Consider the following 72,089-nt stretch of genomic DNA (forward strand, 5'->3'; position numbering starts at 1 on the left):
AAGTACTTCAAAAAACTGTTTTTTGACCAAAAATCATATTTTGTAAAAATATTTAAGCAATTTCCGGTACATAGTGAAAGACAATTTCTTAAGTCAACCTGCAGTGACTTTTTTTTTTTTTTTTTTTGTTTAAATTCATAACATTGTCGTTTTCGCCATTTTCATAAGTCAAATGAAAATTTGACACGTCAACCTATACATTTTTTCTTACACGGTATTATATATATTGTCAAAAGTCTCTCAACTTAAGAAATCATTTTAACAAGATAAAGTTTTATTTTGCTGTGAAATTAGTCTTAAAAAATTCTTACCACAAAAATGTTTTAATTTTCGGACTGGAAGGTATCTATTTTTGCATATCGATAAATAGCTTGTAATTTTGGATTATTTTTTATATATGATAATGGTCATCTTTGTGAATATAAATCTCTAAAGATTAACTGTTAGATAAATATATAGAATAGTAGGTTTACATAGACTACTAAATTTAGCAAAACCCTATATGAAACGCAAGATTGGGATCACATGTGTTGTTTGAACTAAAAATTCAGATGATCACATGCATGGTAGCTGTATAATCATGCCTCTTTTTTAAATTTGATGATATGGGTCATCTATATATTTCCCCACCATCTACATATTTTACTTCAAACATTTTGACGTGCCTACTTAACAGGTAAGTTTAATTTAGCTTTTATTTCACTATAATTTATAAATGTTTTTTGTATTTTGCTTGTGTAAGTTAACTGATGTAAATATAATATTTAATCAGATTTAAAACATGGGTCTATGTTTTGGATGCATTAAAGTAGAGCAGTCTAACGTTGCTGTGAAAGAACATTTTGGCAAATTTGATAAGAGTACTTCAACCTGGTTTTCACTGTATGCCTTGGTGCTTCGGCTACATGGTGGCTGGTAAACTGTCGTTGCGTGTGCAACAGCTTGATATTCGTTGTGAGACAAAAACAAAGGTTCTATTTTTATTTTTATTTTTACTTTCATTTCTTTATAAAATCAAATCTAGACTAATTGTTTTTTACACTTATATTATTTGCGATTTCAGGACAATGTGTTTGTTACTATGGTTGCGTCTGTACAGTATTGTGCATTGTCTGATAAAGCTGTTGATGCTTTCTATAAGCTCTCAAACACCAAGATACAAGTTCAAGCTTATGTCTTCGATGGTATGTCGAACCAAAATGGTTATATTTTTCAATGGTTTTTGTTTTATTTTGTATTGGTTTTGAGTAGTAATTAGGGCAAGTGTACCGAAGCTCCAACTGGATGACGTTTTTCTGCAAAAGAATGATATAGCCAAAGGCGTTGAAGATGAGCTTCAAAAGGTGATCATACTTCTTTTCCTTTAATTTGTTTGTAATTCCTTCAAAACAAACTTATCTATTACTTTTTTTTTATATATGTTGTTGTAACTTGTAAACGTGGGCATACAGATGCATGAATGATGCTTCTTGACTTTAATGTTGTATTTTTTTTAGGCAATGTCAGGTTATGGTCTTGAGATTGTACAAACTTTGATTGTTGATATAGAACCAGATCAACATGTGAAGAAATCCATGAATGAAATCAATGCAGGTATATATAGTGATATTGGTAACAAGATTCTTTATAAGATAATAACACTGATTATCATTATATATATGTAACAATAGCTGCTAGAATGAGAGTTGCTGCAAATGAAAAAGCAGAGGCTGAAAAGATTCTTCAAATCAAACGAGCGGAAGGAGAAGCAGAATCCAAATACTTATCTGGACTTGGAATCGCTAGACAGCGTCAAGCGATTGTGGATGGTTTGAGGGATAGCGTGCTTGCGTTTTCTGAAAATGTTCAAGGGACATCAGCAAAAGATGTAATGGATATGGTGTTGCTGACTCAATACTTTGACACTATGAAAGAGATTGGAGCTTCTTCCAGTTCTAATGCTGTTTTTCTTCCTCATGGACCTGGTGCTGTTAAAGATATCGCTTCTCAGATCCGTGAAGGGCTCCTTCAGGCTGAAACTGTGCGACGCTAGTTTGATGAAATAGTGTTGAAGTGGTTGAATTTGATAAACTATTAGGAGATACTATTAGGGCTATTTGTGATTTGATAAACTAGTAAGATGCAAGTATATACTACATGGGTACGTGTGTGTGTATATATATATATATATATATATATATATATATATATATATATATATATATATATATATATATATATATATATATATATATATATATATATATATATATATATATATATATATATATATATATATATGTTCAGGTTCATTTGAGACCATTCTAATTTTGTGAGACAGTGAGACCAAATCTAAAAATAATTTTAAAATGCAAAATAAATGGAAAAATCCAAAAATTCTTTTTTTAAATGTTATTTTCGGAACTTGAATTAACTAAAAAAATATTAAAAAAATATAAAAAAAATAAAAATAAATAAAAAAAAAATCCGTTTTTTTTTTGAAAAATACGTGAAATATTCTAAATAGAATATTTCACTGACATATTCTAAAAAATAATTTTAAAATGCAAAATAAATGGAAAAATCTAAAAATTCTTTTTTTAAATATTATTTTCGGAACTTGAATTAACTAAAAAAAATAAAAAAAAAATTAAAAAAATAAAAAAAAAATTCTATTTTTTTTGAAAAATACGTGAAATATTCTAAATAGAATATTACACTGTACATATTCTAAAAATAATTTTAAAATGCAAAATAAATGGAAAAATCAAAAAAATTCTTTTTTTAAATATTATTTTCGAAACATGAATTAACTAAAAAAAAATAAAAAAAAATAAACAAATGCGTCTCACGGTCTCACAAAATATAAGTGGTCTCAAATGAACCTAACCCTATATATATATATATATATATATATATATATATATATATATATATATATATATATATATATATATATATATATATATATATATATATTATAACGGTCGAAATTAACTCTTCAATTTAGTCACCCATCTATTTAATTTACGTATTTGATCTTAATAGAGAACGTTTAGATTTTACTAATATGCCACCCATCGATCCACTACGTCATTAATAACTTTTTACACTTTTTTATTAAAATAAATTATATGCAAACTGTAAAACTGGAAATATGTTATATTTTTTTCATCGATGGTGTTCTTTAAGACAAGTTTAGCAATTGTGTTCGATCTACACCACAAAACAAACCCACAGCAAATGTGCAAAGTAGAAATTGGAAACCCAAAAGAAATCATTCTTAATAAATGAAGGTTTTTTTTGACCACATGTCAATCTCTTATGAGTTTTGACACTTGTCATTTTGTTATTTTCTCAATTAACACATCATATTTACACCTTAATTAATAATTGCCTTAATTGAAAATAACCAATAAATTACAATATTACAACTCATATAGTATTTAATATGTTTCATTTTAAATTTAAATTTTAAATAAATTTTTGTTTAAACCTTCCTATTTAATTATTATTTTTTTTTTTGTTTTATCCAACCCGTATAACATACGGGTCTCACAACTAGTCTACTATTAAATAAGAATACAAATCTACCGCTTGGAAAACCAAAACAAATATAGAAATCAAAGAAGTAGTAGGCAAATATACCAATTAGAGACCGAACACAAAAATGCAAAATTGTTTCAAACAAACCCAAAATATTAAAGCATCCACCTTGTAAACAATTCATGGTTTTGATGGTGGAATTGGTCGTGAAAGACGTGGTATCTAGGGAAACATTAGCAACTTGCACCTTGTACCTGATTATCCAAACATCCACTTTCTAATTAAACATGTTTATGTGGCAGAATCAAAAGTGGAGTTGAAGTGAAGAACCTGATGGAAAATTCTCTATATCCTCCATTAGGAGGATTATCGATGCTAAAAATCTGATTAAGTATCTTTCAAGACTGCTTCGAATAAAATTGCTCCAGGCAAAGCTAATTTACTCATTTGGAGGGCACGATTGGATAGATTACCTACTCGTATCAATCTTGATCACATTGGAGTTAATGTGGGTTCTCTTCTATGTCCCTTGTGCAAGGCTAAACAAGAAACCGAAGGTCACATTTTCATGGATTGCTCCCCTGCTTTGGAGGTACAGTCGCCATTAATAATTAGTGGATCGATTTTGCTATAGTTGCGACCTCGATTCAATATGCTTTCACTCCTGACTGTGCCATTAATTACCTAAAGAAGGAACACACACATATTTGTGTTCTCATATTAGCCTTTGCATGGGTGACATAGACCTTCAAGAGCGGGGTTGTATTTCACAACAAAACTGTGAGTGCAAAATATATGCACGGACAAGGTTTGAGAACTCAAACCTTGAGGTAACTTAAGATCAATGTATGCTAATAATAAAGATCCAATCTAGTCTGGTAAACCAGTCTAATCTCTGAATTAATATAATCAACAAAGTACTCAAAAGTATAAAAATGATTAAATATGAACAATATAAAGTGTAACAACCCAAAAATTAGGGGTAAAAATTTTATTTTATTTGTAGTTAAAACACATATATCATTTGAATTCAAGCATTCCAAAAACATTGCTAATTAAAACATTTATCAGAGTCAATCCCAAAATCACATATTGCGGAATCACGGGTGTGTGCGCTGTAATCCTGCCGGGCCCATCCTTTCCCAACCAATGATACCTGAAACCATAAACAAAACTGCAAGCACGAAGCTTAGTGAGTTCCCCAGAGCATACCCACAAAATCTGCATAATCACATAATCATATAAGCTATATCAGCTACATAAACCACATAAGCCATGCATACAAACATATAAGGATGTCATGGACTCCCTCCAGGGTCTTATACCTATGTGTCATGGGCTTCCCCATGGTCTTTACCTGGAATGTCATGGGCTCCCCCCATGGTCTAATATCTAACTTCCATGGGCTCCCCCTGGGGTCTTCCATGCAAGTATCACAAAGACAACTAGCATATCACACATCACATAAACAACTAGTATACCACATACCACATAAACAATGCATATAAACATATAAGGATGATGTGGGCTCCTGTCAGTGTCTTATACCTACATGTCATGGGCTCCCCCATGGTCTTTACTACTTGTCATGGGCTCCCCTTATGGTCTTTACCTAGGAATGCCATGGGCTCCCCCACATGGTCTTATATCCAACTGCCACGGGCTCCCCCCGGGGTCTTCCATGAAAATAACACAAAGTCAACTAACATATCATATATCACAGAAATATCTATCATACTACATAACTCATACATAACATATAAGGATGTCGTGGACTCCGTGCATGGTCTTACTCCTATGTGCCATTGGCTCCTCCACATGGTCTTAACTACTTGTCATAAGCTCCCCCACATGGTCTTTACCTAGGAATGTCATGGGCTCCCCCACATGGTCTTATGTCCAACTGCCACGGGCTCCCCCCGGGGTCTTCACATATGTAGTCAATAAGTACTAGCACATTCTCATATACATGCATACCAGACATATCAGTAGTGAATCCACAATAATCACTATAACTAACTAAATGGGACGGCCTTGGTGCCTTCGACCCATTGTTATGGTGAGGAGACTCACCTCGAATGCATACGCTTCCCGAATGAAATCCTTAGCTGCTCCCCTATCCACATCCCGGAGCTACCAATATCAGTTAACACTCAATTAGCAATTGAGTTCTAATCCATACATATCACTTTATACCCAGGGTAAAAAGATCATTTTACCCCTAACCTATCTTTGTCAAATACTTTGGCCCATACTATAATCTAAAAGGCCCAAAGGCCACTTAATCAACTAATGGCCCAAGTTTTCAAATTGGCCCAAACCTCTCCAACGGACCTTATCCTAAAGCCCAATAATTTCCTTAGTCCATAACCCTATTCCCAATCGAACCACGAAGGCCCACAATAACCTAGTTGTAACATCCCAAAAATCATGACCAGAAATTTCTTTTTAAAAACATTACTAAACCATAAATATTAAATCATTTCAATCATACTAAAAGGGTTATATAACAATTCAAAGTATCTTTACAAAACACTTGTTCATTTTATCAGAGTAAACATCCCAGGCTAAACTTCTTGGTGTGTGCCATGCGATCATCCCGAGCTCATCCTTTCGCTACCGGAAGTACTAGAAACCAAAACTGAAAACCGTAAGCACGAAGCTTAGTGAGTTTCCTAACCTACCACATATCATATATTCATAACCAAGAACACATAACCACATACTGGGCCCCCGCTCGCTGCATCGTGCCTCGCCGGCATCGGGCCCCGTCTGACATCAGGTCCCACCTGGCATCGAGCCCTGTTCGGTATACAGATATGTCTCTCTTAGGCCCCGCCTGCCTCCTGGCCTCGCCCGCTACACACATACATACAATCAAATATCATACTAATAAATAAACACTCTTTAACTATTCCCTGATCTAAGGCCTCGCCTAACTAGGGCCTCGCCCCTGTCCTACTACTAAAGTTGTGGAACCCCGTCTACACTCCTGTTAGTAGTGAGATACGGGCCCCCGCCCACAGTCACTCCCTTCTTATCATGGGCCTCTCCCCTACTCTGCTAATGTTTAGATATGGAACCCCATCCATACTCAGCTAGTGATGAGATACGGGACCTCTCCTACACTCACCTCCCTACCAGGCACATACAAATATCACAGAGACAACAAGTATAATCTAACATATCACATAAGAATCTTCCTCAGGATTGCCCCAGCATTGGACCCCCGGTCCGGAGACATACTATTATCTAACATACCTTGGGCTTACCCCGACATCGCACCCTTGGTCCCAAACCTATCATACCGACACATGCAAGAATCACAAAGACCTTTAGCATCCTAACATTCCTCGCCCGACATCCGGTCGTAACCCGAAACATATAACAATAAGTTCCTAGGGCTAACCTCCAGGTCTTCCTTCTATACATAAACATAAACATGAACATAATCATAATGGGCCGACATAGTGACCGTAGACCCATGCACACAGTGAGGAGACTCACCTTGCACTGCTGAAGACTAGTTGAACACTTCTGACTGCTATCAGGCGACTCCTGAACTGTTGATCCTTCGGCTCCCCGAACTATTAATACCCAAAATAACACTTAGACCATAATACCCTCAAAAGTCAAACCAGGTCAAGTTTGGTCAAAGTTAACAGTCAAAGTCAACGCTCCGAGTTGACTCATCAACTCGTCGAGTCCCACAATTCACAGGTTACTTCTGGACTTTGATCCTACTCGTCGAGTTCTCCTTGAACTCGTCGAGTACGCCTTAAACACGTTAGGACCCTTCTTCATCTGACTCACCGAGTTCTCCTTTGAACTCGTCGAGTCTACCTTCATAAATTAGGGAGATTTCCATAGACTCGCCGAGTTCGTTTCTTGAACTCGTCGAGTACGATGATCTTCAAGTCCATGATGAACCCAAACGACTGAGTCCTCGTCTAGATTCAACTACTTCATGCTGACACAGGAATATTGTGGGAACCAAGACCCGGCTCTTCGAGTCCAAAGAACAACTCGTCGAGTCCCCTAAGGTACAACTCTATTCAGATGATTTCCAAGCCAAACAACTTCTCCCAAGGGTAGATCTAACCTCCTAGAGCATGCTTTGCACGTAAAGTTGCAACCTTTACGTATGAATAATTCCCAAAAGCCAAAACTAAGCTACAAGGAAGGGTTTTGCTATGGAGGAGGGCTTCAAGCCTCAAAAGCTTGAGACTTTAATGAACTAAGGACCTTGGAGAGTCCAGATCTGAAGTTGCAACTTCAGATCGTGCTCCATGCAAGCACTAGCCACAAATGTGCTAGAAAAGGCCATGAAGCTCAAGATGAAAGGATCTATCAAATGAATGCTCAAGGTAACAACTTGTTACCTTCTATTAGCTGCCAAAATGAAGTAGATGTTGGATCTAAACTCTCCTCCTCTTTCTTTCCTTCCAATCTTCCAAGATATGCACCACAAAACAACCTTTAGCTTCACAATGCTCAAGAAATAGAGTTTGGTGGCTAGGGTTTCATTTCTGTACTTGAGGGGGTAGTAAGGGGGCTGAGTGAGAGGCCTCGTGTTCTTTAAATAGGGTACAATGCCCGAATTTAGGGTTTTCCCAAACCCTGGCCAACTCGCCGAGTCGGTCCACCGACTCATCGAGTAGGTCACTTAACCTGCGATCCAAACCGCGCTCCTACTCGTCGAGTTCCTCCCTAGACTCGACGAGTAGACCTCTTGACTTGGGGTTTTTCTTTCCTTTCTTGACCTTCTGAATTCTGGATGTTACACTAGTCCAAGACATGGCCCAAACTGAGGCCCACAATACGAAGTTCATTTCTATATTGGGCCACAAGGCCCAATAGACCCACCTATCCCAATATTGTCCCAAATATACATTCAGGCCCAACTACCAGCAAATCCAAACCGAAAACCGTTAAGGCCTAAAGGTCCGAAGTTCGCTAAAGCCCAAGTCTTACTGAGAACGTACTCCCAACGTACCTCTTCTATACGCTTAGCGTACTGGGCAAAGGGATGTATGCGCATCATACTACATAGTACGCCTAGCGTACAAACAACTGATGCACAAAATCCATTAAGTGCTTAGTACTTGAAGACTTTACGTCCCAAAGTCAAATCTAGGTCGTTTGATGAGCCCTAAGGCATAAAGTTGGCAACTTTATGCCTTCACATGCTCCAAAAAAACCAAATAACATTCTACTTCCATTTAAATAGCACCAAGGGTGGCAACCCTAAGCCTAAGAATCGGATTTGAACCATAAAGCTTCATCCTTGGGACCAAAAATGCCCAAAAACTCAATATAAGAGATCTAAGGAAATAACCACCAAGTTTAATACTTTATACCTCAAATGAGAGCCAAAAGTTGGTGTAGTTCTGGATCTATAAAATCTATCTTCTTCAATAAGTCTTCAAGAATGAACACCTTCTTCAAAAGCACCAAAATACTCCTCTAATGGCCATCCAAACTCCAAAATCACTCAAATGAGGGATAAGGGTCAATTTCTAGGGTTTTGAGGGATGGAGGCAAAAGATATTAGGGTTAGGTTATGAGATAAGGAGCTTAATAGGGTCCAAGAGCCTAAAACTGGGTTCTGATCTGACTCGCGTACGCCCAACGTATGTACGGTACGCCCAGTGTACTCTGAAGAACATTCACGACCATCCTGGTCAGTATGCCCAGCGTACTCCAAGGTACATCCCGAGTACTGCCTTCTTCACCAGTACGTCCCGCGTACTCGGCTAAGCCTGAAAACCACGAAACCTCCGAAGGCCATAACTTCTTCGTTATAAGCCCGATTCCGACGATCCTTATATCTACGGAAAGGTGGCGGAAGCCCTACACTTCTATCAACTCATACCTTTCTTAATACCTTACAAAAAAAGTCCATTTTGCACAAAAGCCCGAACTGACACTTTATCGAAATACCCCTAGGCTCCAAAACACGAATCGAACACCCGGATCACTTCTAATACATCACCCACACCCAAATGGGCCTAGATCTTACCTTTTCAAAAGCCCTACTCCTTATGATGACCGATCTTCGGGCCACAGCCTCAGACTACTACTTGATTCGGAATAGGATGTTACATAAAGCAACTTAAGAACAAAAAGAATGTAAGAGAGACTGATTGACCGAATGATTCTTGATTGATGTGAAAAATGTAATATTCATAATTTGGTATGTTTCCCTTTTATCCCTTTAATGCAAAATCTTTATCTTTTTGGTCCCTAGCTAGTATGTAGGGCATACTCTATGAGTATGCTTAGCATACTAGCTGTAACATGATGTATGTTAAACGAACTGGTTTTAATCCTAACGAACTCAAATAAAAACAAACACACGCAGGCAGTGTACCTATCGATAGCAGTTTAGTTTAAGCAAGTAGGGTATCGAACACAGGAACGGTAACAGCTAAATTAAATACTAAAATTACGTAATTAAAACAAACAATAAAAAGAAGGGGTTTTCTCTAGTTTTGCAAGAATAGAAACTTAACAATTAACTAATGCTTAAACAAAAACAACTAATGAAATTGAAGATAACTAGATTCAATACGAAAAGAGACTTCTATTTAGGTTCGACTCACTTGTTTCTATAGTTGACTTTATAGCAAGTTCAATGGATTATTTTGTCATTGGCTACCGATAAATGTGATTAGGCTCATGTTCACTATTACTAATCCTTAAAAAACAAATTAATTTAAATAGTGGCCAATTAGTTAATCTAATGAATTTCCTAATATTTTGATTCGGGTTAAGTAAGACTTGTAGTTTAGCTAATTAAATGACTAATTTAATCAACATCTTGTATCGTTGTTCATTACACAAGCTTACACGTTAACTTACCTGTTTTCTATTAATCCTTGGTTCATATTCACCAATACTAGACATATAATGTTGTTTTCACATAAATCATATGAAACAAGTAATTAAGAGGATGTTCATGCAACTTAATAGACTTGGTAATTAACAGAAAAACAATTATCATCAAAACATAAGTATCGACTACAAGCTTAGCAAAATAGTTTTCACCAAATCAAATAATCCACACCATAAAATCAAACTATATTAACAAGCTAATCTATCCTAAACAGAAGTACTTTCAAACATTTAAAATCGGAAGATATTTTAGGGATTTGAATATCATAGGGTATTTTTCAAGTATTATGATACTGAAAGGTATTTTGGTATTTTGACCAAAAGAAGTTTATGTCGTATGATATTTGGTTTGAAGATTTTACTTTTTTAATGTCACATCTCTAATTTGGATAAAGACTTATTTTAGCAAGATACCAATTTTAGTTCGCGAGTGTATTTGGAAGCATGTTATTGCTATGACATGAAGTTCATTTTGGTACAAGTGGTTTGGCATCGTTACAATCGTCTTTGATGTGTTTATAATACCTTAAAGGTATTTTTCAGGTACTCGTGTTGAGTTTGAAAGTTCGTATCCCTTAGCGTTTTTGGTGATTTGAACTTTCATTTTTTTTTTTATGTCTATGCCGTTTGAGAGAATTTAGTCCTTAGAGACTTTTGACACTTCTTATTTTCGACTTATGTCTTCTAAAGTAGGGGGGGGGGGGGGGGGGGGGGGGGGGGGGTTGGAGTGGGTTGTTAATGATCCTAAACCTTATTTGTTTGACTATCAAGTTAGTCATATATTAGGAATGTTTCATATTTAAAGGCTTTAGAGTTTGTTTAGAACTTTTTGTAAGACTATTATATAGAACTATTAGATGTCATATTTTATTAATTTCATCTTGTTTTCTTTCCTGTGTTCTTGGAGATCTATAGCAATGTAACAACACTTTCTTAAAATCGTCCTTTACTCTAAACTAGATAGCTTACCAATTACTTGGACATTTTTTTAAAATATATTTTATTCATTTAATAGCGCACTAAGTCAATTGTTACAATTGATATAAGTTTATAATAACATTTTACACTTAGATAAGATAATCTACACAAACAAGTCAGATATATTATTAAAATAACAACAAAAAATAAAATGTGGTACTGATTTTGTCTTTAGTTCCCTTGTTTAAAAGCACCAATGTTCCTTTTGAAGGTTTTAGATCATTCATATGTCGCTTTTGTTTGATTGTCACTTGATTTGTCTTTTGTGTATCAATTGGTGTATGATCGTTACTTCTTAACAAAGTTAAGAAAATGTAATAAAAACAGCGTATAAGCACCAAACCAAATCAATGCAAAACAAGAATTTCAATGTCATTCAACGTCCACGTCATTCATGTTATTACTTCACACGCCATGCCATTATATTGAGCACACGCAACTCAAAAATGCATTGAAACCCACGTAGAGAAAAATGATCATGATACTTGTGACACATATGCCATACCCAAGATTGCTTTACTATTGAATGTTTCATAAACTTTGTGTTATTAATCTTCTTTACCATAGTTTGGCTATATGGAGTGGGAGGAAAATTGGTGTGCCTTGTGGTAGTGAACACCACCCAAAGGGTGGCGTAATGGGCATGTTCGGCTGTGATTCGAACCATTGCTGACCACGGTTCGCTCGTTCTCTCTCTCTCTCTCTCTCAAATGTACAACACATCAATACATAGAGTACAAGTAAGTAAGATGATGTAGAGTGGTGATCATTTCCTACATGTATGGTGACAAAGTGGCAGTGATGTGATACTTCTAAAGTATCAAAACGAAAATATATAGATGGAACACAAATGGTGATAACTTGATTCATAATTTAATTAATTGTGTAATGTTATCTAACATGTTTATCTGTCTTTTAATAGAAAATGAAATATTTGGACTAGTTACAACAAAATGGTATGTGTCAAGTAATGTCTTTATATCGGGGTATGTAGAAGACTAGAAGAGAATATTACGCTAAAGAATATTCATGGAATTTAATTGGCATCTTCTAAAATTGATTATGATGGTCCATCCTTTTCAAATACAAGTAGACTTTAACGAAGCAACAAATTCAAAAACTTTCAAATCATTGAACGTCAAACTCAACTGATTTTCTCAAAGTTCTAACCATCAATATGGATATAGATGATTTAGCTTTTTTTATTTCTAAGAAAAAACATAAACATCAAAGAATGATTTATATGGTTTGCGAGTAGATGATTTAACAAAGTTAAGAAGAAGTAACGTATACGAAGAAGTAATATATTTCAATCAAATAAAAAAATTATTTTTATTACATTTTCTTAACTTTGTTAACAACAAATAAAAAAAATTATTTTTACCCTAGATCATCCCACATAAAACTTGTTAGGCCCTTGGTCACCACAAGACCATTTGTGGCATATGTGGAGCATCGGCCACGGTTGTGTACACCAATTACATGAGAGAGTTTGATGTTAATTTCTTTTGATTATTCATTTATTAGTTTATAAATCGTGGGAACCATGATTAAAAATTAATTAAACTTTTATAATAAAAATTTATAATTATTAATAAGTTATTTTAATAATTTATTTTAAATAAATTATTAATTAAGAGATATATCAAATTTTTAAAGTTATTATAACTTCAAATTTAACATATAATTAGAAAATATAAATTTGAATTTTGAAATGAGTTGTCTAATATATCTACATGACAAATATCATAATATTAATGAAAAGTTATATTATAGTGACAATTGGCAAAAAAAAAAAAAATTAAAACTATTCATTTATTAGAATATGGATTATGACTTTTAACAACTAGTTTAAAAAAAATCCATATTTCCTATAAATCATTTTACTATAATTTTTTATACCATTTTTTTCTTCTTACTATACAAACCAAAATACATACACAAACATACCATGGAACAATCTTTGGGATAAAAAGAAGAAATTGTGTTAGCTCGTGTTTGGATTTCAGTGTCCGGCAATCCTTTGTAAAAAAGAGAAATATTTTGGTAATATATTTGAAACCACTTCCACAACGATTGTTGGGTTAATCGGTTGGTTCAGCGGGTCATGGGTCGGATCTAGTTAATGATCTAGGAGTGTTTGATTGAGTCATGTTGAAATAAAGGGATTATACACATGTTTTAGAATGTGCACAACAGAAAAGGTCAACTTTGACCAAGTTTATAGGAAATCACAAGATATGCATGTGCATGTTTAGTCTAAATAGGTGTCTTATTTCCTTTGTTATGTATCTCTATTTTTTATTGAATTGAGAAGCTTTATCCTAACAAGTTTACTTTCAGATACATACGTGACTAGTGTGTGTTGTGTGTGTTTATTGTTAAGGACCTGTGTCAACAATTGGTATCAGAGCTTAGGGATCGTGAAGAGGAACAAGGTCGGTTTGAGAGTCGGTTTCACAAAAGGGGGTAGCCCTTCGCTGCAAGGCAGATGCAGCAGGAAACCGGGGTTTCAGGTGAAGAGGGTGATGGATTGTCGGTAGTGGGTTGATCACAACTGGTCTTAGCAGCTGTTATCGGCGAGGTTTGAAAGTGAAGCAGCCGGTGGGTCGAAGGTAAACAGATGCTATGAAGGTGTTGGTGTTCGTCACTGGTTAATGGCGGAGAAGGTTTGTCAGCTGATGGGTTTCTTTGGCGGATGTCATTAGTTTTTGGTGGTGTCCGACAAGGTGGTGATTCCAGCGGTAGGTTGTGGGTATGTCACCGGAAAATGGAGAGAGTTACCGGAGATGCATGAGAAAATGAACAGAAAAGATCCGTCAAGCAGGTGGCTTTGGGTTTGTTTCGTTTTTACAGGTGAAAGAAGACGGGAAAAGCGGGTTGCTTTGTTTTCTTGATCGGTGGAAGACGACTCTCGTTTCACAGAAGTGTTAGGTGAAAACGGATTTTGTATGGTGACAAACAATATCCGGGTATGGAGGACTTTGTACGTGACCGAGGTGAAGGTCCGTTGTCCGGGAAAAGTAGGGATTGGATGAAGACTTTGGACGTGACCGAGGAGGAAGTTGGGTGTCCGGGAAAGGTCTTGAATCGAGATGAAAAGAGGGTGATTAAAGGCTGTTTGTGAACAAATGGTGTGAACAACCGATTAAGGGGGTGATTGTTTGGTTAATCGGTTGGTTCAGCGGGTCATGGGTCGGATCTAGTTAATGATCTAGGAGTGTTTGATTGAGTCATGCTGAAATAAATGGATTATACCCATGTTTTAGAATGTGCACAATAGAAAAGGTCAAGTTTGACCAAGTTTATAGGAAATCACGAGATATGCATGTGCATGTTTAGTATAAATAAGTGTCTTATTTCCTTTGTTTTGTATCTCTATTTTTTATTGAATTGAGAAGCTTTCTCCCAACAAGTTTACTTTCAGATACATATGTGACTAGTGTGTGTTGTGTGTGTTTATTGTTAAGGACCTGTGCCAACAATGATATGAGAAAAGGTGTTTATCGGGATCTCGATGGACTTTTGTCAATATGACATGATATGAGGTTAAAAATAACCGAGTTCAACCACATTTGCAAGGAATTCGAAAACACACATCCAAATAGAAGTAACGACTCTGAGGTAATCGATGTGGCACTTAAACCATCCAAGAATCCCAACTTAACCCTAAGCACTTTTCCTATATCAATTCTTAGTATGAGATGTGTAATTTTCATATAAGATTTTGAAGATGGAAATTAATTTTGTACTAAATAAATTTCCTTTTATATAAATTAATGTATACTTTTTTTTTCTATGTTTTGATTTTTTTGGGTTTTTTTTTATTATTATTTTAATCTATGTAAGGTTTTAGTTTAATGAAAATCTATTGTTTTTATTTCCTTTAGTTATTAAAAAAATATAGTTTACTTACATGAATAGTAAAAATAAATTATTTTGTTGATGTGGCGTGGTGGATATACCAAGGACAAGGGGTGTTCAAAAATATACGTATCCCAAAAACCAATCCAAAATACTGAAAATCTGATTTGCAAGTATCCAAAAAATCAGATATTTGAATTTTCGGATATCCGGAATTCGGATATCCCGGTTTTCAGATTCAGATTTGGGTATTGATATTGACGATTTTCGGATTTTCGGATAATCCGAAATTTGAAGTATATATACACATGTGATATTTTTAATGTATTTAGGGTTTAGTCTCCAGTCTCCACTCTTCCAATTTCTTTCGGAATGGATTTTGGTTTTTTGGAATTGTTTTTCGAATACGGATATTTTTTAATACCCCTAATACCAAGTGCAAAGTGGTTTGATAGTAGTGATGTCTTGGTAGCGATACAACAGTACTTTTTAATGGCCAAATGGTGAGTATACATTGTGGCCTTAGATAGTGAATATAGATGAACACAATGTACCATATATTGTAAAAGAACCCTAGATCGAATAATAGAAAGCCTAACATATCAACCGGTTAATTAATGGTTATGATTTTGATATGAGACTAGTTAAATAAACCTTCAAAGGGTGATGCTAACCAAACTCCAATCTTAACGCATTAGGAATTCATATGGAATCAAATTTTGTTGTATTCATATGACACCATCGAAGAACAAAAATTATACCACCACCAGGCTATGGTTACATATGCTTACAAGATTACTTGGATTGAGTTAAACAAATACATGTAGATAGATAAGCCAAATCCAACACATCTTATAAAAACCTACAAGTAAACAATGTATTTTAAGACTACATGTAAATTTTTATACTCAAAAAGGTCTTTCAGAAATTTTGTTTTTTTTTTTTTTTTTTACTAAAAGGAAAAACGCCTAATACCCAAAAATCGAGAATCAGTACCAACTCTGGTCCAAATTTTAGAAACCGTTACAGATCTAGAGTAAGGTACCCGGTCGATTTTAATAAGTGAAACACAGTATTAAGTATACACCAATGTTTTAAAAACCGGTTTGAACCGGCCGGTCGAACCGGTTGGACCGGGAACCGGAAGAGGGAGCGGTTCAACTATCACCGGTTTTACATTGATTTCTGAACCGGATTGAACCGGCCGGTTTTTAGAAAAAACCGGTTGAACCGGTCAAAATAAACCGAATAAAAACACATTAAAAAGAACCATTTACATAATAAACTTTGGTTATTTTTTTCAAATCTATGTAGTTTTCTCTAAATAAAAACATATGGTAAATGTTATAGATTCTTTTGATGTGTTTGTATTCATCAAAAACTATATTTCGTTTTGGTATTATACTTTATTTTCTTTTTGACGTATATGGATTGATGTAAAACACTAAAACTTATGATTATGTGATATTTTAATGTATTTAGATTCATCTACAACTTATTTTTATGTGTATTTTTAATGTTTGAAGTTGTAAACATCAAATTCATAATTTTTATATGTATGTATGTGTAGGAAAATAGAAAAAAAATGAAAAATATAAAAACCAGTTCACCCGGCGGTCGAACCGGTTAAACCGGTTGAACCAGGAATCGGTCACCTTACCGGTTCAACTAAAAAACCGGTTTTTAAAACATTGGTATACACAGAAGAAGCAAGAAGAAATACCATATTATATACACACTTACTTCTAACCATATAATAATATACCCAAATTACATGCATCTTACTGGTTTACGCAGTCATAAAACCCTAATAATAATAATAATAATAATAATAATAATTGTCCAATTGCCCACATAACTATTATTCACACAAATCCAACAAAGCATAAAACTAGGCTTCCACACTTTCAGCCTGAAGAAGTCCCTCGCGGATTTGAGAAGCGATATCCTTAACAGCACCGGGGCCATGAGGCAGAAAGACAGCATTGGATTTTGAAGAAGCTCCAATCTCTTTCATGGTATCAAAGTACTGTGTCAACAACACCATGTCCATAACGTCTTTGGAAGATGTCCCGGGGACATTTTCCGAAAACGCGAGCACGCTGTCCCTCAACCCATCCACGATTGCTTGGCGCTGCCTCGCAATACCCAGCCCGGATAAGTATTTCGACTCTGCTTCTCCCTCTGCTCGTTTGATTTGTAGGATCTTCTCCGCTTCTGCCTTTTCGCTTGCAGCTACTCTCATTCTTGCAGCTATTGTTATATATATTATTCTAGATGTTAACTCTTGTTTCTTTGTTTGTTTATATGACAATTTGCAAAAAAAAAAAAAAAAAAAAAAAAAAGCAACTTACTTTACTCTTGTTAACAATTTATAAGAAATACCAACTTACTTTATTCTTATTGTAGTTACAATTTAACTTCTTATTTATCATAAAACACCCTATATTTTGGGTTTTCTCCAAATTAAAACCTCACCTTTATTTTATTTTTCTTAAAAAAGACCTTGCATCTGAAATCGTCCCTATGGTTTGGTCAAATTGCACCTTTGGTCCCAAACTTTTTTTTTGCACTCGGATCATCCTTTTGGTTTGATTTTATTGTGTTTTTCGTCTCTTACATACATAAAGTTAGGGACCAAACGTGCAATTTTGACCAAACCATAAGGACGATTTCTGTAATTCAAAAAACTTGTGGGTTTTTTCAAGAAAAATTGTCTAAAACCGGTAAACCTACTAAAAGGGTAGGAAAAAAATTGAAAAATGCAAGGTCTTCTTTTGGAAAAAAAAAATGAAGTGGAGGTTTATTTCGAAAAAAACCCAAAATATAGGGTTGTTTACGATATTAACCCTACTTTAAATACTAGTGTAATTCGTTTTGTATTGGAATGAAATTGTTATAATTGGGTAGATATTTCAAATCACAATGTCGTAATTGATTATATTCCAAATACAAAGTAATTTTCATTTTTCAATAATGTAATTGATTTTATGAAATTCAAACTAAGGAATACCTGCGTTAATTTCATTCATCGATCGTTTGACATGTTGGTCAGGCTCAATGTCAACAATCAAAGTTTGTACAATTTCGAAACCATACCCAGACATGGCCTACAAAAATTAAAATAAAAAAACATAAAACATTTCCAAAAACCATAAAAGTTGCAATAAATACAATTTACCTTTTCAAGCTCCTCTTCCACACCTCTAGCTATGTCATTCTTCTGAAGGAAAACATCATCCAATGGCAGCTTAGGTACACTTGCCCTAATTACTAACAACATTCGTGTAAAAACACACAAAGTGTGTTCATAAGTCAGAAACAATACCAAATAACTCAAATAATAATAATAATAATAATAATAATAATAATAATAATAATGAAATGACTGATATACCCATTGGATCTTACCATCAAAGACATAAGCTTGAACTTGTTGCTTGGTGTTTGAGAGTTTGTAGAAAGCATCAGAAGCCTTATCAGACAAGGCACGATACTGAACAGAAGCAACCACAGTAACAAACACATTGTCCTGAAATTCAACAAATATAGTTTGCATAAGATGAAAATTTTAAAAATAGAAACAATCAAATTAAAATCCAAGATAAAGAAATGCTAAAAATGAAACCTTTGTTTTTGTTTCACAACGAACATCAAGCTGATTCACACGTAATGAGAGCTTTCCAGCCAACTTGTATCCACAACACCAAGGCATACAGTGACAACCGGGTTCAAGTACTTTATCAAACTTGCCAAAATGTTCTTTCACAGCTACAGTGGATTGCCCCACTTGAATGCATCCAAAACACTGACCCATGATTCAAATCTGAAAACAAAAAATTGACTCAATATATATGAGTAAAAATTAGGAGTGTATATAGTTGTAGAATATCAAAGATTCCAATTACATTAATAGATGTTCAAATACATTAAGAGATGTTCAAATACAACTATAAACAAAATTTGACCACTATTTGAATGTGAGATTGAAACAAAATGTTACTTCAAGGGAAAAACATTTTGTACAAGTAAAGTGGCAATGTCGAAATCAAGTCAGGGGAAGGAATAGTTGATAAGATGATCAGAATTCAGAATCTGCCACTTGATTTGACTTATGAAAATCAAATAAATATGATCGAAAGTAGGAAGTTTTTTTGACTTATTTGCATCTTTTCTATAGGGAAACAGTAAATCGAGTAAAGAGAGGTTTAATCCTCTATTGACGCAACCAGAAGCATATGCACAGTTAGTTTTCCAGTGTGAAACAATGAAATTGCAATATTCGTTCTACATCCAATTTACGTTAAAATTCTAGAATTAACCAAAAAGACGCGCGAAAGTCAAAACCCTATAAAAAAATTGCAACAAAACAGAGATCAACAAAACAATTAGGACCACAATGAAACTCGATTAACTTAGGCAATGAAAATACAAAACATTTCTTAAACAGTTTATGCAATCGAAATACAGAAAATTTTACAGATTATAATGAAAAAAAAAAACTAATCAGCATCAAAAAGAAAACAAGTTATGCTTGCATAAAAAGCAAAAGACAAAACCCTAGAAAATTTATCCAAAAATAGGAATGAACCGAACAATTCGCACATTTTATCGAATTACACAATGAACTTCGATTAACTTACTCAATCAAAATACAAAAGAATCTAAGACGGTTAACTTATGCAACAAAATACAAACAAAAAAAAAATCCGTACATTATAATGAAACAACTCATCAGTATAAAACATCTATAACATCCATAAGATCGATTCAGAAACGAAACAAGTAACAATTCCATAAAAAGCAAGAATTGAACTTACGTTTTGATTAGGCGCGTTAAGCGTTTGAAGATCGAAGAGGAAGATGAGTTTGAAAAGCGGCCTGAGTTTTGTTTTTGTTGGTACAGAATATAGTGTACGGGTGTTAACTGCCTTTCGAGATTTTCTCTGCCGTTGGCACGATTCGCGTGTATTCCAAGTTTTTTAAAATGACGAAAATACCCCTTGGTGGCAACTGGAAATGTTTTAAAATAGATTGCTTTTCAACCTTTGACACCGAAACATATATTTAATTTTCAAATAATTCCTCCGACTTTTGAATACTAATTTAAATTTTAGGTGATTTCAAGTTGTTATGCATATTGATATAATTCGTCCCACTTGCTACCTGCTTGAATCGTTCTACAAATATTTGGCCCATGTTCTTTTTAATTAAATCTTTTACTTTGACTTGTATAGATAAAATAGAGTAAATTACAAAAATGTCCCCTGTTTTTAGTTCATTTTTGCAATTTTAGTCATGAATCATCCATCATGCATTTATGTCCTAATTTTCATGTTTAATAATGGTTTTGGTCTATAATTCATCACCTTTAACGATCTGACTGTTTAATTTAAAAATATGACAATTGTACCCACAAGCAAACTAGAAAGATATCGTTTATTGATTATCAATGTTATACACACGCAACCGATTTAGCATTTACAATTTACACACTCATAGGATTACGAACAATGGAATTCATTTATAGTGTTGTTGACCACAAAAAAAAAAAAAAAAAAAAAAAAACACTTGCTCTCCAAGTTGATGGGTCACAACGAAGCTCAGAGGCATATATTGCACCTCTAACATTGTAGAGGCCAGAACTTGAAGAAACACCACAGGTGAAGCTCAAGCTTCATTTCTCCGCAATCGTGCTTTAGATTTTGGTTTCGCTACAGTGTATATGATTGTAGTTATTATTGTGATGTAAGCACCTGCGTTTTAACAGACTGCAGTATTTTATGAGATGGTCGTTACGCCGGTTCAACCCATAATAGATTTTAGGTTAACTAACCTCTATAAATAAAGTTCCATTTTATAAATGTAACCCTAACACAGAAAATGTGTGACAACTAGTATTAATACAATATATCTTTAGTCCTTCATGGATGTAGCTCCATTTCTATGATTGAATGAACCACAATAATTTTTGTGTTCTTTATTTTTTTCACATCTTTAATTGTCTTGTGACTGTGTTTTGTGCGTTTATCGAAATCCTTTATCCTAATATTACAAATGGTATGAAAAGTGATTATTTAGCTTTTAAAAATTAGATAATTGAAGTCAAAATCGTTTATCCAAACAATTAAACTTTTAAAAATTGGATAATTAAAGTCAACATCGTTTATCCAAAAAATTAAAACTGATGTTCGAAACTCGAAACTTCAAATTACAAGAACCAAATAACGGGTTCTAATGCGTACAACAAAGCTTAATGATTTTACTTCCAAAAAGACGATGACTTTAAATAACTTTAGAAATGTATTTTGACCAAAAAAGCATAGTTGAAATAAGATAATCATGAAGTTACAAGTCATTCTAGGGTGGTGTTAGTTGGCATACCTATCAAAAACAAAATGTTTTGACTTTCGTATTCAACCAAATTAACCTTCAAATAAATCCAAATAATTATAAATAATCGACACTTTCTTCTCTAACTATACAAGGTTTTGTTTGTTTATATTTCGTTCGTTTTCAACTTCACATGTTTTGTTTTTATTACTCTCATAGAGGATTCATTGTCACATACGACGACTACATGACAAATTCATACAAGAATATAATAAACTATTATCTAGTGGATTTTGTTTAATAGCATGCACACATAACTATTTGATAGTGAAAGTCCAATCAAATGAGTTTTCCACATTAATTAATTCCTAACATTTTTATTACTTTGTTTTATTTTTTTTCTTTTTATTTAACCAAGCATACCTTCTAATCTTTCAATTATTTATTAAACATCATATATCTAATTTTGTCTTACTTAAAAAACTAATATAAAATGTAAATTTATTATTAAAAAAAAAGACAAAATTGCAAGAATGGTCCTTGTAGTATGCTAAAACTAGCAACTTTGGTCCAAAATGGGTTTGGCTCACAAGGATGGTCCAATAGTTTCGTTTTGTTCCGAGTTTAGTCCAAAAAATTTAAAACTTTTTATAATGACGGATTTGCCCTTGATATTTTCCCTTTTTTCAGTTTTTTTATTACAGATGTCAAAAAAAGAAAATCTCTCTCTTTCTCTCTCTCACACACTCTCTCTCTCTCTCACTCACTCTCTCTCTCTCTCTCTCTCTGTTTCTCTCTCCAGTTTCAATACCTAAAGATACAATCCACCATCATCTTCTTCGATAACCTCGTCTTCTTCATAAAACCCAACTCATCACCACCATCTTTCTTTCCAGCTACCATAAATCAACCACCAACACCACAATCAGAAATCAAGGTTTGTGCAATCATCCTTACTCATGCTCAAATCAAATATATATCAAAAGCTCACCATCAGTTCCTCACTGCCCCTTTCTTATAGATCTGGAATGTCGCTCACATTTACAGTGGGTATCTAGATTTCAAGAAGGTTCTCCAAATCGTATCCTTCTTCAAAATCCGATTTTGTGCTTATTATATGTAATCAATCGATGGAGGTTTACTATTAAACGGGTTCATCCACCCTTTGATCTCTATGAATCGGTGATTAGGGAAGGTCGGGTATCGGAAGCCATCAAATCCAACACCAAATGTTGATTTTGTTTCTAAATACATACATAAACAGATTTTTGATGTTGTTTCTAAAACTCAAGAACAACACAACTTTTGGGGGAAAAGCTCCAGAACAACCCATGATTTTGTGTGTGGTTTTCGTTTCTAGAACCAAAAAAACACAGAAAACAAAATCGAAGCTCTAATATATACTTAAATAGGGAGTTGTAACATCCCAAAATACAGTCTGAAAATTTCGTTTTAAAATAGTAATAAAACTCTGTTCATCAATCGTCATATAAGAATCATAAAGAATGTATCTCAAAATATCTTAACAATTGTCAAATATATCAGAGTATAAACATCCCAGGCTGAACAAATGGTGTGTGCACTGCAATCTTCCCGAGCTCCTCTTTTAAAAACTGAGTACCTGAAACCAAAATTGAAAACCGTAAGCACGAAGCTTAGTGAGCTCCCCCAAACTACCACATACCATACAATAACATATAAAGCATCTACTGGGCCTTGCCCACTACATCAGACCGAAGTCCGGAAACTAACCAGGGCCTTGCCCTCTGCATCGAACCGAAGTCCGGAAACTGCATCGGACCAGAGTCCAGAACTAACCAGGGCCTTGCCCTCTGCATCGGACCGAAGTCCGGAAACTGCATCGGACCGGAGTCCGGAACTAACCAGGGCCTTGCCCTCTGCATCGGACCGAAGTCCGGAACTAACTGCATCGGACCGAAGTCCAGAACTGATTGGGACCTTGTCCCCTGCATCGGACCGAAGTCCGGAACTGACTGATCATAACATAGCATAAACATATCAACTAGCATGAATACATATACTGCATACTGCATCGGAACAGAATCCGGAACACATAACACAAAACATGCTTGAATCACAAAGACATCAAGCACTCTAACTACTGCATTGGACCGAGGTCCAAAACTAACTGAACATAGCATAACATAATCATAGCATATAATCTAAACACATATACCGCATACTGCATCGGACCATAGTCCGGAACACATAACTCATACCCTGTCTGTATCACAAAGACACCAAGCATACTGAACTACTGCATCGGACTGAAGTCCGGAACTACTGCTAACTAAACGGGCCGGCATTGTGGCCGTAGACCCGTTCCTACTGGAAGGAAACTCACCTCGAAAGCTGGCTGCTGAAAATCTACTCGGGAACTGTCTGATACTGCTGCTCCGGTCTCTCCCGGCTACAAATCCCATAAACACACTCAATCAAATACTGGTAACTATATTGAGGGTAAAATGACTATTTTACCCCTGGCTTAGCTTGATCCCAGCCCAAGGCCTAATCCAAAGGCCCAAGAGTCTAATAATGGACCAAGGCCCAACTGTGGCCTATCTATGGCATTAGGGTTTCACATAAAATGACAATTAGGGTTAAGTTTCCTACTTAACCCATTAAGGACTTAATCCATTAAGTCCATCTCTCTACTGAATAAATCATACGATATTATAAATTTGGGCATCTAAATCCATACAACTTTGTTAGTACATCTAATTCTTATTAAATTAATTTCCTTTTAATCGATGAAACCGAACTATATTCTCACCTGTATTTGCAGCCCATTAGATACAACGAACGCCCATAAATTAATTAATTAATTTTAAGCCCAATTACTAATTAACAAGGCTTTACCTTATATAATATTTATCTTGAACTTAACCCAATGCCATTCAGCCCACAATATACTAATTGAACCCATATAATATTAGCCCAACGGAATAAAGCCCAATACCTTTAAAAGATCATGCCGATTAGGTCACAGTACTCCATCTCCCTGCTTGAGCTTGTTTGCCATTTGTGTCTTCGGAGAGCCGACACAACCAGCTTCAGCGAAACATCCAATTCCGGCGGCGACGACCCCAATCTGCTAGCCAATGGCTCGTATGTCGAACCTAGCACTACGCCACTAACTCCTCCCACGCTCCAATGGAATTGAAACAGTTCCTTCACCAATGCTTGAACTCACCTCATCCCGACGTCTCCCTTTCCTTGATTGACAAATGCCATCCCCAAATCCCAATTCTCTCCATCTGAAGCGCCTCTCGGGTGTAGCCATGGAGATGGAGGGCAAAGCAAGATTGAAAGGATGAATCAACGGGATCTAAACCCACTTACACCTGATATTAAGCTACTGAAAGAAGAAAACAAGAGTCTACACCTTTCGCTCTCGTCCTCATTCTGGTTCAATACTCACAAGTGGCTCAAGAGAGTATGCCACTGTGAGCCTGACGTCTTAGGCATCCCTGAAATCGAGCTCACCTAGATCAAGCACTCCCTTGATGTTCCTCCTTCCATCGATCAGATCTCTCTTTTGGGCGATGACAAGGGAATTACCCTTAAAGACTTCTCATCCCTCACCATTCTATTGCCGAAGGACCCCGTCTACACTCGTCGGAAGAGACGACGAACAACACCGGGGTTCGAGGGACAATCGGAGCTCATACACCCACACTCTACATCCCTCTCTATGCTATAATTCTCTTTCTCTCACTATCTTTGGAATTACAGATTGAAGACAAGGGCTCCCATCATATTGGAGAGTCACAATTGATTTAAATGGCCAATGGAATGTGTAAAGGAATGGGACCAACTCCCTTAATTGGCATCGGCAATTGCAGGACCACGATAGGGAAAGCAACAGCCTGCCATTGACGAATCAGGAAGAGTGAAACATGATGCTGAAGTTGATAAGTTTGGTCCCTGGGGTTTGTGAAGCTTGATGATTAAAACCCTAAGTTTGATTGTCTTACGAATTTGATTCCTGAAAATTACTGTTTGGCCCTTGCACTAACACATTCCAATAATTATTATTATTATTAACCTTCCCAATGAGCTTAATCGATAATTCACTTAAAAATCTCATTTAATTTAATCTAATTCGTCCACTTCACCCGCAAATGCGTTTTATGCAATAACTCAACTATCTCATCCCAGAAATTATCCTTGAATGAATTCATTATCCGGATTATTTTATAACCCTTAATTTGTATTAGCTAGCTAGAAACGGGGCTTTACAGGAGTCGTTATCCAGATGTGGACATGATGTTCGAGTACATGACCGAAACTCTAATTGAAATAAACGAATTGAATATACCTCTTATTGTTTCCCGAATGGTCTATTGCGAGCTGCTAAGAACCCGAAAAGTGAAGCTTCTTCATCCTAAGAAGTATGTGTGTGTGTTGTTGCAATGAGTGGTTGTGTATTTGTTTTGTTTCTTTGGATCATTCATTCTCAGATCATGTATAATCGAGATAGAGAAAAACGATAAACATATGGTGATGGGCTTTTGTTTGATTCTATATCTGCAAGTTTGAAGCAAGAAGAAAACTCTCGATTTGTAGCTTTGAATCAAGAAGAAAATTGATGGTGTTTGATTCGGAGGTGTGAAAGTGATAGAGACAGAGATGGTGTTCAAGAAGAAAACACCTTCTATTTGCAGGTGAAGGTGATGAAGATGAGTTCGACTGCTGAGAGAGAGAGAGAGAGAGAGAGAGAGAGAGAGAGAGAGAGAGAGAGAGATTTTATTTTTGTTTTATTTTTAATTGTTGTGATAAAAGAAAATTGGAAAATAAAATAATAAGGGACAAATCGGTCATTATAAAAAAGTTCATAGGAAATTGGACTAAACTCGCAACAAAACAAAACTATTGGACCATCCTTACGAACCAAACTCATTTTGGATCAAAGTTGCTAGTTTTGACATACCACAGGAACCATTATTACAATTTTGCCAAAAAAAAAAAAAATCCACCATGAAATTTACAAAACAATCTTTATATAGAGATATTAGAAAAAGAGAGTTCTGACCACTAATTTTTTTTTTATGTTAAACATGTAAATCGAAATCAATGCGGACGTATGGAATGATAAAATAGATAACGAGATAAACTTAGCACCAACTTTCACCAAAGAAAAAAACTGCCGAAAAAAGACAACAAGAGTTGATAAGAATCAATTCTTTTCTTTTTTTTCTTTTAAAAACATGTTAAATGTTGAAAATTTATTATTCTACTTGGCTTTATATACAAGCCATATAATTTTATAAACTTCAGGGGTTTATTTTGTAGAATGATTTTTAAAGAAATAATAATATTTCTTGAATAGTTAAAATGTGTTATGGGAAAGATAACAAATTTATGTATATAAAAATGAAATATTAATTATATAAAATGATTAAAATCTGATTTTTTTTTAATTTTTTGTAAAAAAATAAATAAATAATAATTTTTAGATAAGGATGGAATTTCCGTCGATTCAAACTTTATTTATCAAGACTTCAATTTATTATATTTATTTAATGTAACTGTATATCTTTTTGAAAAAAAAACACTTTTTTATTTGAAATCCGAATAAAAAATAAAATAAATGGCATAAAAAAAATGAAATATAAGATTTTTGTAATTACTTTTCTTTTAGAATACACATTCTAATAAATGAAAGAAAGAGAACGTCCTACTCCTCTCCTACATGTGTAAAATGCTCTCCCTACCAAAAGAATGCTAATATTAACATGGAATAAACTTAGGATCTACATATGCAAAATGACAGTGTTGCCCTTCACGGTTTTCTCGTTTCTTCAATGGTCAGCCCAAAGAGTCAAAGTCAACAAGCCCAATTGAATGTCATGGGCCTAAACCCCTTCAACTATTGCGGCTTCTCCAACTTGTACATCATGCTGGGAAGATTGTACTCTGGTCAAAACTCCATTTCATGTACACATGTTGCCATAGTTTTTTTTTTTTTTTTTTTTTTTTTTTTTTTTTACATTTGAAATGATTTTGGCATGAACATGAATATATCTTGTAATGGAGAGAGTTGATAATCGTAGTATTGACTTTGAGGGGTAAAAGCGTCATCTGCAAACGGATCAATATAATTATATTGAAAATCTTCTCTTTTAGCATCACTTTGAACTTCTCTTTCGTGTTCTGAACTTGAATCCGTGTGTAAAGTGGGAAGTGAATCCGATGTTTCGAAATTAAATCCGTCATCCATGACGTGATGAGGTACTGATGACAATGGAGCTTGAAACGATGACGTTTTAGCCACGGGAGAATATGCTGTGATATCCGGTTTTGTTTCAATTTTCACCTCTGAAAATTGTATTGATTTTGTTTCTGCATTTAAATGTTTTTCCAATACGCCTTTCTTGTTGTATATCCGACATAATACCCAATCATCTAACTGCATAAATAAATAAATAAAACAATTAGTCATGGATTCAATAATGGATTGTACATTATGCATTGAAATGTGTACAATGAGGGAATTTTGAGGAGGAAGATCGGAAAGTAGTAAGTACCCTTAGATTGTTGCTCCGTTTGCCGGCGGATCTATCGACGTTAGCGAGACGATATTCATGCATAATCCAATTCGTTTTCACGCCTCTCGGAGCTTTTCCGGCGTAGAACACCAACGCTTTCTTTATTCCGACGGCTTTTGGTTTTCCGATCGGCTTGTCTGCTCCGGTGGCTTTCCAGTAACCAGTTCCTGCGGCTCTGTTAGGTCGAGATCCGTTTGGATACTTTCTGTCTCTAGGTGAGAAAAAGTACCATTCCTTTTCTCCGTACAGAGCCATCTCTGTTCAAATCAAAACAAAAACAGAATCAATATCGATGAACTAATGAATCTAAATCTAGATCACAATCGCATAATCGAGTTCTGAAAGAGATTCATAGAATTTAACAGTTCGTTTCAAAGTTATATAAAAAAGGATCGAATTTTGAACGAATTTCATTTTGGAGACATAATCGTAGAATTTTCTTAAAAAAAATCCTCCGATTTGGATTAGAAGCACTTGAGATCGTGAATTTCCGTGATTGAAATTCCAAATAACAACCATTGATGAGATCAATTTGAAACGAAATCAGAGGATCTGAAACTTATTATGATAAAAATCCTTGAGCTCATACTCGATTTTGAAAACACAAACAGAGCATCTGAAAACTCTGATTTCAAACTTGACGTGATAAAATCGAAATAAAAAACAAGATCGAATAAGCTGAAACTCACCAGGAAGCTGCCACGGATCGAACTTATACAAATCAATCTCAGCAATAATAGGAACCGAAATCGTTTGAGAAGCGCATTTCTTGATAAGGTAATGCATAACCAATTCTTCATCCGTGGGATGGAATCTAAATCCAGGAGGCAACACCAAATTATCTCCAGTCATTATGAGTTAATCTTCAACCTTCAAAAACTTAAAAATTCCTTTGCTCTTAAGTTGTAATGCTCTGCTAGGGTTTTTCAGTTTTCGACACTAGTGAAGAAGCAACGAGAGAAGTTATATAGAAGAAAGGGAACACGTGAGGCATTGAATCTGGATGAAAGAAAATGTTGGTTCCACGAAGTAGCATGAGAGAGAGGATTTGCTTGGTGAAGAAGGGCTTGTTGACGCAGCCTCTCGCTTTCATGGCGTGCTGAAAGACAAAAGGGAGGAGTCGACGAACAAATAGTGGTGAGACACGTGTGGGAGGTTTTGACCCCACGTGCGGGGGAGAGTATTGTGTCATGGAGTTCGTCATTTAGTTTGGACGGATTTGGTGGGTGTTGCTTTGACTCATGTCCGTTGGTGCTGAAGTCGGCGATCGGATTTGCGGCCCAGGTTTTCGCTTTTTTTTAAAATATAGATATTTATTTAGGTTTTATGTAAATATAAAAAAATAATGGGTTTAAGTTTGTTTATAATACTTTTTCTATTTTCTTGATAATTAACATATCAAAAATAATTAAGACAAGTTTACTGAAAAAGAGTTTTTTTTTTTTTCTATATGGTATAAGTCAAGAAGTGTTGATATTGGTGGAGTAGTTTACATTGACTTTAGTGTAACATTAATACACTTTCAAAAATAGTATTTATTATTTTGAATTGGCATGAATTTTATAAAGAAATGCAGAAAACTCAGAAAAAAATTTAAAAATATATCAAGAGTTAAGATACAAAACAACATAACAACAAACTTCAAAATCTATCACACCAATCAACTAAAGAAATAACAACCATTTAGTTTTGAAAAAGAATCGTTAGATATTTGTTTGATAAGAGTAACTAAAAAGCTAGTTGTTAATTTGAAATATTAGTTTGTTAATCTGATAATTAATAATTAATGATATTTTGTAAAATGTAACTTGCCAAGCTATTTAAGAAATGCTATAAAACAAACATGTAATATGTTTTATTAAATTAAGAATAAATGTTAAATAACAACTATCTGGACACTTCTTTTTTAAATGGGAAAATAACTTTTGAGGGTAATTAACTTTTGCGTTTTTACTCATTTGGTCCATTTTTTGTATTTAATATACCATTGAACTTGTTTTTTTGTGTTCACTATAACCCTTTTGACCGACTTTTGATCTGTGATAGCCGGTCAAAGGGTTATGGTGAACATAAACAAGAAGTTCGATGGTATATTGAGTACAAAAAAAAGGAAATGGGCCAAATGAGAATAAACTCAACAGTTGGTTACCCTCCTGAGTCATTTTCCCCGAAAAGTTAAATGAAATTAAAGTTGCAAAATTATCAAAGACTGCAACCTTCTTTGGCTATAACGTATATGAAGAGCATTTCAGAGGGGTAACTTCGTTAAAACATGGTCTACGCTATGCTTATTGTGGTTAGCTGTCAACACCTCTCTTCAAAAGGATATGATTATGTATGAGAGGTATATTTATCAGCATAAACGTTTACCTCAAGGTATATTATGGTGATGTATCTGCAAAAGCAGCATGATATTGTACATATTGATGTTATATCTCATCCCATGAATTCGATCTTAAAGCTAAGTAAACTCAAAAATCACACCACTTGTGATTCCACTCGTTTGTAGACTTGTCTAGAATTCATGATACGATAAATCATTCGATTGGAAATGTAATTGTAGTCATGAAATGCGCCTGCTTAGTTAAGATTCCCCTAATAAATATTCAAGTGCATTACAAAGTTGTACATGTATGAATAATGTTCTTTCGAGGGTTATGTTTTGAAAAGAAGCAAAAATGAATCTCATAAAGTCATTAATTTTAGTAGGAGATGACGTGAGATTTGTTGTAAATGAGTAAAGGGAAAATGACTCAGGAGGGTAACCAACTGTTGAGTTTGTTCTCATTTGGTCCCTTTTTTTTGTACTCAATATACCATCGAACTTGTTGTTTGTGTTCACCATAACCCTTTGACCGGCTATCTCAGGTCAAAAGTCGGTCAAAAGGGTTATGGTGAACACAAACAACAAGTTTGATGGTATATTGAATACAAAAAAGGAAAGGGACCAAATGAGTACAAACGCAAAAGTTAATTACGCTCAAGAGTCATTTTCCCTTTTTAAAATTAAAGAAATAATAAACAATTATGAGATCGTTTATTTCTTTACAAGATAAAATTTAAAATGTAAATAGTACAAAAGTCACTAACTTTTTTTTTTTCGATTTGACAACATGTTTTTTTTTCTTTTACAATTAAATCACTATGTTTTTAATTTGTTACAATACTGATCAGTTGACCGCTGCTGACGTGTCAGAAGCGAAAAATGTGGCAAAAATAACACTATATTTTCATTTTTTTACGGTTTTGACACTAAGTTTTCAATCTTTTCCAATTTTTATACTAAGTTTTCATTTTTCTCCAATTTGCAACATAAATGAAATAAACATATGCAAAAACATAATTTCTCCATTTATCCTATAATATAATAAAGTATATGCACAATAGATTAAAATATATATATATATATATATATATATATATATATATATATATATATATATATATATAAATAAAATAAACATATGCAAAAACATAATTGCTCCATTTTCTATACTTGATTTTCTTTCTATTTATAACACTCCAAAACTCAAAGAAATTTAAAAATTTTCAAAATCAATCATTAATCAACATGTTTTCAAAAGCATTATTTCAAATCAGAGTTTTTCCAAGACCCGACGACATAAAACAGGAAGTTGCGTATGATCATGCATTTGCTTTCTCATGATCCTCAGATGTACCTGAAACGATAAACTAAAAATGTAACGTCCCAAAAATATGATCTAAAATTTTCATTTTTAATTTAAATAAACGAAATTCCCAAAAACATTATCCATACAACCCAAATGAAAATAAGTATATCATCATCATAACAATCAGAATAATATCTCAAAAGTGGAATCCATATGGTGTGTGCGATGCAGTCATCCCGAGCTCTTCCCCTTGGAACCAGAAGTACCTGAAACATAAACTAAAAACCGTAAGCACAAAGCTTAGTGAGTTCCCCAAACTACCCCATATCATACATAATAAATCACATATTGGACCCTCGTCCTACATTGGGTCTCGCCTGCCATCGGGCCTCGCCCGACATCGATGTAGCCCTGTCGAAAATACCCGATACCCGAATTACCCGTCCGATTTTTTCAGGTATCGGGTAAATCGGGTATCGGGTAAATTTTTCCGGGTAATCGGGTTACCCGGTTTTTTTCGGGTCGGGTAAAGGGTATATTTTTTGGGTTTCGGCTATACCCGAATTACCCAAATTATTTTAAAAATTCATTTATATAGCAGGTATTTGATCACGCTTAAACTAATATCATTATTATAAAACATAAATATATTTATTATGACAATACGACACTAACAATATTAAAAGTAATTTTTATATATCATCACGTTCTTTAAGACTTAACTGTTTTCTATATTATAGTTTTTATTACAACCAACAAACTCATTATCTTGACGAAACTTTAGAACATGGCAAAACTTATGACTACATTTATCTTAAACATTTTAAAATTTTAAATTAAGATCTTTAGGTATGTGTTTTTTTAACATCTTATTAGATTAGATTAAGTTGTTAAAAAAATACTTGATATCTCATGTATTATTGAGTAGAAAATCTCAATGTTCAAAGCTTGAGTAACTTCGTTTATGTCTCGTTTGTTTATATAAACAAGACTAATAAAGCACGACGTATTTATTTCATTAAATTTATTTTTAGGTGAAATTCAAAAAAAAATAATATATTTCGGGTAATACCCGAATTACCCAAACCCGACCCGATACCCGAATTACCCTGTCACACCCCCAAACCTGAACGGCGGAAACGTTCGGGGGCGGATGACTTCATGTGGTAGCGTAACAAATGAATACATAGTAAAGAAAGCAATACAACCATCATATATATAATTGAAAGTTTACATTTGTCAAAAGTTACATGTTCAAAACTCAATTACAATATGATGTCAAAATACGAGATTAAACTGGCGCCGCAGCATCTCTTCATCAAAAGCGAAATGAATACCTGAAATTACTGATTTCCTGGGACATACAAGTAATTTTGAAAGAGTAGATCAGCATTTAAGCTGGTGAATTTCATAAGTATTTAAGTGACAATGTTTAACTGAGATGAAATGTTTTATCTTTGTTCGTTTGTGTTTAGAAAATCCTATATTTTCTACTAGTATAAAAGTAGCCTTCACTCAAGACCAATGTTTGTTTCCAAAATGTATGTAAATGTAAAATAACCAATGAGTTTGAAAATCTTGTAAATCAATGCATTTTTAATACCCCTTGTGAGTTTTATAACCATACTATTGACTCTGAATGCCTATACACAACGTTCTTCAGGCGTTGAAATGTTATGACGTTTGTCACCCCAAACGGTGGACTGCAGCTAACAGTCAGGGCGCGGGTTTGTCAAGCCCGTATAGATCTATACACAAACACCACGCTCCCCCTCCAAGGGATTCTGGTATATAATACAGGACTTGAAATGTGTACTCGAACGTACATGAAGTTAGTGCCTCACAAATCCGTGGTATAAAAACAGATCTACTTGATAAAATGTTACGTTTATTCTTGTATACGAAAGTAAACTTCTTGAAATATGCGTTTTCTAGTACATAAGAGTTAGAAATCTGTTCGTAAAACTATACCTATTATAGTTTCCAAAAAGCGTGTCTTGTTTGTTTAGAAATATTGAGAAAAGGAATCACTTGTTTATGAAAGTATAGATTTTTGGTGTAGAGTCTAGGATAGACAAGAAAATCTAAGAACAGTTTAGTTTGTACATGCATTACAACAACATTATATTTTAAAAGGTAAAATGCTATTGTGACATATGTTATATATATATAAAAGTTCCCTTAAATGTTTATAAATTGCATGGGATTTGAATATATAACAGTATATAAAAGAGTTTCTTTATGTAACACACGATAATACTCGTGTGTTTTACTTGCAATCCCCCCTTGAAAGCATATAAAAGTATTTAGAATAATTAAAAAGGTTGATTAAGGGGTATGAAACTCACTTGAAAGTTTTGGAGATAGCGAGATGGAAAACCGGGCAGAGTTTCGTCTCGGGAAACGGATTTTCCTTGGGATTCTCGGGAATCTCGGGAGCAAAATCGACCTTCGGGACTTGAGCCAAAAAGACCAGAGCTTCGGGTTTGAACGGACACGGAAAACGAGGAAATGTTGAGAGAGAGAGAAGAGAATTGAACCCTTTCTTTGGAAACCCTCGCATCCTATTTATAGTAAGGCTGGTCTGCCTCGGTACGCGGGGCGTACGCCCGTACGCAGCGCGTACGCGTACGTCATGCATGACCGAAGCCTCGACTGCCTCGGTTCGGATGGGACGGGTTGCTGGGTACGCGGGTCGGATGGGACGCCGGGTCGGATGGGACGTCGGGTCGGACGGGTCGGGGCTTCGGACGGGTCGGATGGGTCGGTTTCTTCGGATAGCGCGACGTGGACGATCAGAGGCCAATCCTCTCGGTTACGCGGGGCGTATAGGGGTACGCAGCGCGTACATCGGCCGAGAACGCTGAGTCCCCTTCGGATAATATCCGAATTTTGATTTAAATAAATAATTAATTTATTTAATAAACTTCTAAAATTCATATCTTCTTCATACGAACTCCGTTTTCGATGGTCTTTATATCCTCGCGCAGGTGAGACTACGCTCTACAACATTCGTTTAGACTCCGTCGGCAAATTCAATAATTATTTTATTATTATTTATTAAAAATCCATCGTGTTTAAGGAATTTCTTAGAAAATTCATAACTTCTTTATCTGATGTCGGTTTTTGCCAGACTTTTTACCGTTGGAATACCATTGTCGAGACCTTCGATTCTCGTTTAGGTCATTCCGGCCAAAAGTCGCTCGATCTCCGATTCGAGTTTTTAGCTGTCTGTTGCTAAGCCGAACTTGGAAAAATCATAACTTCGCTATATGAAGTCGGATTTGGGCGTTCTTTTCACGTACGATCATGGTTCAAAGACATTTAATCATAGAAGGAAATTAAGTAGAACTTATTTGTACATTTTATTATGAAAGTAACTTATTATTATTCAGAAGTGGTTACAATACTTGACCCATTTTGGTCGTTACAAAGAGTTGAAATATCGGGTTGTCACATCATCCCCCCGTTAGAGAGAATTTCGTCCCAAAATTTAAAGTAGTAAAGATACTAGTGAATATGAAAGAGATGAGGGTACTTTTGTTTCATCTGATCTTCGCGTTCCCATGTGAATTCGGGTCCCCGCTTGGCGTTCCAGCGAACCTTCACGATGGGTATGCGACTTTGTTTTGTTTGTTTGACCTCTCGGTCCATGATTTCTACTGGTTCTTCCACAAAGTTGAGGCTCTCGTTGATCTCGATCTCGTCGAGTGGAATAACAAGAGTCTCGTCGGACAGGCACTTTTTCAAGTTTGAGACGTGGAAGGTTGGATGGATGTTACTAAGTTCGCGCGGTAGGTTAAGCTTGTAAGCCACAGGGCCGATTCTGGCAAGAATCTCGAAAGGCCCTATGTATCTTGGATTTAGTTTCCCACGCTTTCCAAATCGTATTAAACCCTTCCACGGTGAGACCTTTAATAAGACGTGGTCTCCTACCTGGAATTCCAAAGGTTTCCTCCTTTGGTCAGCGTAGCTTTTCTGTCGGTCTCTTGAGGCTTTCAATCGTTCACGAATCTGAACGATCTTCTCTGTTGTTTCACGTATGATCTCCGGACCTGTGAGAGTGCTTTCAGGAACTCTTCCTCTAGCTAACTGGGTATCGCCAACTTCAGTCCAGCACAGAGGGGATCTGCACTTTCGACCATAGAGGGCTTCAAACGGAGCAGCCTTTATGCTTGTATGATAACTATTGTTGTATGAAAATTCGACAAGGGGTAAATGAATATCCCATGCCTTTCCAAAGTCAATCACGCAGGCTCTCAGCATGTCTTCTAAAGTTTGTATTGTTCTCTCACTTTGTCCGTCTGTCTGTGGGTGGTAGGCTGTACTCATGTCTAGCCTAGTTCCCAGGGAACTTTGTAGTGACTGCCAGAATCTTGAAGTGAATCTACTATCTCGATCGGAGATAATGGATATCGGAACACCATGCAGTCGCACTACTTCCCTTAAGTAAGTTCTTGTAAGCTTCTCCATTTTGTCAGTCTCCTTGATGGGTAGGAAATGCGCGGATTTGGTCAGTCTGTCGACAATGACCCATATGGTATCGAGTCCACTTGTCGTCTTGGGTAACTTGGTTATGAAATCCATAGTAATCCGCTCCCATTTCCATTCCGGTATCTCTGGTTGTTGTAGTAGTCCTGACGGTTTCTGATACTCGACCTTAACCTTAGCGCAAGTAAGGCATTTACTCACGAAGGTAGCAATTTCTGCTTTCATGTTAGGCCACCAATACAGTTTCTTAAGATCCAGATACATTTTATCTGAACCCGGGTGAACGGAATATCTTGAGTTGTGAGCCTCGGTCATGACTACGTTTCTGAAACCACCATGATTTGGGGTCCAGATTCGGTCCATGAGATAGTAGGCTCCGCCACCCTTGACTTCTAAATTCTTCTCCATTCCTCGCAGGGATTCACCCGCCACATTTTCAGGTTGCAAAGCTTCCATTTGTGCTTCCTTAATTTGTGTGGATAAGTGGGAATGGATAGTCATGGTCAGAGATTTGACCCTCCGACCAGTGTATTCCTTTCGACTGAGGGCGTCGGCTACTACGTTGGCCTTGCCAAGGTGATAACGAATTTCGCATTCGTAGTCATTCAGTAACTCGACCCATCGTCGTTGTCGCATGTTGAGTTCCTTCTGATCGAAAATGTGTTGAAGGCTCTTGTGATCGGTGAAAATAGTACTCTTTGTTCCGTATAAGTAGTGCCTCCAGATCTTCAGAGCAAATACCACTGCTCCTAATTCGAGATCGTGTGTCGTATAGTTCACTTCGTGTGTCTTAAGCTGTCGGGAGGCATAAGCGATAACCTTCCCTCTCTGCATAAGAACACATCCAAGTCCTTGGTTTGAAGCATCGCAATACACTACGAAGTCTTCTATCCCTTCGGGGAGGGATAGTATCGGTGCGGTGCACAAGGCCTGCTTTAGTGTCTGGAATGCCTTCTCTTGTTTCGCTTCCCAGTCAAAGGCCACACCTTTCTGGGTTAATGAAGTAAGAGGTTTCGCAATGCTCGAAAAGTTCTTTATGAATCTGCGATAGTAGCCAGCTAGACCTAGAAATTGACGAATTTCTGTAGGTGTCTTTGGTGCCGACCAGTTCTCAATAGCCTTAATTTTGGAGGGGTCTACGTGTATACCTTCCTCGCTAACAACGTGACCTAAAAATTCGACTCTTCGAATCCAAAATTCGCATTTAGAGAACTTCGCATAGAGTTTCTCCGTTCGCAGTGTTTCTAGGACTTTTCGTAGGTGTTGACTATGCTCTTCCTTACTTCGAGAGTAGATAAGTATATCATCGATAAAGACGATGACGAACTGATCCAAGTAAGGGCGACATACCCTATTCATTAGGTCCATAAATACTGCTGGTGCATTGGTTAATCCGAACGGCATCACCACGAATTCATAGTGTCCATAACGAGTTCGGAAGGCTGTCTTTGGACTGTCCCCCTCTAGAACTCGTAATTGGTGATATCCGGATCGCAGGTCTATTTTGGAGAAGTAGTTCGCCCCTTGAAGTTGATCGAATAGGTCGTCGATACGGGGTAGAGGATAGCGGTTCTTGACAGTAAGTTTGTTCAGCTCTCTGTAGTCGATGCACATACGGAACGATCCGTCTTTCTTCTTTACAAACAAGACCGGTGCTCCCCAAGGTGAGAAACTTGGTCTTATGAATCCTTTGTGAAGGAGTTCATTAAGTTGACTGGAAAGTTCCTGCATCTCTGCTGGTGCAAGACGATAAGGCGACTTCGCTACTGGGGTAGCTCCTGGAATTAAGTCGATTCTGAACTCGACTTGGCGTTGCGTTGGTAATCCTGGCAGTTCTTCTGGAAAGATATCGGGAAAGTCGCGTACTACCGAGATGCTCTTGATGTCCTTCAGTTCTTGACTTGTATCGACGATGTGCGCTAGGAATGCTCGACAATCCTTCCGCAAGCACTTTCGGGCTTGGATGCACGAAATGATGCGAAGGTTTGCACTAGATTTGTCGCCGTAGATAACTAATGTTTCGTTGTTTGGGAGGTTAAGACGGACTGCTTTCTCAAAGCACATGATGTCGGCGCGAAGAAGACTCAACCAATCCATGCCGACTATGACGTCGAAACTTTTAATTTGAACCGGCATGAGATTGATTGGGAAAGAATGGCCGTCTAATGTTAACGTACAGCCCATGTATATGCAATTTGTGTTCTCGGTTTTTACATTGGCCATCTCTACAGTGAATGAATTTTCTAACTTGCTAGGTTTAGGTTTAAGTAAATGAATAAAGTTTTGACTCACGAAGCTTCTCTCCGCTCCACTATCGAATAATATGCATGCGTATGAATTATCGAGAAGAAACGTACCAGCAACTATAGTTGGGTCAGCTACAGCTTCGTCGTGGCCTATTGCCAAAACTCGTCTCATACCTCCGGTGCCTGCTGCCTTAGGACAGTTTCTCTGGTAGTGGCCCACCTCGCCACAACCGTAGCAAGCCTGCCCTACACCCGCACCGGGAACTTGAGTGATCGGCTTTGCGGGTTCCTTGCAGAAACGGGCTGTGTGCCCTTTCGCGCTGCAGTTGGCGCACTGCATATTTCGACAAGGTCCATGGTGGTGGTAATTGCATTTGGTGCATTTTGGGAGGTTGCCTATATAAGGCTTTGTTGGGTAGTTATTTATAGGGGCTGTAGCAGGTACAATGACAACATTTACTGACACCAGTTGTTTCTTTGCGGATTCTTGGGAAGACCCACCCTTCCCTTTAATCCACGCTCTCTTCCTGCCATTGTTGTTGTTGTTGTTGTTGTAGTTGTAGTTGTTGTTGTTGTAGTTGTTGTTGTTGTTGTTTGCTTTCTGTGGTGCTGGTGCAGAAGTGGTTGAGTTCTGATGACCTCCGTAGTCGATCAGAGATTGTGCCAGTTCCTTAGCACTTTCAAAGGTGTCCGGTTTAGAAGCTAACACGCTTGATCGCATTTGGGGCGTCAGTCCCCAGATGTATCTTTCTATCTTCTTGCTCTCGGGAGCAATCATATCAGGACAAAGGATTGCCAGTTCGCAGAATCTGTTGGTATAAGTAGCGATGTCGGTACCCACCATTCCGAGAGTCCATAGCTCGTGTTCAAGCTTTTGAATTTCTCCCCGTGGGCAGTATTCTCTCATCATCATGGCCTTCAAGCTCTCCCAGCTTATGGAGTTCGCCACGATTAGGGTAAGTACTTTAACGTGGCCATTCCACCAAGTTAAAGCTTTATCGAGAAGGGTGAAAGTTGCAAATTTGACCTTGCTATGCTCGGGGCAGGAGCAGATTTCAAAGACTGCCTCCGTCCTTTCAATCCACTGCCTCAGGGCCATCACACCACCAGTACCATAAAACATCCGGGGCTTGGCATTAGTGAAGTCCTTATAGGTGCATTCTCGAGGTGGTCCATGACTCTCGCCATGGTTGGATGGGTGTGTGCCAGATCCCGAGCCATTAGCACTTGAGTTATTGATCTGTGACATGGCAGCTGCCACCGCTGCGGTGACTGCTGCTTGAAACATTACAGCATCAAATTGGGGTGGTGGAGGTGGTATAGGTGCTTCCTCACCGTTGTTTCGCCTTGGATTCCTACGCGGAGGCATCCTTCAACTATAGATTGAAAAGACAAGGATAAGAATTTCATAGAATGGAAAATGTATGTGTCTCATGAACTAAATCGCTATAGTTCAACAACAGATCATAGTATGAGTCTTTAAAATAGAAGAATGAAAGTTATTTGTAAGACTGAAGGTATGAAACAAGTATTTGGGTTCACAAAGACCATTCAAGGTTCGAACGAAATACTCAACATAGTAGTAATAGTGCCACTTATATTAATATAAAAGTTGTTACAACGATCATGAAAATTTGACCCCTATAAAGGTCTCCGATTACAAAGTTTGAGAAATTTAAAGACTTTTAGCCGAGGTCCTAAGCTATAACAAAATTTGAGTCCTTGACAAGCACTACTTGCGTCGAAGGTTGCGCTTGGAGCTTGACTCCGTATCTGATTGCTTTGACTCCATTAGACGCCTATCGAAAGCGGCTTGTTGTTCCCTTAGTTCGGCGAGGGCTGCAATCATTTGCGCTTGGAATGCTTCGGCTTGGAATTGGGCGTTGTCTTGCATCTTGTCCAGCCTACGGATGTCAGAAGTGTGAACCTGCACTTCTACGTTGATATCCTGGAGTCGACTAGCTTGTACTCCAGACTGATAGGACTGATTGGCTAACTTACCCACCATTACCGGGAGTGCTCGATCAGCCGAACCTCCGCCGCGGACATCATAGAAGTCCCGGCACATGCCGTAGGGAGGGCGTAGGTTTTGCTGTTGGCTCCAATGGTGGAGGTGACTTCCCCAGACGGGAGTCGGTCCTTGAAAGTTCCTTACGAAGACGGGAGGCTGAATGGGTGGTGGATCGATAACTTCCGGCTCTGAGTCGGTACCGGAGTCATCACCCACTTCTATGGGTTCCTCGTCCTCTTCGGGATCATCTTCGATCCATCCTCCGTTGCCTTGGTTGGGAAAGTAGGGGTCGCCAGGGTGGTGAAATCCAGCCATTTGACTGTACGAGAAATAAGGTTATAAGAATTGAGTAAAGTCGGAACATGTAAAACATGTAAGTTTAACTAGTTTAGATAGCAAATACTCCTATAGTATTTAAGTTCTTGTGTTTGATTCCCGTACTGGTTTGGTAAGTTTTGACTTGTTGCTTACTACGATCATTCCTCGATATACGTTGGTCCAATCTTGGGCAAATATAGTTGATCACGCTATATTTGTCCAAAATCTGATTACATATATCGAGTCTCAATCGTAGTGTCAACTTGTCTAAATACTTGTATAGTTATATAACATGAAAATAATTTGTGGTATGCATGTAAGTGTACTTAAATGAATTATCAATTTAAGTTGAACGAAATGCTGCTTAAGTGTAAAAAGAAAATTTGTTTTGTCAGAGAGTATTAGTCCCTTAAGCATTTATAGTTTGTATATCTTATGTGGTTCGATATACTTAGTTCACTATAAACATTGCTCTGATACCAATCTGTCACACCCCCAAACCTGAACGGCGGAAACATTCGGGGGCGGATGACTTCATGTGGTAGCGTAACAAATGAATACATAGTAAAGAAAGCAATACAACCATCATATATATAATTGAAAGTTTACATTTGTCAAAAGTTACATGTTCAAAACTCAATTACAATATGATGTCAAAATACGAGATTAAACTGGCGCCGCAACATCTCTTCATCAAAAGCGAAATGAATACCTGAAATTACTGATTTCCTGGGACATACAAGTAATTTTGAAAGAGTAGATCAGCATTTAAGCTGGTGAATTTCATAAGTATTTAAGTGACAATGTTTAACTGAGATGAAATGTTTTATCTTTGTTCGTTTGTGTTTAGAAAATCCTATATTTTCTACTAGTATAAAAGTAGCCTTCACTCAAGACCAATGTTTGTTTCCAAAATGTATGTAAATGTAAAATAACCAATGAGTTTGAAAATCTTGTAAATCAATGCATTTTTAATACCCCTTGTGAGTTTTATAACCATACTATTGACTCTGAATGCCTATACACAACGTTCTTCAGGCGTTGAAATGTTATGACGTTTGTCACCCCAAACGGTGGACTGCAGCTAACAGTTAGGGCGCGGGTTTGTCAAGCCCGTATAGATCTATACACAAACACCACGCTCCCCCTCCAAGGGATTCTGGTATATAATACAGGACTTGAAATGTGTACTCGGACGTACATGAAGTTAGTGCCTCACAAATCCGTGGTATAAAAACAGATCTACTTGATAAAATGTTACGTTTATTCTTGTATACGAAAGTAAACTTCTTGAAATATGCGTTTTCTAGTACATAAGAGTTAGAAATCTGTTCGTAAAACTATACCTATTATAGTTTCCAAAAAGCGTGTCTTGTTTGTTTAGAAATATTGAGAAAAGGAATCACTTGTTTATGAAAGTATAGATTTTTGGTGTAGAGTCTAGGATAGACAAGAAAATCTAAGAACAGTTTAGTTTATACATGCATTACAACAACATTATATTTTAAAAGGTAAAATGCTATTGTGACATATGTTATATATATATAAAAGTTCCTTTAAATGTTTATAAATCGCATGTGATTTGAATATATAACAGCATATAAAAGAGTTTCTTTATGTAACACACGATAATACTCGTGTGTTTTACTTGCAATCCCCCCTTGAAAGCATATAAAAGTATTTAGAATAATTAAAAAGGTTGATTAAGGGGTATGAAACTCACTTGAAAGTTTTGGAGATAGCGAGATGGAAAACCGGGCAGAGTTTCGTCTCGGGAAACGGATTTTCCTCGGGATTCTCGGGAATCTCGGGAGCAAAATCGACCTTCGGGACTTGAGCCAAAAAGACCAGAGCTTCGGGTTTGAACGGACACGGAAAACGAGGAAATGTTGAGAGAGAGAGAAGAGAATTGAACCCTTTCTTTGGAAACCCTCGCATCCTATTTATAGTAAGGCTGGTCTGCCTCGGTACGCGGGGCGTACGCCCGTACGCAGCGCGTACGCGTACGTCATGCATGACCGAAGCCTCGACTGCCTCGGTTCGGATGGGACGGGTTGCTGGGTACGCGGGTCGGATGGGACGCCGGGTCGGATGGGACGTCGGGTCGGACGGGTCGGGGCTTCGGACGGGTCGGATGGGTCGGTTTCTTCGGATAGCGCGACGTGGACGATCAGAGGCCAATCCTCTCGGTTACGCGGGGCGTATAGGGGTACGCAGCGCGTACATCGGCCGAGAACGCTGAGTCCCCTTCGGATAATATCCGAATTTTGATTTAAATAAATAATTAATTTATTTAATAAACTTCAAAAATTCATATCTTCTTCATACGAACTCCGTTTTCGATGGTCTTTATATCCTCGCGTAGGTGAGACTACGCTCTACAACATTCGTTTAGACTCCGTCGGCAAATTCAATAATTATTTTATTATTATTTATTAAAAATCCATCGTGTTTAAGGAATTTCTTAGAAAATTCATAACTTCTTTATCTGATGTCGGTTTTTGCCAGACTTTTTACCGTTGGAATACCATTGTCGAGACCTTCGATTCTCGTTTAGGTCATTCCGGCCAAAAGTCGCTCGATCTCCGATTCGAGTTTTTAGCTGTCTGTTGCTAAGCCGAACTTGGAAAAATCATAACTTCGCTATATGAAGTCGGATTTGGGCGTTCTTTTCACGTACGATCATGGTTCAAAGACATTTAATCATAGAAGGAAATTAAGTAGAACTTATTTGTACATTTTATTATGAAAGTAACTTATTATTATTCAGAAGTGGTTACAATACTTGACCCATTTTGGTCGTTACAAAGAGTTGAAATATCGGGTTGTCACATCATCCCCCCGTTAGAGAGAATTTCGTCCCAAAATTTAAAGTAGTAAAGATACTAGTGAATATGAAAGAGATGAGGGTACTTTTGTTTCATCTGATCTTCGCGTTCCCATGTGAATTCGGGTCCCCGCTTGGCGTTCCAGCGAACCTTCACGATGGGTATGCGACTTTGTTTTGTTTGTTTGACCTCTCGGTCCATGATTTCTACTGGTTCTTCCACAAAGTTGAGGCTCTCGTTGATCTCGATCTCGTCGAGTGGAATAACAAGAGTCTCGTCGGACAGGCACTTTTTCAAGTTTGAGACGTGGAAGGTTGGATGGATGTTACTAAGTTCGCGCGGTAGGTTAAGCTTGTAAGCCACAGGGCCGATTCTGGCAAGAATCTCGAAAGGCCCTATGTATCTTGGATTTAGTTTCCCACGCTTTCCAAATCGTATTAAACCCTTCCACGGTGAGACCTTTAATAAGACGTGGTCTCCTACCTGGAATTCCAAAGGTTTCCTCCTTTGGTCAGCGTAGCTTTTCTGTCGGTCTCTTGAGGCTTTCAATCGTTCACGAATCTGAACGATCTTCTCTGTTGTTTCACGTATGATCTCCGGACCTGTGAGAGTGCTTTCAGGAACTCTTCCTCTAGCTAACTGGGTATCGCCAACTTCAGTCCAACACAGAGGGGATCTGCACTTTCGACCATAGAGGGCTTCAAACGGAGCAGCCTTTATGCTTGTATGATAACTATTGTTGTATGAAAATTCGACAAGGGGTAAATGAATATCCCATGCCTTTCCAAAGTCAATCATGCAGGCTCTCAACATGTCTTCTAAAGTTTGTATTGTTCTCTCACTTTGTCCGTCTGTCTGTGGGTGGTAGGCTGTACTCATGTCTAGCCTAGTTCCCAGGGAACTTTGTAGTGACTGCCAGAATCTTGAAGTGAATCTACTATCTCGATCGGAGATAATGGATATCGGAACACCATGCAGTCGCACTACTTCCCTTAAGTAAGTTCTTGTAAGCTTCTCCATTTTGTCAGTCTCCTTGATGGGTAGGAAATGCGCGGATTTGGTCAGTCTGTCGACAATGACCCATATGGTATCGAGTCCACTTGTCGTCTTGGGTAACTTGGTTATGAAATCCATAGTAATCCGCTCCCATTTCCATTCCGGTATCTCTGGTTGTTGTAGTAGTCCTGACGGTTTCTGATACTCGACCTTAACCTTAGCGCAAGTAAGGCATTTACTCACGAAGGTAGCAATTTCTGCTTTCATGTTAGGCCACCAGTACAGTTTCTTAAGATCCAGATACATTTTATCTGAACCCGGGTGAACAGAATATCTTGAGTTGTGAGCCTCGGTCATGACTACGTTTCTGAAACCACCATGATTTGGGGTCCAGATTCGGTCCATGAGATAGTAGGCTCCGCCACCCTTGACTTCTAAATTCTTCTCCATTCCTCGCAGGGATTCACCTGCCACATTTTCAGGTTGCAAAGCTTCCATTTGTGCTTCCTTAATTTGTGTGGATAAGTGGGAATGGATAGTCATGGTCAGAGATTTGACCCTCCGACCAGTGTATTCCTTTCGACTGAGGGCGTCGGCTACTACGTTGGCCTTGCCAGGGTGATAACGAATTTCGCATTCGTAGTCATTCAGTAACTCGACCCATCGTCGTTGTCGCATGTTGAGTTCCTTCTGATCGAAAATGTGTTGAAGGCTCTTGTGATCGGTGAAAATAGTACTCTTTGTTCCGTATAAGTAGTGCCTCCAGATCTTCAGAGCAAATACCACTGCTCCTAATTCGAGATCGTGTGTCATATAGTTCACTTCGTGTGTCTTAAGCTGTCGGGAGGCATAAGCGATAACCTTCCCTCTCTGCATAAGAACACATCCAAGTCCTTGGTTTGAAGCATCGCAATACATTACGAAGTCTTCTATCCCTTCGGGGAGGGATAGTATCGGTGCGGTGCACAAGGCCTGCTTTAGTGTCTGGAATGCCTTCTCTTGTTTTGCTTCCCAGTCAAAGGCCACACCTTTCTGGGTTAATGAAGTAAGAGGTTTCGCAATGCTCGAAAAGTTCTTTATGAATCTGCGATAGTAGCCAGCTAGACCTAGAAATTGACGAATTTCTGTAGGTGTCTTTGGTGCCGACCAGTTCTCAATAGCCTTAATTTTGGAGGGGTCTACGTGTATACCTTCCTCGCTAACAACGTGACCTAAAAATTCGACTCTTCGAATCCAAAATTCGCATTTAGAGAACTTCGCATAGAGTTTCTCCGTTCGCAGTGTTTCTAGGACTTTTCGTAGGTGTTGACTATGCTCTTCCTTACTTCGAGAGTAGATAAGTATATCATCGATAAAGACGATGACGAACTGATCCAAGTAAGGGCGACATACCCTATTCATTAGGTCCATAAATACTGCTGGTGCATTGGTTAATCCGAACGGCATCACCACGAATTCATAGTGTCCATAACGAGTTCGGAAGGCTGTCTTTGGACTGTCCCCCTCTAGAACTCGTAATTGGTGATATCCGGATCGCAGGTCTATTTTGGAGAAGTAGTTCGCCCCTTGAAGTTGATCGAATAGGTCGTCGATACGGGGTAGAGGATAGCGGTTCTTGACAGTAAGTTTGTTCAGCTCTCTGTAGTCGATGCACATACGGAACGATCCGTCTTTCTTCTTTACAAACAAGACCGGTGCTCCCCAAGGTGAGAAACTTGGTCTTATGAATCCTTTGTGAAGGAGTTCATTAAGTTGACTGGAAAGTTCCTGCATCTCTGCTGGTGCAAGACGATAAGGCGACTTCGCTACTGGGGTAGCTCCTGGAATTAAGTCGATTCTGAACTCGACTTGGCGTTGCGTTGGTAATCCTGGCAGTTCTTCTGGAAAGATATCGGGAAAGTCGCGTACTACCGAGATGCTCTTGATGTCCTTCAGTTCTTGACTTGTATCGACGATGTGCGCTAGGAATGCTCGACAATCCTTCCGCAAGCACTTTCGGGCTTGGATGCACGAAATGATGCGAAGGTTTGCACTAGATTTGTCGCCGTAGATAACTAATGTTTCGTTGTTTGGGAGGTTAAGACGGACTGCTTTCTCAAAGCACATGATGTCGGCGCGAAGAAGACTCAACCAATCCATGCCGACTATGACGTCGAAACTTTTAATTTGAACCGGCATGAGATTGATTGGGAAAGAATGGCCGTCTAATGTTAACGTACAGCCCATGTATATGCAATTTGTGTTCTCGGTTTTTACATTGGCCATCTCTACAGTGAATGAATTTTCTAACTTGCTAGGTTTAGGTTTAAGTAAATGAATAAAGTTTTGACTCACGAAGCTTCTCTCCGCTCCACTATCGAATAATATGCATGCGTATGAATTATCGAGAAGAAACGTACCAGCAACTATAGTTGGGTCAGCTACAGCTTCGTCGTGGCCTATTGCCAAAACTCGTCTCATACCTCCGGTGCCTGCTGCCTTAGGACAGTTTCTCTGGTAGTGGCCCACCTCGCCACAACCGTAGCAAGCCTGCCCTACACCCGCACCGGGAACTTGAGTGATCGGCTTTGCGGGTTCCTTGCAGAAACGGGCTGTGTGCCCTTTCGCGCTGCAGTTGGCGCACTGCATATTTCGACAAGGTCCATGGTGGTGGTAATTGCATTTGGTGCATTTTGGGAGGTTGCCTATATAAGGCTTTGTTGGGTAGTTATTTATAGGGGCTGTAGCAGGTACAATGACAACATTTACTGACACCAGTTGTTTCTTTGCGGATTCTTGGGAAGACCCACCCTTCCCTTTAATCCACGCTCTCTTCCTGCCATTGTTGTTGTTGTTGTTGTTGTAGTTGTAGTTGTTGTTGTTGTAGTTGTTGTTGTTGTTGTTTGCTTTCTGTGGTGCTGGTGCAGAAGTGGTTGAGTTCTGATGACCTCCGTAGTCGATCAGAGATTGTGCCAGTTCCTTAGCACTTTCAAAGGTGTCCGGTTTAGAAGCTAACACGCTTGATCGCATTTGGGGCGTCAGTCCCCAGATGTATCTTTCTATCTTCTTGCTCTCGGGAGCAATCATATCAGGACAAAGGATTGCCAGTTCGCAGAATCTGTTGGTATAAGTAGCGATGTCGGTACCCACCATTCCGAGAGTCCATAGCTCGTGTTCAAGCTTTTGAATTTCTCCCCGTGGGCAGTATTCTCTCATCATCATGGCCTTCAAGCTCTCCCAGCTTATGGAGTTCGCCACGATTAGGGTAAGTACTTTAACGTGGCCATTCCACCAAGTTAAAGCTTTATCGAGAAGGGTGAAAGTTGCAAATTTGACCTTGCTATGCTCGGGGCAGGAGCAGATTTCAAAGACTGCCTCCGTCCTTTCAATCCACTGCCTCAGGGCCATCACACCACCAGTACCATAAAACATCCGGGGCTTGGCATTAGTGAAGTCCTTATAGGTGCATTCTCGAGGTGGTCCATGACTCTCGCCATGGTTGGATGGGTGTGTGCCAGATCCCGAGCCATTAGCACTTGAGTTATTGATCTGTGACATGGCAGCTGCCACCGCTGCGGTGACTGCTGCTTGAAACATTACAGCATCAAATTGGGGTGGTGGAGGTGGTATAGGTGCTTCCTCACCGTTGTTTCGCCTTGGATTCCTACGCGGAGGCATCCTTCAACTATAGATTGAAAAGACAAGGATAAGAATTTCATAGAATGGAAAATGTATGTGTCTCATGAACTAAATCGCTATAGTTCAACAACAGATCATAGTATGAGTCTTTAAAATAGAAGAATGAAAGTTATTTGTAAGACTGAAGGTATGAAACAAGTATTTGGGTTCACAAAGACCATTCAAGGTTCGAACGAAATACTCAACATAGTAGTAATAGTGCCACTTATATTAATATAAAAGTTGTTACAACGATCATGAAAATTTGACCCCTATAAAGGTCTCCGATTACAAAGTTTGAGAAATTTAAAGACTTTTAGCCGAGGTCCTAAGCTATAACAAAATTTGAGTCCTTGACAAGCACTACTTGCGTCGAAGGTTGCGCTTGGAGCTTGACTCCGTATCTGATTGCTTTGACTCCATTAGACGCCTATCGAAAGCGGCTTGTTGTTCCCTTAGTTCGGCGAGGGCTGCAATCATTTGCGCTTGGAATGCTTCGGCTTGGAATTGGGCGTTGTCTTGCATCTTGTCCAGCCTACGGATGTCAGAAGTGTGAACCTGCACTTCTACGTTGATATCCTGGAGTCGACTAGCTTGTACTCCAGACTGATAGGACTGATTGGCTAACTTACCCACCATTACCGGGAGTGCTCGATCAGCCGAACCTCCGCCGCGGACATCATAGAAGTCCCGGCACATGCCGTAGGGAGGGCGTAGGTTTTGCTGTTGGCTCCAATGGTGGAGGTGACTTCCCCAGACGGGAGTCGGTCCTTGAAAGTTCCTTACGAAGACGGGAGGCTGAATGGGTGGTGGATCGATAACTTCCGGCTCTGAGTCGGTACCGGAGTCATCACCCACTTCTATGGGTTCCTCGTCCTCTTCGGGATCATCTTCGATCCATCCTCCGTTGCCTTGGTTGGGAAAGTAGGGGTCGCCAGGGTGGTGAAATCCAGCCATTTGACTGTACGAGAAATAAGGTTATAAGAATTGAGTAAAGTCGGAACATGTAAAACATGTAAGTTTAACTAGTTTAGATAGCAAATACTCCTATAGTATTTAAGTTCTTGTGTTTGATTCCCGTACTGGTTTGGTAAGTTTTGACTTGTTGCTTACTACGATCATTCCTCGATATACGTTGGTCCAATCTTGGGCAAATATAGTTGATCACGCTATATTTGTCCAAAATCTGATTACATATATCGAGTCTCAATCGTAGTGTCAACTTGTCTAAATACTTGTATAGTTATATAACATGAAAATAATTTGTGGTATGCATGTAAGTGTACTTAAATGAATTATCAATTTAAGTTGAACGAAATGCTGCTTAAGTGTAAAAAGAAAATTTGTTTTGTCAGAGAGTATTAGTCCCTTAAGCATTTATAGTTTGTATATCTTATGTGGTTCGATATACTTAGTTCACTATAAACATTGCTCTGATACCAATCTGTCACACCCCCAAACCTGAACGGCGGAAACGTTCGGGGGCGGATGACTTCATGTGGTAGCGTAACAAATGAATACATAGTAAAGAAAGCAATACAACCATCATATATATAATTGAAAGTTTACATTTGTCAAAAGTTACATGTTCAAAACTCAATTACAATATGATGTCAAAATACGAGATTAAACTGGCGCCGCAACATCTCTTCATCAAAAGCGAAATGAATACCTGAAATTACTGATTTCCTGGGACATACAAGTAATTTTGAAAGAGTAGATCAGCATTTAAGCTGGTGAATTTCATAAGTATTTAAGTGACAATGTTTAACTGAGATGAAATGTTTTATCTTTGTTCGTTTGTGTTTAGAAAATCCTATATTTTCTACTAGTATAAAAGTAGCCTTCACTCAAGACCAATGTTTGTTTCCAAAATGTATGTAAATGTAAAATAACCAATGAGTTTGAAAATCTTGTAAATCAATGCATTTTTAATACCCCTTGTGAGTTTTATAACCATACTATTGACTCTGAATGCCTATACACAACGTTCTTCAGGCGTTGAAATGTTATGACGTTTGTCACCCCAAACGGTGGACTGCAGCTAACAGTCAGGGCGCGGGTTTGTCAAGCCCGTATAGATCTATACACAAACACCACGCTCCCCCTCCAAGGGATTCTGGTATATAATACAGGACTTGAAATGTGTACTCGAACGTACATGAAGTTAGTGCCTCACAAATCCGTGGTATAAAAACAGATCTACTTGATAAAATGTTACGTTTATTCTTGTATACGAAAGTAAACTTCTTGAAATATGCGTTTTCTAGTACATAAGAGTTAGAAATCTGTTCGTAAAACTATACCTATTATAGTTTCCAAAAAGCGTGTCTTGTTTGTTTAGAAATATTGAGAAAAGGAATCACTTGTTTATGAAAGTATAGATTTTTGGTGTAGAGTCTAGGATAGACAAGAAAATCTAAGAACAGTTTAGTTTATACATGCATTACAACAACATTATATTTTAAAAGGTAAAATGCTATTGTGACATATGTTATATATATATAAAAGTTCCTTTAAATGTTTATAAATCGCATGTGATTTGAATATATAACAGTATATAAAAGAGTTTCTTTATGTAACACACGATAATACTCGTGTGTTTTACTCGCGTACCTGGCTGTATGCCCGACGTACGTGTCCGGAACCCTCGACCAACCCTCACATGAGTATGCTAAGCGTACCATGTGGTACGCCCCACGTACTCGCTTTGCAACTTGTACGCCAAGCGTACCATGTGGTACGCCCCATGTACAACATGAGGACCAAAATGCAATAAAAATCTCAACTAGGGAAAAAAGAGAAACTTACCAGGATTCGAGCGTTACAATTCTCAACAACTTGACTTAGACTTCATCCTCAAAGTCAGCTACCCCGAACAACTCCGGATAGTGCTCTCTCATCTCATCCTCGGGCTCTCAAGTCCACTCCGATCCTTTGCGGTGTTGCCACTGCACCTTCACCAGCTCGACTACCATGTTCCTCAAGGTTTTTGTCTTCCAATCCGAAATCGTCACTGGTCTCTCAATATAATTCAGGTGGTCATCCACCTGAATATCCTACAATGGTACCACTACAGAATCATCCATTAAACACTTCCACAGCTGAGAGACATGAAACGTGATATGAATTTGACTGAGCTCATTTGGAAGATCCAAGCGATAAGCAACCCGGCCCACCCGAGCCAAAATCCTAAACGGACAAATATAGTTGGGGCCCAGCTTTCCATACTTCCCAAATCGGATGACACCTTTCCAAGATGACACCTTCAGAAGAACCATATCTCCTAACTGGAACTCTAAGTCTGATCGGCGCCTGTTAGCATAACTCTTCTGCCGACTCTGAGCTGTCAGGAGCCTGCTCCAAACCTGTTGAATCAACTCAGTGATCTTAAACACCACCTCAGTACTCCTTATAACCCGCTGACTGACCTTGCCCCAACAAATCGACGTCATGCATTTCCTCCCGTAGAGCATCTCAAAAGGAGCTCAATCAATGCTAGCGTGATAACTGTTTTTATATGAAAATTTTGCTAACGGAAGATACATATCCCAACTCCTTCCAAAGTCTAACACACACGCACACAACATATACTCAAGAGTCTGAATAGTCCGCTCACTTTGACCATCAGTTTGCGGATGGAATGTTGTACTAAAATGAAGATGAGTGCCCAACTCGTCATGAAACCTCTTCCAAAACCTAGAAGTAGATCGGATATCCCTGTCAGAAAACACTGATACCAACACTCCATGTCATTTCACCACCTTTCGGATGTAAACCTAGGCCAATTTCTTCGTAGAATACTCTCCTGAACTGGAATAAAATGAGCGCTCTTGGTCAAACAATCCAAGATGACCCAAATCGAATCCACTCCGCGTGCAGTCCTAGGAAGCTTCATGATAAAATCCATAGTGATGTCTTCCCATTTCCATACGGGAATCTCCAACGGTTGCATCTTTCCGTGAGGATGCTGATGCTCGGCCTTGACTTTTCGGCAAGTCAAGCATCGCTTCACATACCAAGCCACATCTCGCTTCATGTAGGGCCACCAATAATCTAGACGAAGATCCATAAACATCTTTGTCGCCCTGGGATGAAGCGAGAACCTCGACTTATGAGCTTCCTCCATCAGAATTTATTGTACACTGCCCCAATAAGGAACCCAAACTCGTCGATGTAGAGTCAACAATCCACGACTATCATAACTGAAGGAAGCCACTTAACCCACAATGTGCTCACTCTTCCGGTGCTTTTCCTTCATAGCATCGGCCTGAGCCTCATGAATTCGCTCCAACAATGGAGTAATCACGGTCTTCCTTAAACATATGTCTGTGATCGGAGTCGCAACCACCTTGTGGCTGTGTGCATCGGCCACCACATTGGCCTTCCCTGGGCGATAAAGGATCTCACAATCATAATCCTTCACCACATCCAACCATCGATGCTACCTCATATTTAGATTCGGCTCATCCATCAAGTATGTCAGTGTAACGCCCGCAGATCCGGGCTAGTCAATTTATAGATAATAGGGGTCGAAAACGACTTTTTGGCAAAATATTATTTATAATAAATAGTCTTAACCATGTTGTATAATATGTCTCAAGGTTTACGTACGTATAAAGAACGCCGAAATCCGAGTTATAATGAAGAAGTTATGGCCCGTCGAAGTTTTCGGCAAAACCGGCACGGCACCGGGAGACATAAATAGTGAATTTACGATAGAGCGTGATTTAGACTTAGCGATCTAAACGGAAGTCGTAGACTACATTAAACCGAGAGTGTCCATAAAAAGAGCGCCCAAATCTGACTTCGTATGAGGAAGTTATGATTTTTCGAAGTTTTGGATTAGCAGTGTACATCCCGAAATTTGAATATTAGATCGAGCGGTTTGTAGCCGACACGACCTAAACAAGAATAGAAGATCTCGTTAAGATTAGCATAACGAGAAAAAGATGGGCAAAAACGGACATCGGATGAAGAAGTTATGAGAATTTAACGGACCAATCTTGTCCCGGCATATTAATAATATAAATTTTAAAATAGAGTCAAAATTAGCCGGCGGAGTCTAAACGAAAGTTGTAGAGTATGTTCCCACCTTCACGTGGATATAAAGAACGTAAAAAACGAAACTCGTACGCGAAAGTTACGAATTTTTAAAGTTGAAGCATGAAATTGCGAAGTCTGTTGCTAAATTGATGACGTGGCATAATCTGGACCGTCGCTTGTTGATCACGCTTTGCTCCGGATTCGCGCCACGTTGCCCTTGCATGTACGTCCCGCGTCCGAGGCTGGGTACGCCCATCGTACTTCGGTTCTTATCCGTCCGATGGAGTGTGAGCCAGCTTGTGCGAGGCTGGCATGCTTATCCGAGCTACGCACAGCGTAGCGCTGCTGGACGCCCAGCATAGACCGAAGGTTGAGGCCTATAAAAGGGGACCGAAGGAAGCCTCATTTTCACCCATTTTTCACTTCTCACCCTACAAACTTTCTCTCTCTAATTGCCCTAAGCCTCCCTAAACCCTAGGAATACACCTAGAACCCGAAGGAAGCCCCGAGGCTCCCGGAGTCCCGAGAAAAAGTGTCTTTCGGTTTCGAAACGCCGCTCCAAATAAAGTTCCGGTTTTCTTTAAAATCTGCTGTAAGTGAGCTACGCTTATGCAACTTTTAATATAGTTTTCAAATAATTATAGTAATGTTATTAGGTCCTTAAAATAATTATTTGGGCTATTATTATGAGTTATATTGAGTGTTATTTAACGCTTATATAATAGTAATAATAGTCAGACTATTAATTTGTCACGGTTATCGTTAGACTAAACCCTAGTGGTATCGGTACTAGGTTTTATCGAAGGAAATTGTTTTGAGAGTATCGAAGCGCTGTCCGAGTGCTGAGTCACCACCTTTCAGGTGAGTGCATAGTTACTTTCAGCTTACACATAGATATGAAGTATTTTATATAAATTACGTGTTGTGTGTGCATATTATCTGAATACTTGCTATCTATGGTGGATGAACGATTTTATACACGTTTTAAATGATTTAAACTGTATATGTATTTTATATCTACGAAAATGTTGGGGTGAGACATGGGTAGATGTAATAGATGAAATATGAGTTGGATGATAAGTTGAGAGGTGAAATAGACCGTGAGGTAAGGGTGAGAGGTGGACAATGTGAGAAGCCTTTTTCCCAAATGATGGCCCTGTCATTCAAAAGAGTATGGATGATAACCATGGACTATTCTAGACAGTCCCGTGGAACACTAGCAGGCTCGCAACCTGTAGGTGTTATGAACGACGTGTTCACCGGTGTACTCTAAGATCCCATTGATATGTATTGCGAGTGGACTCTCGAAAATGATACTTTCAATAAAACTCGGCAGATGCGCCTAAATGACTCTACCGGCAGAAGCGCCTAATAGAGAACCTCATAACCCCGGCAGATGCACCTAAAGGACTATTTCGGCAGATGCGCCCCATAGAGAATGTCACAATTTTGGCAGCTGCGCCCTAGTGACAGAACTAGCAGATGGTGCTTGACAAATGTGTCATTTACAACGAGGGAATTCATACCTATTCCTTAGGATACTCCTTGGGAATAAATGAATGAGGAATAGCTGATTCTTAGGGTAGATCCTTAAGAATAAAGAAGATAATAGGGATGGGTAATTGGGTTGATTGTTTAATTGTTTAAACATAATAATTATATTATTGTGGGTTGAAAACCCTATGTACTCACTAGGTTTCCCAACCTGACCCACTCAGTTTATTTATATCACAGGTGTCGATATGAAGTGACATTACACTGAGAGATTAAAGAGATGTAGATCACTAGTGTAAATAAATGTAAGTTCCGTTTATGCTTATGTTCCTGTATTGACAATGACATCCCAAACGTTTTAAAATGAATAAAATACGTTTCTTCGAAAATGTTTTGATAACATATTTATCGTATTTTTCTGGGAACAAATTCCACAACATTTTTATGAAAAGAAGCACTCTGACTTTTATAAAGCATAAACAAAATCGATCTTTTCTGGACGTGAAAATGGGGATGTCATAGTTGGTATCAGAGCATTAGTTTAAGCGAACTAGGAATTTGTAGGAGATTTCTAGACTTAAACTTAGAATGCTAAGTGATGATTGTGAGGAGTGTGTCTAATAGATTTAGGTAATACACCTGAATAGACACAAGCACTAGCTTATTTTAGGAATGATGCCTAACATGCTTTTATGTGCTAAATGATTTATGATATGCATTATATGATCGGATCTATTGTCTATTGCCGACCGGATCTAGAAACTTTATGTGTTCAGGTTTCTAAACGTTTAATTACGATATTAGAACTGGCATGTAACTTTTTGGAGTAATAAGGAGGAATACGCGTCTAATTCTTCCTCTATCTATATTCTCGTCTCGATACACCAAACGCCTGCTTTGGAGAATAGAATGTCATGGTAAGGACTCATAGACAATTGAGTAAATAGAGGAAATGAAAAGGCTTATGATAGTGAATGACACCTATTGGAATATATCATAAGAGTGGTATCTTGCCTTTAGAATATGTCATGCAGTACGTTTAGAGGAGTACAGTACGTCCAAAGTACACCTTTGATTGGCAGGATGATGGAATGATTGGCGTAATTCATGAAGTTGACCCAGCTGAAGCAGAATTGATGATTGAAGATACGCATAGAAGAAGTCCTAGTAGAGTTTAGGGAAATTCTTATGATTATTTGGTAACACTCGTATGTGTTAAATTGGTTTCTGATTTAGGACTTGGGGACTACGATACAATACTTGGGACGAGTATGAGTAGGTGTGAAAGGTAGTAGATGCATATACTACCGGAAGCACAGGACCCACGCTTGGATCAGGGAAAGTCACAAGGTTACCAAGAAGCCAATAATTGATTTCGTTTTATTCAATCATGTCGTTACCATCGTTTCGGTATTGACTAAGAAGATGATTGTTATTCCAACCCTAGTGGTCATATCAAATTGAGTCTGACTACGATGAGTATGTTACGTGGTTCAGAGAACCAAGTTCAATGTAACATTTGACTTAAGCTATAGGATTGAAGTAAAAGACAATTGAAGTGATCGGTAGAGGTATCGCGACAATTGCTTGTAGCAAGAAATGCTACCATTTAAGATGTGGTTAGAACATGAAGGAAGGTATAGTTTGTTCTGGAAATTTGACTCTAAAAGACCCGAGTCAAAGCGTTGCAACATACGATGTTAGGTCATTACAATACGACACATCGGTCCATGGTAGTAATCCTAAGATTGTTAAGAGGAAGAATCAGTCTCCAGTAAGGATCGAGATTGTGACTTGAAGGTCATAATTGGGAGTCCAACATGAGATAGGGAGCGGGTCCAAAATCGAGCACCACCTGTAGTCAGAAAATCTTAGAGTTAGATACTCGTTTGAAGAAACATCAAAGTTACGATTATTACTTAGGATGAAGAGATAACGTATGGAGTCATCGTATGAGGAAGTTATGATTTTTCGAAGTTTCGGATTAGCAGTGTACAGCCTGAAATTCGAATATTAGATCGAGCGGTTTTTAGCCAACACGAACTGAACGAGAATCGAAGATCTCGTTAAGAGTAGCGTAACGAGAAAAAGATGGGCGAAAACGGACGTCGGATGAAGAAGTTATGAGAATTTAACGGACCAATCATGTCCTGGCCTATTAATAATATAACTTTTAGAATAAATCAAAATTACCCGACGGAGTCTAAACGAAAGTTGTAGAGTATGTTCCCACCTTCACGTGGATATAAAGAACGTAAAAAACGAAGCTCGTACGCGAAAGTTAAGAATTTTTAAAGTTGAAGCATGAAATTGCGAAGTCTGTTGCTAAATTGATGACGTGGCATAATCTGGACCGTCGCTTGTTGATCACGCTTTGCTCCGGATTCGCGCCACGTTGCCCTTGCATGTACGTCCCGCGTCCGAGGCTGGGTACGCCCATTGTACTTCGGTTCTTATCCGTCCGATGGAGTGTGAGCCAGCTTGTGCGAGGCTGGCATGCTTATCCGAGCTACGCCCAGCGTAGCGCTGCTGGACGCCCAACGTAGACCGAAGGCTAAGGCCTATAAAAGGGGACCGAAGGCAGCCTCATTTTTCACCCATTTTCACTTCTCTCTCTACAAACTTTCTCTCTCTAATTGCCCTAAGCCTCCCTAAACCCTAGGAAAACCTCCTAGAACCCGAAGGAAGCCCCGAGGCTCCTGGAGTCCCGAGAAAAAGTGTCTTTCGGTTTCAAAACGCTGCTCGAAATAAAGTTCCGGTTTTCTTTAAAATCCGCTGTAAGTGAGCTACGCTTATGCAACTTTTAATATAGCTTTCAAATAATTATAGTAATGTTATTAGGTCCTTAAAATAATTATTTGGGCTATTATTATGAGTTATATTGAGTGTTATTTAACGCTTATATAATAGTAATAATAGTCAGACTATTAATTTGTCGCGGTTATTGTTAGACTAAACCCTAGTGGTATTAGTACTAGGTTTTATCGAAGGAAATTGTTTTGAGAGTATCGAAGCGCTGTCCGAGTGCTGAGTCACCACCTTTTAGGTGAGTGCATAGTTACTTTCAGCTGACACAGAGATATGAAGTATTTTATATAAATTACGTGTTGTGTGTGCATATTATCTGAATACTTGATATCTATGCTGGATGAACGATTTTATACACGTTTTAAATGATTTAAACTGTATATGTATTTTATATCTATGAAAATGTTGGGGTAAGATATGGGTAGATGTAATAGATTAAATATGAGTTGGATGATAAGTTGAGAGGTGAAATAGACCGTGAGGTAAGGGTGAGAGGTGGACGATGTGAGAAGCCTTTTTCCCAAATGATGGCCCCGTCATTCAGCAGAGTATGGATGACAACCACAGACTATTCTAGACAGTCCAGTGGAACACTAGCAGGCTCGCAACCTTTAGGTGTTGTGAACGACGTGTTCACCGGTGTACTCTAAAAACCCATTGATATGTATTGCGAGTGGACTCTCAAAACGATACTGTCAATAAAACCCAGCAGATGCGACTAAAGGACTCTACCGACAGAAGCGCCTAATAGAGAACCTCATAACCCTGGCAGATGCGCCTAAAAAACTATTTCGGCAGATGCGCCCCATAGAGAATGTCACAATTTTGGCAGATGCGCCCTAGTGACAGAACTAGAAGATTGTGCTTGACAAATGTGTCATTTACAACGATGGAATTCGTACCTATTCCTTAGGATACTCCTTAGGAATAAATGAACGAGGAATAGCTGATTCTTAGGGTAGATCCTTAAGAATAAAGAAGATAAAGGGGATGGGTAATTGGGTTGACTGTTTAATTGTTTAAACATAATAATTATATTATTATGGGTTGAAAACCCTATGTACTCACCAGGTTTCCCAACCTGACCCACTCAGTTTATTTATATCACAGGTGTCGATATGAAGTGACATTACACAAAGAGATTAAAGAGATATAGATCACTAGTGTAAAAAAATGTAAGTTCCGTTTATGCTTCTGTTCCTGTATTGACAATGACATCCCAAACGTTTTAAAATGAATAAAAGACGTTTCTTCGAAAATGTTTTGATAACATATTTATCGTATTTTTTTGGGAACAAATTCCGCAACATTTTTATGAAAAGAAGTACTCTGATTTTTATAAAGCATAAACAAAATCGTTTTTTTCTGGCCGTGAAAATGGGGATGTCATAGTCAGGCTCTTGCGATTCATGTAAAAAGCATAGCGGACCCTATAGAGGTAATGTCGCCAAATCTTGAGGGAAAAAACCACGATGCCCAACTCCAAGTCATGTGTCGGATAATTCGCCTCATGAGGCTTCAGCTGCCTCGAAGCGTAAGCGATCACACGACCACTCTACATCGACAATGCCCCCAAGTTGGAGAATGAAGCATCTGTTGGATAAGGTGTCTAAGTCCATAACTATTTCTGGTATGTACTTGACCCGACCCGACATGGTCCATTTGGGTTGCATGGCACCATGAAATTGGATAGACTAAATGAGAGAAATAACACTTGTGGTTTATTAATATATTATAAGTTCTAATATATTAATAGTATTACTTAATTAGTTTGATCAAGAGTCCATTTAGAATTAATTAAGTGATCAAAAGATAACTAATTAAATATATGGGTTGATTATGTAAATCATCCATAACTTGTATAGTGGGCTAAGAGGCTCCATGGATTATCAAGTTGGGTTAAACCCATAGGATGCTCCATGGGAGTTACAAACTCATGGGTCACGGAAATGAAGAGTCATGACACATTAGGGTTTACATGGTGTAACCCGAGATGTGTCAACACTATATAAGGAACCCATTCTCCACCAAAATGGGCTACATAAGAACAAGTGAGGGCTAGGCCGATTTTTCAAGTGTGTATTCTCTCAAAAAGTTTACTCCTTTGCATTTGGTGTTGTGTGAAGCATTTGAGGCATCACCCATGGGGTGCTAGGCTCACAAGGTTTCAAGGATCATAAGCAACAACAAGGTATGTTATTCTATCTTTCATTCAAGTTAAAAATTGTTCCCCATGGATGCTAGATAGGAATATAACCTTGGAATTCAACTTTGCATGATAATTAGACAAACATAGATCCAAGGTTATTAGGGTTGCATGTACACTTAGGAAGTGTTAGAATGCTCAAAACCCATCAGTGGTATCAGAGCCAGGTTTGTTTGTTGATTTTTTTTTTTTGCAAACTGCTTGAAAAAATCGTTTTTCTATTTTCTGCTCCTATGAACTCGCCGATTCCATGGGGGGTCTCGACAAGTCCATGAACAAATGCAAGCTACTCGTCAAGTCTGTTCTTGCACTCGACGAGTAGAGGCTGCAGTTTTCAGAATTTCGACATTTGTTGCTGGAAATGGACTACAAACATTACCCTAAACTGTTTTGGTGTTTTAAAACTTGTTTTAGATGGTGTAATGTTAATGCTAATCCATTTACAATGGCAATTATCAAAATTACAAGTTTTTAAGTGTAATTTTTTTATTCTTGAAAGTGTTCATATTCATGTTCTTGAACTTATGAAGATTAGATGATCATAGGAATTATTTGTAACCTTCATGGTAGTTTAATTCATGATCATAATGTGTTTTAATGGAGTCCATAACTTGTCCTCAAGTTATGGAAAACCAAAAGTCACACTTTTATTAAAGCCATTAAAAGAACACAAGAGTTATAAAAAAAATGAAGAGTCTTCATTTTTGTTACTCAATTAATTCATAAGTTATAAGAAATGAAAAGTTTTAAAAGTTTACAAAACTTGCCCTCAAGTTTTGGAACAAGTAAAGTCTTGATTAAAACTTTAGTTCCAACCCTTAGAATTTTAAAAGTTAAAATTCAACCCTTATACTTTATAATATTATAAGTTAATATATATATATATATATATATATATATATATATATATATATATATATATATATATATATATATATATATATATATATATATGTATAAGATCAAGTCGTCTTACCGCTAGTACGCCTCATTCACGAAGCCGGTCTATAAGGGGGGGGGGGGGTATAAGATTCTTGCCTATAAAATGGCAACTTAATGGGTGTCCACTCTCACCCACCGCTTCCTTGATCGGTGGAGGGTCGTTAGCCGACCGGGTAGGACAAGGACTTATAAATTCTCATTAAAAGTATGATGAATATTATAAAGTAACTAAATGCTTTTATTAAATTCCCAATCTTAGTTACTTTAGGAAAAATGTGAATAAGGTGCTAATCCATGAAAGTACACTTTACACTTTGTTTAAGTCGTTGGTGGAGCGTGTGTGGTTAACCGGCACACTAACTTGGACTTAACAAGGTAAGTAAAGGGTGACTTAAGGTTTATCATAGTATCGGTGGAGCGTGTGTGGTTTACCGGCACATCGATTGAGTGATAAATTTTACGGGTACCAAGTGATTTGCATGGTTACTTCACACGCCGTTTTGTGATTCTCGGTATCCCAGTCACAAAACTTAGAGGGCACACTTGAGATTGAAACATGCCTTTGAAAAGTTCATTGAATCTCAAAAGAATCTAGGAATTTCTAAGAACCAATTAAAAACCTAATATCTATATTTCGTTTTTCATGGTGGAAATTGGTGAATCGTCATTCACCTACCTTTCAAATATGTTATAGCTTGGATTACGGTATACCTCTTCTAAGTTATAATATATTGTGATTGGATCCCAGCCTTAATATTACATTTGGGTATTTTATTAAGGACTCTCTTAATATATAAACTAATCTTGTTCTCTTCTTTCAGATGTCTTCAAATAATGTTGCTTCTGGCTCTAATGCTAATGGCTCCTTTACCCTTATGAACTTGTGTGGGAAAGTCACTTTTAATGGATCCAAATTCAATGAATGGATCAGAAACATCAGGATGATTACCCGCTATGAGGATAAAGAATATGTCGTTGACAAGGAGCTTAAGGAGATTGATGAGACCACTGCAACTCCCCAGGAGATCGCTGACTTCCGGGCACATGAAAGGGATGCTACAAAAGTGCCATGCATCATGTTGGCCACCATGACAGCGGAACTCCAAAAGTCCTATGAGGACTTCTACCCTTTTGAAATGCACCAAGATCTGATGGAAAGATACCATCAAAGTGCAAGACAAGAAAGGTATGAAATCACCTGCTCTATCATAACAACCATGATGAAGGACGGGGAATCCGTCACGAGCCACATGCAGAAAATGCAAAGGTATGTGGATCGGTTGCTGAAACTAAATGTGGACTTCCCTGAGGAGCTTGCAATAGATATAATTTTGCACTCCTTACCATCGTGCTATGATCAATTCCGCATGACATTTCACATGAATAAGGAATAGGTCACACTCAGCAAACTTCAGGGACTTCTCAAGACTGCAGAAACAGGTCTTAAGGGTAAGTCCATTGTTAACACTCCTACTCCAAACCCCGCCCCGGTTTTGGCAATCGGGAAAGGCCGAGGGAAAATGTAACGCCCGTGTTTCTGGGCTTGCCATTTTTAGCAATGTAATAGTCTAGGTTAACCTTTGTAACCCCAATTTGAAATAATAAAAATGTATTATTTGTGAATTATGTGAATTATGTGATTTATGTGTGCGTTCTTAATTATTATAATTTAATGAATTAAGAATAAAATAAGAGTCAAAATTAAAGTATTAGATATGCCCGATATCTTTGCATAAAGTTGTAGTGGTTGAAACAAGGATTCCGGAGATATAAGGAATGCCAAAATCCGAGTTATAACGAAGAAGTTATGACCTGTCGAAGTTTCGCGACAGAACCGGCATGACGTCGAGTGACGTAAAATATGAATTTAAGATAGAGCGATATTTATCCTTAGCGATCTAAACGAAAGTCGTAGATTTCGTTAAACCGAGAGCGTGCATAAAAGGAACACCCAAGTCTAACTTCGTATAAGGAAGTTATGATTTTTCTAAGTTTCGACTTAGCAGTATACGGCCCGAATACTCGATTTCATATCGAGCGGTTTTTAGCCGAAACAATCTAAATGAGAATCGAAGATCTCGTTGTTAGTAGCGAAACGATGAAAAGTTAGGCGAGAACGGACGTCAGACGAAGAAGCTATGAATTTATAACGAAGTTTTTCTGTCCCGACCTTCTAAAAATAAATAATAAAAATAAAAGTCAAAATTAGCCGACGGAGTCTAAACGAAAGTTATAGAGTATGGTCTGACCTTCTCGTGGATATAAAGAACGTCGAAAACGGAGCTCGTATGCGAAAGTTACGCAATTTAGAAGTTCGACGAGTCAATTACGCCCCGCGTAATTTGAGTACGCCCCGCGTACTCAGGCGGATGCAAGTTGCCTGACCAATACTAGAGTGCCACAGATCGACGCATGCAGTGACGTCAAATTACGCCCCGCGTAACTCGAGTACGCCCTGCGTAATTTGAGATTACGCCCCACGTAATCCCAGACCCTCAGCCTATAAATAGAACTCGAAATCAGCCATTTTCTCTTGTTCAAACTCTTCCCTCTCTCTAAGTTTTGCCTCGATTTGCGTGCCAATCATATCCTAAAGCCCCGGTACTATTCCCGAGCCCCGAAGAAAGATCCGAAGCCCCGAGGATCCCGAAGAGCGTTATTCCCGAGCCGAAGCTCTGCCCGCGGGGAGTTCGATTTTGGTGAAGATCTTCCAGATCTATCGAAGTATACTACTTCTATAAGCCGTAGTGCTGTCGGATCATTCAGCAGAGTATGGATGACGACCACGGACTATTCTAGACTGTCCTGTGGAACACTAGCAGGCTCATTACCTCTAGGTGTTGTGAACGACGTGTTCACCGGTGTACTCTATCCCCCACATGGTTGCCTTTAGGACACTTATTGTTGAGGAAGCCCCTCTGCAGTAATGTCCGTCCCGATGAAAATCCTGAAATAAGTTCCTTATAATAGACGTTATTTTTAGGAACGTAAGGTGAGGATAACGGGAATGGGTAATCGGGTTTATTGTTGATTGTTGTAATTAAATATAATTATTGTGGGTTTGAAAACCCTATATGCTCACCAGGCTCCCAAGCCTGACCCACTCAGTTTATTTGTATTACAGGAAGTGGCGCAAGAGCTTAAGATGGGCGAATCATCAAGTTATTTTGTTTACAAGTCTGTATATGTATATATTTGTTGAATGACCTGTAATGTTATCGTTTATGCTTTTTGATCTGTATCGGAACATGACATCCTGACTTTTGATTATGAAATGAAATCATATTTCTATATGAAATGTTTTGATAAATATCTTTTTTATCATGTTTTGTTTTTGGGAACAAATTCCGCATCTCTTTTAAAATCAAACGGATTTACTCTGAAAATGTTTTAAAAAACATAAATGAAATCGGTCTTTTCTGGCCGAGATTTTGGGGATGTCACAGTTGGTATCAGAGCATTAGTTTAAGCGAACTAGGAATTTGTAGGATTTCTAGACTTAAACTTAAGATGCTAAGTGGAGATTGGGAGATATGTGTCTGATAAATTTCGGACACGAGCACTAGTTTATTTTAGGAAAGTTGCCTAAAATGCTTTTATGTGCTAAATGTTATATGTTGCCATATATGATATTGTTTGTTCGGATCTACGGTTTGTTGCCAACCGAATCTGGAGGTTTATGTGTTTAGGATTCTAAGCGTATGTATACGATATTAGAACTAGCATGTAATCGTTTGGAGTAATAAGGTGAAATTATTCGGTGTGTAGATCAAAAATGGTGAGAAGAAGATGCGGAGTTGGAAATGCTGATGAAAACAGGAATCAACCGCCTGTAATTCAACAAGTACCTGTTGTAGCTGATGCACTTGAATCGATAACAATGGCTGGTGTACAAATGATTATTCAAATGATGTTGGATCGTCAGATGGAAGAAACTAGACGCCTGCTTAGGCAAAATCGTGAAGAACCGTCGATTCAAGCGGAAGAGCCCAAGGAGAATGGAGGGCAGTCTGAAGGAGAAAACTTTAGTGGGATCATTGGTCAAGAAGAACAACCAGTGGTTAGACGCAATAACCAGTATGGAGGAAATAATGGTCGTGGGTGCAAGTATAAGGATTTCATGGCATCCAAACCACCATGTCTATCCGGAAGCCCGACGCCGGTGCAAGTTATGGACTGGGTCTCTGAAATGGAGACTATGTTTGAAAGTTACGAATGTAGCAACAGGCAGAAGACCGCTCTTGCGATCCCTCTGCTAAAATCTAGGGTGTTGAGTTGGTGGAAGCTGTTAGCTGACTCTATGCCCAAGGGAGAAGCAAGCAAAATGTCTTGGGAAGACTTTGTGGAACAACTAAAACTGCAATACTGCTCCGAGCAGGACCTTCTGGAAATCAATAATGAGTTTCAGAATTTGAAGAAAGGGAAATTGAGCGTTACTGAATACGCTGCAAGTTTCACAAAAAAGATGAAGTTTATCCCATATTTGGTGCCTACAGAACTCTCTAAGGTCAACAAGTTTTCCCTTGGACTACCAGCGGACTATGGTCCAATGGTTAAGCAAGCAACCACATTGAAAGCCACCATATGGGCTGCTAGAAATGTTGAGACCCAGATCAGGGAAAAAGGTCTGGAAAGGTCAGAGGTTGGTGAAAAGAGGAAAATCGATGGATTTTCAGGGTCCAGCAAGAAAAGTAAATTCTCGAAGTCTAGTTCGAGAGGAAGTGGAGGAAAGGTAGAGGCGAAATGGTGTGACAAGTGTAAGAAAGCAGCAAGACCCAACATTCCGCCAAAGCCAAAAGCGAGAGCATTCCATATGACACTGGAAGCTGCTAAAGATGAAGCTGATGTCGCGTCATGTACCTTTCTCGTTAACAAATTGTCTGCCCAAATTTTATTTGATTCTGGAGCCAACTACTCCTTTATATCGCATGAATTTGGTAGAAAACTAGCTTTGTCTGTTGTTAGACTAGATAATGCTTTATTAGTCGAAGTTGCTAGTGGCAAGTTTGTACCTGTTAGCCATCGTATGAAAAACATCTTAATTGATCTGAATGGGAATAAGTTCCACGAGGAATTATTGCCTATCGAACTTAACGGTTTCGACATCGTTTTGGGAATGGATTGGCTTAGCGCAATGATGCCGAAATTTTATGCAAGAAGAAAATAGTGAAAGTGAATCCGCCTGGGAAGGAATCGTTTATGGTGTATGGAGATAAACGCAAAGTAAATTCTGGGATCATTTCTCTAATGAAAGCCAGAAAATGTTTGACCAAGGGGTGTACATCATACTTAGCATTCGTGATCGATGCTAAGAAGGAAAAGAAGGTGATGCAAAATATTCCTGTTGTGTGTGATTATCCGGAAGTATTTCCAGAAGATCTTCCTGGATTACCACCCGATCGGCAAATAGAATTTCGTATCGACTTGTTGCCCGGAACAACGCCAATTGCAAAAGCACCTTATCGATAAGCACCGACGGAGATGAAGGAGCTAATGATGCAACTTCAGGAGTTATTGGACAAAGGTTTCATAAGACCTAGTTCATCACCCTGGGGAGCTCCGGTGTTATTCGTAAAGAAGAAAGATGGAAGCATGAGGATGTGCATTGATTACCGAGAGCTGAATAAGGCAACAATAAAGAATAGATATCTGTTGCCAAGGATTGATGACCTATTCGATCAACTACAAGGTTCAAGTTATTTTTCAAAGATCGACCTAAGGTCAGGATATCATCAGCTATAGGTAAGAGAGCTGGATATAGAGAAGACTGCATTCAGAACGCGATATGGACACTATGAGTTCTTGGTTATGTCGTTTGGACTGACCAATGCTCCAGCAGCATTCATGGATTTAATAAACAGGGTTTGTAATCCGTTCCTTGATAAATCTGTGATAGTGTTCATTGATGACATTCTGGATTTATTCGAAAAGCCAAGAGGAGCATGGCAGACACTTGCGAGAAGTGTTGGAAGTCTTGAAGAAGGAGAACTTGTATGCGAAGTTCTCCAAATGTGATTTCTAGATTTGTGAAGTCCAATTCTTGGGTCACGTGGTCAACCAAGAAGGGATAATGGTTGATCCAGCAAAGATCGAAGCTGTGATGAAGCGGGAACAACCGAAAAGTCCCACGGAGATCCGAAGCTTTTTGGGATTAGCCAGATATTACCGAAGATTTATCCAAGGCTTTTCTTTGATCGCTAGTCCATTAACGGCTTTGACCCACAAAGGAGCTACTTATGCTTGGAATGATAAGCATAAAGAAGCATTCGAGAAGCTAAAGAAGAAACTATGCGAGGCACCGATACTTTCTCTACCCAATGGAGTTGAACACTTCGCGGTTTATAGCGATGCGTCTGGGGTTGGATTGGGTTGTGTTTTGACCCAAAGAGAAAAGGTGATAGCATATGCGTCTCGACAACTGATAGAGCATGAAAAGAACTACCCGACTCATGATTTGGAGTTGGCAGCGGTAGTTTTCGCTCTGAAAATATGGAGGCATTACCTCTATGGCACGAAGTGCAAACTTTTTACTGATCATAAGAGTCTCCAATATCTCTTTAGTCAGAAAGAATTGAATATGAGGCAACGATGCTGGCTGGAATTACTTAAAGACTACGACTGTGAGATACTTTACCACCCCGGTAAAGCCAATGTTGTTGCTGATGCTCTCAGTCGGAAAGTCAATCTTGAAAGGAGAAGGCCAAGAGCGTTGAGAATTGAAGTTGTCTCGACTACTTTGGAAAGTATAAAGAAAGCTCAAAGCGAAGCTTCTGAGAAGAATGACCGAAAGGAGGAACGTTTGGACAAAACGTTGGTGTTCGGTATAAACAGTCACGGACTGAAGGTGTTCCAAGATCGGATTTGGATACCTAAGATAGGAGGAGTCAGAAATCTTCTGATGGAAGAAGCTCACAAAACCATGTACTCGATTCATCCTGGTAGCACAAAAATGTATAGGGACCTGAAACCCTATTATTGGTGGCTGACGATGAAGCTCGACATTGCGAAGTATGTGGCCGAGTGTGTGACTTGTGCAAGAGTCAAGGCACAACATCAGAAACCATACGGGAGTTTAGAACCTTTACCTGTGCCTATGGGTAAGTGGGAAGACATTGCTATGGATTTTGTCACTAAACTACCCAAAACAAAAGTGGTCACGACATGATTTGGGTGGTCGTTGATCGATTCACTAAGAGTGCGCATTTCATAGCAGCCAATGAGAAATGGTCTATGGAAAAGCTTGTGAATTCTTACGTGAAGGAAATTGTGAGGCTTCACGGTGTTCCGTTAACAATTGTGTCGGATCGTGATAGTCGTTTCACCTCACGATTTTGGAAAAGTCTACAAGAGGAATTGGGTACCAAGTTGTGTTTAAGTACAGCTTACCATCCGCAGACTGATGGTCAGAGCGAAAGAACGATACAAACACTTGAAGATATGCTGAGAGCGTGTACCTTGGAATTCCTAGGTAATTGGGATGAACATTTACCTTTGGTAGAATTTTCCTATAATAATAGTTTTCACTCGAGCATAAAGATGACACCTTATCAAGCATTGTATGGACAGAAGTGTCGTACGCCGTCTTGTTGGCTTGAGGCTGGGGAAAAGCAGTTTATGGGGCCGGAGATAGTCCATCAAACTGCAGAAAAGTTGAAAATAATTAGGGAAAGAATGTTAGCAGCTCAGGACCGTCAAAAGAGCTATGCTGACAAAAAGCGAAGACCGATGACTTTTGAAGTTGGAGATTCGGTTTTGCTTAAAGTCTCGTCGTGGAAGGGACTTATAAGATTTGGTAAAAGGGGAAAGTTAAGTCCAAGGTTTATTGGACCGTTTAAAGTTCTTCAAAGAATTGGGAACCAAGCTTACAAGCTCGAACTACCAGAAGAACTGAATGGAATTCATAACACTTTTCATGTGTGTTACTTGAGGAAGTTCACGGGAGAAGTTCCCGACATAATTCCACTTTCGGAGTTGAGGATCGATGAGGACAAAAGGTTGATTGAGGAACCGGAGGTAATCGTTGACCGAAAGACTAAGAAATTGCGATGTAAGATGGTTGAGTTAGTGCTTGTTCGATGGAAACACACGAATGGGCCAAATCTCACATGGGAGACGGAGAGTGACATGATGAGTCGCTATCCGCATTTGTTTGCTAATGTGTGATTCCGGGGACGGAATCACTCTAAGGTGGGGAGAATTGTAACGCCCGTGTTTCTGGGCTTGCCATTTTTAGCAATGTAATAGTCTAGGTTAACCTTTGTAACCCCAATTTGAAATAATAAAAATGTATTATTTGTGAATTATGTGAATTATGTGATTTATGTGTGTGTTCTTAATTATTATAATTTAATGAATTAAGAATAAAATAAGAGTCAAAATTAAAGTATTAGATATGCCCGATATCTTTGCATAAAGTTGTAGCGGTTGAAACAAGGATTCCGGAGATATAAGGAATGCCAAAATCCGAGTTATAACGAAGAAGTTATGACCTGTCGAAGTTTCGCGACAGAACCGGCACGACGTCGAGTGACGTAAAATATGAATTTAAGATAGAGAGATATTTAGCCTTAGCGATCTAAACGAAAGTCGTAGATTTCGTTAAACCGAGAGAGTGCATAAAAGGAACGCCCAAATCTGACTTCGTATGAGGAAGTTATGATTTTTCTAAGTTTCGACTGAGCAGTATGCAACCCGAATACTCGATTTGAGATCGAGCGATTTTTAGCCGAAACAATCTAAATGAGAATCGAAGATCTCGTTGTTAGTAGCGAAACGATGAAAAGTTAGGCGAGAACGGACGTCAGACGAAGAAGTTATGAATTTATAACGAAGTTTTTCTGTCCCGGCCTTCTAAAAATAAATAATAAAAATAAAATTCAAAATTAGCCGATGGAGTCTAAATGAAAGTTAAAGAGTACGGTCTGACCTTCGCGTGGATATAAAGAACGTCGAAAACGGAGCTCGTATGCGAAAGTTACGCAATTTAGAAGTTCGACGAGTCAATTACGCCCCGCATAATTTGAGTACGCCCCGCGTACTCAGGCGGATGCAAGTTGCCTGACCAATACTCGAGTGCCACAGATCGACGCATGCAGTGACGTCAAAGTACGCCCCGCGTACTGAGTACGCCCTACGTAATTTGAGATTACCCCCCGCGTAATCCCAGACCCTCAGCCTATAAATAGAACTCGAAATCAGCCATTTTCTCTTGTTCAAACTCTTCCCTCTCTCTAAGTTTTGCCTCGATTTGCGTGCCAATCATATCCTGAAGCCCCGGTACTATTCCCGAGCCCCGAAGCAAGATCCGAAGCCCCGAGGATCCCGAAGAGCGTTATTCCCGAGCCGAAGCTCTGCCCGCGGGGAGTTCGATTTTGGTGAAGATCTTCCAGATCTATCGAAGTATACTACTTCTATAAGCCGTAGTGCTGTCGGATCATCTTCTGATCAAGTGAGTGTGTAGTTATTTTCTTTCCAACGCAATATTATGAAGTATTTAATATAAAATACGTGCTACGTGTAAATATTTTGTGGTTATGTGTGTGAATGTATATTCACTCTCTTCTATCTCATAGATCTGATATATTCTCTATGAAATACGTGTTATGTGTGTATGCCTCATCTGTTATGTGGAATATGTATTGATTAAAGCATGCTATACAGGTTTTATAAACAATGTATAAAAATATAGATTTTTATCTACTAATATGTTGGGTAGAACATGGGTAGATAATTGGTGTGAAATAAACAGATGAGAGGCCTCGGTGTTATTGGTGTTATTATAGTCATTCAGCAGAGTATGGATGACGACCGCAGACTATTCTAGACTGTCCTGTGGAACACTAGCAGCTCATTACCTGTAGGTGTTGTGAACGACGAGTTCACCGGTGTACTCTATCCCCCACATGGTTGCCTTTAGGACACTTATTGTTGAGGAAGCCCCTCTGCAGTAATGTCCGTCCCGATGAAAATCCTGAAATAAGTTCCTTATAATAGACGTTATTTTTAGGAACGTAAGGTGAGGATAACGGGAATGGGTAATCGGGTTTATTGTTGATTGTTGTAATTAAATATAATTATTGTGGGTTTGAAAACCCTATATGCTCACCAGGCTCCCAAACCTGACCCACTCAGTTTATTTGTATTACAGGAAGTGGCGCAAGAGCTTAAGATGGGCGAATCATCAAGTTATTTTGTTTACAAGTCTGTATATGTATATATTTGTTGAATGACTTGTAATTTATCGTTTATGCTTTATGATCTGTATCGGAACATGACATCCCGACTTTTGATTATGAAATGAAATCATATTTCTATATGAAATGTTTTGATAAATATCTATTTTATCATGTTTTGTTTTGGGAACAAATTCTGCATCTCTTTTAAAATCAAACGGATTTACTCTGAAAATGTTTTAAAAAGCATAAATGAAATCGGTCTTTTCTGGCCGAGATTTTGGGGATGTCACAGAAAAAGAGGAAGAGCTCTTCGAAGGTTACCAAGGCTAGGACCCTTGATGGCTCTTCTTCAAGTGGAACCAAGAAAGGTTTCATCACTCCTTCTTCTGACCCAAAAGAGGCTGAATGCTTCTATTGCCATGAAAAATCACATTGGAAGCGAAACTGCCCAAAGTACCAGCAAGATGTGAAGGATGGGAAAGTTAAACCCAACCATGCAGGTATTTACACTATCTTATCTAATAACTCACCCCATTCTAACTCTTGGGTCCTTGATACCGGTTGTGGTATTCATATATGTTCTGATTTGCAGGGACTAAGAAGAAGTGAGAATGTGGAGCATGGAAGAATAAATTTAATCATGGGGAATAGGAAATTCTTACCTGTCACCAAGATTGGAGTTTATAATTTATCGCTAAGTAGTGGGTTTAGTTTAGATTTGAATAAATGTTGTTATTCGCCAGAAATGGCAAGAAATATTATTTCCTTCATGCATTGTATAAACAAGGTTTCACCTTTTCATTTGACAATGAAGTTGGTTCGATTAATGCTTTATTTAATAATGTTCTTTATTCTAAAGCATTACCTTGTGATGGTGTGTATGAAACTGTATCAAATGAGAATCCAACAGATCCCCTCACGAAGGGACTGACTCGGGTTAAGCATTTCCAGCATGCTCGGAGCATAGGCTGAAGGATGATATTAGATTCAGTAGTTAGATAACCTCGAAATTTGTAAAGTGTAATTGACATTAGATGATGAATAAAAGGTGTTTTATTTATGAGTAAAGT

General features: G+C 38.1%; 2 protein-coding genes and 1 pseudogene across 2 annotated transcripts; 1 reads left to right on the forward strand and 2 right to left on the reverse strand.

Moving 5' to 3' along the window:
- Positions 1 to 781: 781 nt before the first annotated feature.
- LOC111906783 (hypersensitive-induced response protein 1-like) lies at positions 782 to 2,140 on the forward strand (annotated as a pseudogene).
- A 14,832-nt stretch (positions 2,141 to 16,972) lies between these two features.
- On the reverse strand, positions 16,973 to 20,241 carry LOC111906790 (hypersensitive-induced response protein 1). Its single transcript, XM_023902562.2, has 6 exons — positions 20,085 to 20,241; positions 18,893 to 19,090; positions 18,676 to 18,796; positions 18,446 to 18,537; positions 18,278 to 18,374; positions 16,973 to 17,517 (listed from the first exon to the last, which is right to left on the reverse strand). The coding sequence occupies exons 2-6, from the start codon at positions 19,079 to 19,081 to the stop codon at positions 17,156 to 17,158; spliced, it is 861 nt and encodes a 286-aa protein (XP_023758330.1). The 5' UTR covers positions 19,082 to 19,090; positions 20,085 to 20,241; the 3' UTR covers positions 16,973 to 17,155.
- A 6,985-nt stretch (positions 20,242 to 27,226) lies between these two features.
- On the reverse strand, positions 27,227 to 29,221 carry LOC111906789 (NAC domain-containing protein 2). Its single transcript, XM_023902561.3, has 3 exons — positions 28,859 to 29,221; positions 28,149 to 28,426; positions 27,227 to 28,030 (listed from the first exon to the last, which is right to left on the reverse strand). Exons 1-3 carry the CDS (start codon positions 29,019 to 29,021, stop codon positions 27,608 to 27,610), a joined length of 864 nt encoding a protein of 287 aa, XP_023758329.1. The 5' UTR covers positions 29,022 to 29,221; the 3' UTR covers positions 27,227 to 27,607.
- Between the last annotated feature and the right edge of the window lie 42,868 nt (positions 29,222 to 72,089).

The sequence above is a fragment of the Lactuca sativa genome, chromosome 4 (assembly GCF_002870075.4).
Source record: "Lactuca sativa cultivar Salinas chromosome 4, Lsat_Salinas_v11, whole genome shotgun sequence".
Classification (NCBI taxonomy): domain Eukaryota; kingdom Viridiplantae; phylum Streptophyta; class Magnoliopsida; order Asterales; family Asteraceae; genus Lactuca; species Lactuca sativa.

Coding starts and splice junctions, on each gene's coding strand:
- LOC111906790 (XM_023902562.2), bottom strand. CDS start 19,081: ATGGGTCAGTGTTTTGGATGCATTCAAGTGGGGCAATCCACTGTAGCT. Junction 18,797..18,892: donor GTTGTGAAACAAAAACAAAG/GTTTCATTTTTA, acceptor GTTGAATTTCAG/GACAATGTGTTTGTTACTGT. Junction 18,538..18,675: donor TCAAGCTTATGTCTTTGATG/GTAAGATCCAAT, acceptor GAATGTTGTTAG/TAATTAGGGCAAGTGTACCT.
- LOC111906789 (XM_023902561.3), bottom strand. CDS start 29,021: ATGACTGGAGATAATTTGGTGTTGCCTCCTGGATTTAGATTCCATCCC. Junction 28,427..28,858: donor CGATCCGTGGCAGCTTCCTG/GTGAGTTTCAGC, acceptor TGATTTGAACAG/AGATGGCTCTGTACGGAGAA. Junction 28,031..28,148: donor AACGGAGCAACAATCTAAGG/GTACTTACTACT, acceptor TTATTTATGCAG/TTAGATGATTGGGTATTATG.